This window comes from Phyllostomus hastatus, unplaced genomic scaffold, assembly GCF_019186645.2.
Source record: "Phyllostomus hastatus isolate PE091 unplaced genomic scaffold, TTU_PhHast_1.1 phas_scaffold_78, whole genome shotgun sequence".
NCBI classification, from domain to species: Eukaryota; Metazoa; Chordata; class Mammalia; order Chiroptera; family Phyllostomidae; genus Phyllostomus; species Phyllostomus hastatus.
The window spans coordinates 48,187,597-48,259,685 of NW_025334041.1; the positions used below are offsets into that span (position 1 = coordinate 48,187,597).

The window sequence follows — 72,089 nt, forward strand, 5'->3', positions numbered from 1 at the left end:
CTTGAGTAGGTATCTGGATGGAAATGTATCATAGATGGGTAGGGAAAGTCAAAAGTCTGGGCTAGAGATAAGAATGCATGGAGGCCTTGGTAGATAGGTGAGTCCTGAGACCATATGAGATCAGGCAAGGGAAATATGGAGATAAATGGGACATGCCGACATTTAAAAGGTATTGGTAATTATGGAAAGAGCCCTAGAGAAGAGATTCAAGATGTTATAGCATAAAAGACAACTAAGTATTCCCAACGAATGAGCAATGGTAAATACAGGAGAGCTCCTCCTGTGAGAACGCCACATACTCATTTGACAACGGAAAGGTCACTGTTAATGAGGGATGAGAACCAGACTGGAGCTGGACAGGAAGTGAGGCAGTAAATGGAGAGGAAATGTACACAGCTCAGAAAATCTGGATGTGAACACAAGGAGGGAGACCCACAGCTGGTGTTATTAAGGGAGGCACTTTTATGTTTTCTTTTTTTTTCAAAGAAGAGGAGAAACAGGAACATGTTTGTTTATTGGCTGAGTAGAAAGGGAAAGGCTGAAGGTTAGGAGTTGGTTTTCCCCAGGCTCAGAAATCTGGTAGAAATCTTCAGGTAACTTATGAAGACCTAATCAGAAGTAAACTTTTAGCCAATTCATCAGGAAAGCTTATAAGCACAAGAGCTAATTCATTTTAATAACAACTACAGAATGATCTCCCTAGTTAAGTAAAAGATATAACAGCTCAGTAGCCAATTACAAACTTAAAATTTTAAGAACAGCGGGTCAGGATAATAACTCTTAAACTGAATTGTTTCCAACCAAAGAATGATGCTTTTCTCTGGGATAACATAAATCAATATAAACCAAAACTGTACTTTTTTGCAGAGATTATGCTGTAAGTTGGTAGAAAAATCAACTGGCAGGCTACACTACTCACTGAGAGAGCAAGGTTAGCTCTGAAAAGTGGTAAAAGCCTCAGGTCCCTTGTGAATATACCAATGAAGTCACCAAAAGTCCTGTATACCAGTGAGGTGAGGGGTCAGTCAGCCCATGTGACAGTATGCAGGCAAATTCCTGATTTTCCTAAGAATTCATTTTCATGTTAATTTAAGAAGTTTTTGGTGAGGTTGATAACTCAAATGATTTTAAATTCCTAAGAACCTATTTCTCTTTGCTGAAATAACTTAAATATTTTAATAAACTTTAATGGAATGAAGAACTGTGAACCAAATACAGTTGTCTCTGGGGAAGAGAATAATTAGAGAAATTTCTGAATAAAAAATTAAAATGACGTGGGAAGAATCTGAATACATGGGAGAGGCTACTGGTTTAACTGGCTACAGACTGATGTGGCTGGCCTCTTTAAAAAATAAAATGTAGATCTTAAAACACTCAAAAACAAACAAAAATTTAAAAATATATTTAAAGGCTTGAACACTTGGGCCTGTATCAGTAAAAGGGATGTTTGTAGCAAGCTAAGGAAACCAAGAAATTTTTTATCTAAATTATTCCTTCCCTTATCCATTTTAGTCGTCAAATGGATGGAGGGAAGGAACAGGAACAAGGTTTAGGACATCAAACCGTTGGCAACTGTACTCAAGCACTTTTTAATCAGCTGGTACTTGTCAGCTATGTTTGGACCCTTCCAAGTGGCTGAGCTCCTTGTGCAGGCCTGCCTATCAGCACTTCCCACTGCCTGATCCCTTTGAAGTTCGCACCCCTCCTCACTGCTGCCTGGTCCCTTCCCTTCACTCACTGAACACTTTGGCACCTGATTTAGTTTTCCTCTCCACTACAACTTCTGCCATCTTCCTGGAGGATTTATTGTCTACCCATACAACCCACTTGTCCTTTCAGGTTTCTTGGTCTTGTCTTGTCTTGTCTTGTCTCCAATGGCCTTTCCTTCATTTGGCCACTGCAAAGTCACACCTTGGATTGTACTACACCATGAACTTGCTCCTCTCAAATCATTAAATCCAGGCATCCATGGTGTCACAACTAGTGTTTCTTGTCCTAAACTTGCCTGTTCAGCTCCCAGCAGATCAGAGCTGTCATTAGACTATCCACTGGACTCGAGCTCGCAATGCTTTCTTTGTGTTGCCTTCACACCCTCACCTATCCAGTTTAGATACTGTGGGACCATTACTTCAACAACTCAATTATTTCAATCACTATTCAATTATTGTCTCTTTTTCTTTTAAACTTATCTAGCAAAACTCCAAGTGTCTCCATTTTCTCTGTGTCTGTACCCAAGCATCACAGTGCTACTAGGAAGGGAAAGAAAAAAAATCAGAGCAGGCAAATTTTCACTGTAAGTTCTCACTCACCAGAGTTGGGTCCTCCACATTATTCTACAATCCTATTATACCTCCGGGTCACTTTATTCACCACAGTAACTGTTTTGAAATTGCAGTTTTAAAAACTATCCCTCTGGTCTCTGACTTGACAAAATCTGCATATACACCTAGCCTCTCTTCCTTCTAAAATAAAAACACCCCCTTCCATTTAAGAGCCAATCCCTCCACCAGTGCCTCGGACCCCATCCTCTTCTACCTTCTGTGGAACCCAATACTTTCACTGTTCCCTTCTGGCTCTTATATCTTTAACTTCTCCCTCTTTCCTGGATCCTTTTTAAAGATAAAGCAATAGCTGAAAAAAGGAAAGCAAAACATGCTACTGCCTCATTCTCTCCTTTTCATGTCCCAAATTCAGAGTTGTGTAGTGTAGCTTCTTTCTGACATCTGCCTCCTCTACTATCTGTAATGAAATCTCTAAGCCTCCAATTATTTCCAGGAGGTTAAACCCAATATATGCTTTTGATTTCTCACTCTACTTGATCTCTTAGCAGTATTAAACACCTGTGCAGGAAAACTCTCTTCCCTTTGCTTTCATGACTTTATTCCTCCCGATTTTCTTCTACCTCTTTAGCTACTGCTTGTCAATCTCCTTTGCCTGCTCACCTTTTCCCACCTAACTTTCAGAGATCCTATGGTTTTGCCCTTTCTTTACTCTAAAGCAGAACTTGGCACATTTTCTTCTTTAAATAGTCATATAGTAAATTATTTTTAGGCTTTGCAAGCTGTAAGGTCCCTGTTAAACTAAACGCTGTCACTGTAGCATGAAAGCATACACAGATAATAATTAAACTATGAGCAAAGTTGTGTTCCAATAAAACTTTATTTATAAAAATAGATGAAGGACTAGGTCTGACCTGTGGTTTGCCAGGCCATGCTCTACACTCTCCTTAGAGAAGTACTTTTTCCTGTGCTTCCAAGGGCCATCTATACATCAAATTCTTATCATGAGACCCTTCTGCCCCCAAATCTATATACCCAGCTACCTAATATACACATTTAAGTATCTCAAAGACGTCTCAAGTCTTTATACAGGAATTGTGCTTTCTCCCCAAAACTGGTCTCCTTCCAGTGTTCTTAGTTAAGAGGCACTGCTATTCATAAAGTTGCACAAAGCAGAAAACAGGAGTCATCTTTGACACCTCTCCCTCTCACTCTGTAATTCTTTGAACTGAAGGAAGACCAAAAAAAGGCAAGTCTAGAAATATGCCATTATTGGAAGCACACAGTCAAATTTAACGTTTCACTAATAGAGCTAAACTTTATTTCCATGTTTATTAAATGTTTATCTTTGATGTCGAATACATATTAGAATTGATTTAACATACAACTTTGGAGAAAAGTGGACATTCTCCACTGAATGGGTTAAAAAGGAATGTAAAACTACAAAATACTTGTTTAAATGTTGAATTCTAAATTATGGCAAACAGAACAATAAATACCTTGCCATTTTTCTCTTTCTAGTTTTCCAAATTATAAAATATTTTTCATAACAATTTATTTCAAGAAAGGAAATAAGGGATAATCACTAAAACCATTTTACTTTAAGTATAGAGTACAAATAAAGAGTCTTAACACAGAACTCCTATCTCCTATTTAAAATACAAATACTTCATGATGTTACGAATTGAGGAGGATTAACTGATGTTAGCTGCAAATCTAAAGATTTAAGCAAACCCACATGCCATTTGCTTTTGCCTGGTATAGTTAGGCTGATTTAAGGGTGACATGGCAGAGTTCTATCTGATTATCTATGTTAACCACTGCTACTCAGAATGGTGATGGGCTAATACTAAGTGCTTAGGATGGAAATTCAGGATTAATCAGTTACAAGTGGCTAAGAGCTAACAGAATTAATCATTCTGCCCTGCCATCTATGGCCATGTCCAAATGTACAGATTTTAGCATTCACTGAAAATTTTAAAATAAAACTCCTCTAGATACTCTGAAACTGCTGAAATTCACAGTACAAAATAATACTGTCTGTAGTATAATTCCAGTGTTTGAACAAAATCAAACTTATGGGTGGTCATCACAGGTATTATTGGTAATAAATGTATTTTCTTTTAATTTACTATAAGCCCCTTAGCACATTTTGTGAAGATGTGTTCTTTTTAATGCTACTAATTGTTACTTGGATACATTTTAAAAATCAGCTTAAAATTATTTTTTACCAGAAATTACAGGACGAAAACTTGTACTGAAAGAGAATAACGCTTACTATTCACATTAAACAAGTGTTTAGAATCATCTGCAAAAAAAATTACTTTCTCGTGTAACTGTTCAGGTCAGATGACTTATGGCTTTTCAATTTATAAAATTTCACATTTAATATGTTAAAGCTTTTCTAAATCGGTCTTCCAACCAGATTCTTTGATGAGAAAAGAAAGGACAAAAGAGAGACGAACTCTGTATCAACTTAGCCTCCTCTCTTCCCTGAAAACCATTATTTCTCATAAAATTCAAGGCACACTCCTGAAGAGCCAGATAATAAACATTTCAGGCTTTCTGGACCATGTGGTCACTACTGCAACTATTCCTGCTACTGCCTAAGAAAGCTGCCACGGACAAGATTTTACCAAAAAAAAAGAAAGAAAGAAAAAAAAAAAGCAAAAGCAAAAACAAAGCGCAGTCCAAATTGGCCTGTGGGCCATAGATGTCCAACCCCCTGCCTTACAAGAATAGACCTATATGTAAAGGAATCAATTATAAACCCCAAAAGACAAACAAATGGTCTCCTGTCAGATGTGCTGACTGACTCAGAATCTAGCAGTTAACACTCTAGAACATTGTGAGGTTGAACACTTTGAAATTAGCCAACTTTCTGCTTCTGGTTAAGATTCTTCTATTCAAACATGTCATCATGCTTTTTCATTGGGGATCATTCATCTTCATTTAAAAACTTAATGAAATCCTATTTATTAAGGGATTTAGTTTAAAATTAATAAATGATGTCCATACAATTTAATGTTCAATTTAATTTTTTAAAAAACTTAATGAAAAATATAACAGAATCAAAAAATTTAAAATAATAAGTACACTGACTACCCATTCCAGTATTAAGTCATATTAACCATAGAATAGGAAAAATAAATTCAGACGTGTAATTACTTTAAAATACACTACTTCCATTTTTGTCAGTATTTTACATTTATGTATATATTCTATAGTGGAAGCAAAAATTCTTTCTAAAAACATTATCTCCTTAAAATCTTGAGGTGCATATTATAGCCACAGGCAATATCTGACATATAAAACTGCAGTACAGGCCTTTCAGATTTGGCATTTCACTGGTACAATACAATGACCAACGTATATAATCACTGTACAGTGCCTAGACATTCCAGTAAGAACCATTATTTTCTTTAATGTAGAATGATTAATACATATTCTACAAGGGGCAGTGAAATTAGTAATTCTATAGGGTATGTCCCAACATAATTTTCAAATTGTACATAACACAAACAACTTTGTTAAGGCCATGTTTTATTTGCTGATTAATGGACAAAAGGCAATGTAAATTATTTTCAAGTATTTTCTTGAAAGTCTGTGCTCATAAAAATCATGAAAAGTTGGAAAGTGTTAAATCACTGAAACTTTAAATATATCGTACACAATCTTGTTTGTACAAAAATACAAGTTAAATATAAACATAAAGCAATCATAATTTTATGCAAATCTGTTTTATGTGATCTTTAGTTATATATAAAAGTTTCTCAGTTCTGTTATTTGAGAAAAGATCAATACCAGATTAAATTACTATCTATTGGCAAAGGGCCTAAAAAGCTTACTTGAGCATTGATCTTTTACATGGTCAAGTGTATTTCCTAATTTGAGATCACCTAAACACTGGAAAAAAAGAAAAAAATTAAAGGGCAGTATGTCCATAAACCAACAAATAATTTGGCTGTAATGTATCATAAAATAAAGAAACCCCACACATCTGTACAATGTGTTATGTATCACACATTCTCACACACAGGCAAGAACACTCACGCAGTCAGAAAACAAAGCCTAATGAGGTGCTGCTTCCAGTTCAATATTCAGCTTTGCATTTTTTCTTACTTCATCAAATGAATAGCTTTTTGTCACCTTCCCATTCTTGAAGACAGTATGGAGAAGATCCTGCACAAATATAACAATACTAAAATTTAATGATTAGACTATCAAGCAAAATACTTACCGTATGCGATGCTTGATGAATGAGTAAATACAGAGTTATGCCTCAAGTTATGAAATTGTTTTATATGCAGAGAATGCTGGTGGAGCAGGCAGAGAGCAAAGCATTATCTAAAATGGTTATGTAGAAATATTTAATTTTTATGAACAGAAATGATTTAACATTACATTCTTAGGACAGTTTTCCTTAAAGAAAAAACCAAAACACCTAGATGACCCCATGTTCCCCTCCCCCCCAGGTAGAACACGAGTTGCCCAGAACCCTGGCTGTTGCTGATAATCACCACTGACAGTGCAACAAGAAAAACCTGCCAGACTTTCCCTTGTTCCTAGCCAACAGACTCAACACCAGTTAAATGCATAAGCCTGGAATTTAATAAATTTGTTAGTTACCGAGTTTTTGATTTAAAATAAGCAAACAAACAAAACCCTGAAAAAGAAGAAACCAAACCTAAACAGAAACAAAAATAATTATTGATTTCTTAACTAATGCACAGTGACTGATTTAAAGAGACACTGTATATATCCAAAAGTCACTGATATATGTAATCCATTTGATCCCTGCAAGGGCAGCAAAGATATATTAGCAAAGACAATTTAAGAAATTAGGACTAAATTCCCTTTTGGGTCTGTTAAAGCCACTACTGTCTCACTGAAGAATTATCTGCTTCTAACTTCCCCTTGAAAAAAACATAATCTACCATGCTTAAGTTTTCTATGTAGTCTGAATATTGTGAAACATATGATATTACATATCATTGTTTTTTAAATCGCACTGCTCTAGCCATAGCATTTTCTTTCATAAAGTTAAATATAACCTGTCAAAATGCTTAGATACTGCCTTAAATATTCTGGAATATCATTCATATATGCTTAATATCAATGCCTTTTTTAAATTAATAGTTATGATTATGCCTAAAGTAATTCAGGATAGTCCTGGTAGCTACAATTAAGTGAAAGCTACTCAAAGAACTGCATAAACAGGCTCTATAAAGGGATCTAATTCTAAAATTTGTTTATAAACTTTTTTTCATTAAAGTTAACAAAAATGTTACTTTGCTAATTCTGGTTCAAAATCTTAAAATATAATAAAAGTAACAAGTAGAATATTTGAAATGGTATAACAAATCTAAAGTTATAAGTTAATGTGTTTATGTTTAATGTAAATTTTCTCTTGTGAATATATTCATGAGTAGTTTCCCTCTAAAATTGAGTAGTTTTTTAATTCAGAGGCTTCAAAAATAGAAATTTTGTAACTTTTGAGTTCACAAATATAAACATACTTGTATATGTTAAAGACCATTAGATCATGTGGGCTACTTTAGCATACTATAAATTTTTCCAATTTGGTTGACTTGAATCCGAAAACAGTTAAGTCTAGGTTTCACATTTTATTCCTTATGTAATCACATAGTTTTCACCTTTTACACTAATAAGGTAACATAATTTGCCTTTTTATCCCATAGAGTTGCTGTGACAATCAAATGAGACTAAAGAAAACCATCTAGACTGGATTCTGTTGTTTTTAAAAAATGAAGTTAACTTTAACAACATTTGAGAATTTGGAGAGCCTTTCTTTTAACTATTAAAATTACCAAAGCTTATAGTAATATAGATAGCTATGGGAAGTGTAAGAGCATCCTTTAAGTGTTTGTAATATTCCTCTTTGGAAAAAGTTCACTACTAATTGGCAAAAAAAAAAAATTCTCTGCTAATGGGCAAAAAATGGAAGATCAAATACAACAGCTTGCTGAAACTTATAGTCACTACTCTGCTGGTCACTATTTGGAAAAACTTTTACTTTTTTTGAATGTTACAAAATATTTCACCCAATGTATAAATAAGTCTCACATTTATGATCTAACCATTTTTTGTTTTTCATCCTAATTGGGTAGGCTAAGTCAGCTATTGTATAATTTATAAAAAACTACTTTGTCCTCCAAAAAAATTGTTCTGAAAATAATTTAAAACTAAAATACAACATAAAATCCTCCTTTTTAAACTTGGAGAGCCAAGCTATTACTGTTAAAACAAAACAAAACAAAACTTCATTAGCATAGATACATACATGACCATATTCCTCAAGGTCTCCTTTTCCTTCCTCTAGTGTAACAAAATTCCCTGCTGGTGTCCTATGTAAAGATAATCGGCCCTTTTTGGACCTTTTGTTGGGATCAGCAACTGGGTCCTTGAAGACATTAATCTGAAATCCAAATTCAGAAAAAGAAGACTAATCGTAAGAAATGGTCACTTAACTCTATTTTAAAAAGCCATACACTTAATTTATGTATAAATTCTAAGGCATTTTATAGGTATAATGAAACCAATCCACATCAAACTTTTAGAAACATAATTCTAGCATGTTTTGGAGGACAGAGTGAGTCCTCTGCTAGGAAAAAAACAAAATCTAAATCTTGGCTATCCCTTCTTACCACTGCAGAACACCAAATCCTCCTTTGTAGGAAGTCACTGAGGTTAACATTAATCCTTAAGGTATCTTCTTTTACATTACAAGTTGTCTTTAAACTGATCTAGGCATAGCACAGGCATGCTAGAAAAACAATTCCAGGTCAACTCAATTATATAATCTGTGGCTCCAGAAGTAGGATTTTACTATTTAATATGGCTTTCCTATTTAATAACCTTTCCATTTTGTTACTTTTTATTCTATTACCTTGTTACTATTAGAAGCAAAAAAGACCTAGAGAACCTAAGAGCAGAATGCTTGCTTCACAATCAGAAAGGCAGGGGGCAAAACATAGTAAGAAGCAACTAGTGACGGCTTTGAAAGAAGCAGATGGGTCAATCCCAGTAATCTCCAAAGAAAGGTGGAGGTGAACAAAGCAGGGTATTGAACCCTGTGTTCTTAGGCGAGGATTTCTCTCCTCAACCCTCTGACCCATGGACTCTTAAGCAGGGGTGTCCAACCTTTTGGCGTCTGTGGGCCACACTAGAAGAAGAGTTGTCTTAGGCCACATATTAAAAACATATACACTAAACTGATGAGCAAAAAAAAAAAAAAGGTTTTAAGTAAATTTACAATTATGTGCTGGGCTGCATTCATAGCCATCCTGAGCCACATGCTGCCCAAGAGCCGTGGGTTGGACACTGGACTGTATGAAGAGCTAAGGGGAATACCGTTCAGCTGCCTAGCAGCTTGGGTTCCCCTATTCTAAGGCTATGAGCACATGATTCTGGTAACAGAACTCCAACCTCACACTCCACCTTTCTAGGTTAGCTGATGTTCCTAGTCAAGTAGGGTCAATTTTTTATTCAAAGTTCTATACTGTAGGGAGCAGTGGAAAATGATTGACCTGCACTGTCTCTGAATCTCTCATCTCATTTTTCCTAGTCTCCTTTATTGTCTTAAGCCATGCTATATTTATTACCTAGTGTCTCTTTTCTTTCCTTTTTTATGAGCTACAGTGAGTGATACCTGACAATATATTAATATCTCAGGACCTTTTATTCTTTATAACTGCATTCTACATAGACACATAAAGAAGGTGCTAACATATTAGTAAAGGTTACAGGACATACCCCAAGGCCATTGGTTATAACGTAACTACATTTGAAGGAACAATTCAAGAGGTCTCTTGTTAATTTCTGTAGCAAAGCTCCACCAGAACCGAAAGAAACATTTTCAATACTCCATTTTTTTTGTTTCATGCCTTCTACAATCTAGAAGATTAAAAAAATAAAACAAATGCTGAATTATTTGGAAGAGAAAAACAACAACAAAAACACTAAGTAATTTGGAAGAAAAAGAAGGTAATTTGGAAGAAAAAGAAGGTAATTTGGAAGAAAAAGATAATATGGGCCCATATGCATCAATAGCCCATACTGATGAATAAACCCATCCTACAGTTGTCTTACAACATAGTAAATAATAAAGTGTATACAAAATTACATCCCACATTTTCTTTTTTAAAAATCCACCTATCCCAAAAAGGGCAACCTGAAAGGGATTTTGTATTGTCGTCATACCTGTGGTTAGGATTAAGGAAGTGAAGGAAATTAGAGGGTAAGAAAAAAATTGGTTATAAGTAGCTAAGTTTACTTGAATACACTTCTCTGCCTTCTGTAGTTGTGGCCCAGATGCCAGCAGCACAAGCAATGAAACCTAGACATTTGTCCCGTATTACTGTAAGTTATCTATCACATGTCATAATACATGTGAAATGTAATGGGGCATTTAAAAAATAAACTGATATTGGTGGTAAAACAATATAAAATATTCTCTCCTACATATCTGTTCAGATGCTGTCAGAGTCATTTTACTCTGGCTGGAACTCCAGTGCCATAAACACAATTATGACTAGACTGGGCATTAACATTTATCATTGGATCATTTTTGGCAGAAATATTATCTACAAGCCAGCTAGAGAGACCTGTATGAACATATAGTTCTGACAACTAGAATAGTTTTTATCAAGGGACACATAATTTAAGTTACACTGATTTATTAAACTACATTATTATTGTCATTCATATTTCTTTTTTCTAAGTAGGACTTATTTACCCTGCATCTGTCTTATGTATCATATCTTGAATCACTTTTAAGGTAGAAGGCCACGCCCTGGCTGGTGTAGCTCAGTTGCCTGAGCACCAACCTATGAGCCAAAGGGTCTCCAGTTTGATTCCCAGTCAGGGCTCATGCCTGGGTTGGGGGCCAGGTCTCCAGTAGGGGGGCTGAGAGAGGCAACCATGCATTGATGTTTCTCTACCTCTCTTTCTCCCTCCCTTCCCCTCTCTAAAAAGAAATTAAGTAAAATCTTTTAAAAAAAGGGCAGAAGGTTTCAAGTGAAATTTAGTAATTGTTCCTTAATTTCATGAGAATAGTAAAAAGGAAGTACTGGAAAGTCTAGTTCCTTTTTATTGAAACAGAATTTTCAGAAATAATTGAAAATCATAAGCAGATTTAATTTTATGCAAATCATTAATATAAATTCACTATATTCTCCTCAAATAGTAAGAGTCTTAACCTGATGTATCTACTATTTTACAACAATGAAAAATAAAAGTATTTTAACAATCCCACATTAAAAAAGGCAAGTTTCTTCCTAAATCCCATCTAATTCTACTATATGTGATGAATCAAGATGAAAACATAAACAATTTAATTTAAAGTGATTCCTTAGGCTATATATATATATATAAACTCAGTCTCATGTCATTATTATTAAACCTGAATTCAAAAGTATTCAAAGGTCCTGGATTCAGATTTATTTTTTATTGATATAACCGTGAACACAGTATAACTAAAACAATAAAAATCTTATAAACAATACAAAATTAAGACGTTTCAAAACAGTGAATTTCAATATGGAAGAAATGTAAAGAATAGAAAACAAATATGGAGGAAAAGAAAGGGAAACAATTGGAGGGTAAGGTGGTGAGGTTAAAACAAACAAACAAACAAACAAAAAACAAACAGAAAATAAGTTTTGGACCTGTCATGATTTTAGATATGCCTCAGAAGCATAAGAATGAGGAAATTACAGAGTAATCACTTAATGTCATATCTATGCACTCCTGGCCTAGTTTCTTAAAGATATTCTTCTAATATAGCTGTACCAAAAGTTATACAATTCAGACAATTTAAAGTTAAAGTTTAAGTGAACTGTTCTGTTAAGAGTACAGGAAATTACAGAATCTGGGAGAAAATTATTACTTAAAAATATTTACACATACCATCAAAAGGAAATCTGATTAGAAATAAATTGACAAAATTTAACTATTAGACACTACTCTTCATTTTCCTATTTATGCCCAGGGTATCTAACTGAAATGAGAAGAACCATATTATGCCATCAGTATTTAAATAAAATGTTCTTGTGCCCCGGTTGGATATATCTCAGTTGTCAGAGAATTGTCCTAAAGACTGTGGGTTCAATCCGCAGTCAGGACACATACAAGAAACACCCAATGAATACGTCAATAAGTGGAATAATAAATTGGTATCTCTGTGTGTGTCTTTCTCCCCTCCATCTCTCTAAAATCAATAAAAAATTTAAAAATATTTTTGTTATCAGATCCATACATCTCAATCATGCACTATGATCTATAATTGTTTTTACAATACATTATATTTAGATAAATTAATGTGTCCCTATTGTTAAGATTTATATAAATCTTCTATTTAGTCTATGGACCAAAGTTGTGAGGGTTAGGGGAAATTTCCTGGAAATGTAAAGAAAAGGGTTCTAGGGAAAAATAGTAGGATAGCTAAAAGGAAAGAAAAGTGTTTAAAATATGTGGGACTTCACTTGCAAAGAAATCTTCTCACCAAAATTTGAGAATTTGATATCATTTTAACGTTGTTAATGAACCACACCAATAGAGAGGTCTCCCCGATAATCAAGATGACTGAATCCCTAACCAAGACACAAACAGAAAGAGAAGACATCTGTATTTTGTCCAACACAAAAGAGATTTTGCTTCTTTTCCTAAATAAGCAGATTGATTTTGGTACACACAAGCTAGGGCTAGCTTATGTCATAAATTTCATGTGGATGTCACAGGGAAGACTGGGAATAAGCAGTCCAAGTAGTGAGGCTGACAGTCAATGAAAGAAGTCAGATGTCTGAAATTAAACAGATTTTTCATTTTGTCAAAATTAAGGCATCCAATTTAGTATATATAAAAAGCAAAAGCACTACATAAATCCTTCCTTCTGCTTCTAAAAACTTATTTTGACCCACTTCCAATATGAAGAAAGCAGGTTTCACTCTTTAGGTAAATCAACATGAGTACATTTGCATTATACAAATTATTCATTCTCTGATCATTCTGTTTAAGGTTTTACCAATGCCAATCACTATTTGTGTGCCTGTCTTAGTATTTGTCTTCTTGTTCATAGTTAAAAAAAAAGAAAAGAAAAAAAGAAAGCCAAGAGTTTCAGTTTCTAAAGGGAAGTTCAAATACCTGATTGAACATTCCAACTTAGGGCCCACCACTGGAACAAGGGAGGGCAGATATAAGTAGAGGGAAGAACTTGGAGCTAATGGTTTTCCTGAAAATGGTACAGTATCCTGCCCATGTTTCTTCATCTGAAAGAAGGATAAAGAGGGTACCTACTAAACTGCCTAAAGTGTAGAAATGGGATGCCAAGATAAGAAACCTTTGATTCAGCTGAGCTAAAAAGACAACAGAAATTACACATGCCCGCTGAGATCTCTAAAATAAGGTCTTCCTCCTCATCACTACAGACTTTTTTTCTATTTCTTCTTTCCCTTTCACAGGAAAGCCCCGAATGTTCCAACCCAAATGTCTTACAGGAGTCTGGGGAATTTCCACTTTTTTTGGGCAAAGCAGTTTGGGAGAGTTGGTGGAAGAAACCTCATTTTGGAACTCTAAATCCATATCACTACAGAAATCCTATTTCTTCTATTCAGTAGTTCTTTCTTTTAAATGACTCTTTGGAAAACACGTTATTTAAAATTTGAGTACTGATCTTACTCTAACCACACTAAATTCTGTCAAACAGAAAAATCTTCGATGACTCATATTATACAAGTGGATACCACTGGGGACTGGTATACATTAAAATGTCAATGGTTTATAAGGGCAGAGAGTTCACATTATGAAATCAGTGATATCCATAACTTTTTGGAGTATATTTTATGAAGTTATAGCTCTTCAGAAGCTTATCTGAGAATAAAAGAGGCAAAAGTTTAACATAATACACTATTTGACTAAATCTAACAATAATAGTGATGACAGTCGAGGCTTAATTTAGAAGAGCTGACCAACCATTTTATAATTTTGAAAACACACATATGAATACATGTGTTTCACATGGTTAGAGTATGTGAAGCTCCACTCCATTAAAACTGAACCTGTATGAGCAGTGTCAAGACTTTTTGTTTTAGCACTGACTAGTGTGGCTCAGCAGATTGAGTGCTAGCCTGTGAACCAAAGGGTCACTGGTTTGATTCCCAGTCAGGGCACATGCCTGGGTTGCAGGCCAGGTCCTTGGTGGGGGTGAGTGAGAGGCAACCACACAATGATGTTTCTCTCCCACCCTTCTGCTCTCTAAAAATAAACTAAAATCTTAAAAAAAAAAAAAGAAAGACTTTTTGTTTTATATACAAGGAACATTCCTTGACTGGCATTGTCTTGTTTGATAGTGATACTTCGTTAGGCTTGTCATCCAGGGTGGCCAGTGAGAACTGGGAATAGCAAATGTGGTTTGGTTGGTACTTCTATACTTTAAGTTACTATTCTTTATAAAATCTAAGCAATTAACAGAAAAGACACACACCCTTATGAAAAGAATAAATTGTGCTGAAATTATGTGTTATTTATCAAACTAATAAAAAAGGAGTTCAATTATGGTTATCTTATTGGAACACTTAATATAAACACATACCTCTTGTAAAGTATTAATATCTACTCCATCCCCTTGAATAACTCGAAGATAAGGTGGTAGCAGCTTGTAGCCCTTTGAGTTCTCAGTAACAGGGAATTTCTTACCCAAAATATCCAAAACCTGTACAGAAAAATACACACCCAACACAAAATAACTAAAAATGAAAAAAAAGTATAAAAGCTTTCCAAAGTTAAAAAAGTGACTTTGATTTACTAGACAATCTTGAGAATATAAAAAACAATTTACTCAAAAAATTTTACCCTATGTGTAAATCTTTCAAAATTTAGTCTGAATTCCTTCTGATTATGTTAGAAACAGGCATTCTATTTCTATCACATCATTTTAACAGTAAAGTGTCTCAAAACAGTATTTTTCCCTACATCTTTTAAATTACATAGATTCATTTAAAAAAAAAATCAAACCCTTTAACATTAGGAGCTTAAGATAGTAAATAAAGGTATAGAAAGCACTACTTAACAAACTCTTGATTATACTTTTGATTTGGATTTATTCTTTTTGTCCCTAATAGTTTTGTTTGGTTTAATTTTGCTAAAACAAATATAAATCGATTTGAATTACAAAGTTCAGAGAACTATGATTTGCAAGACAAAGTTGGAAATGAAGCACATATAACCCAATTTCTCTGAAGTTCTCCTCAATTAAAGATGACACACAATTTTTAAGCTAAACTGCATAATATGCAAAACATACCACTCATTCATTAACTACTAAAAGTTGTGTAGCAGCTGAAATACCCAAACATTGATTTAAAATTTCTCAGAAAGCTTAGAGATTCAAAAGACCTATCAGACAATTTTCCTCCTCAACAACACTCCCTTCTCCTAAATAGACTGATGATTCTAACAATGAGGAAATTCCATATTGATGACTTTCTTCTTCTTCTTCTTCTTCTTCTTCTTTTTTAAGATTTTATTTATTAGCCCTGGCTGGCGTAGCTCAGTGGATTGAGCGCCGGCTGCGAACCAAAGTGTCGCAGGTTTGATTCCCAGTCAGGGTACATGCCTGGGTTGCAGGCCATAACCCCCAGCAACCGCACATTGATGTTTCTCTCTCTCTCTCTATCTCCCTCCCTTCCCTCTCTGAAAATAAATAAATAAAATTAAAAAACAAACAAACAAACAAATACTTTGATAATAAGTATTCAAAATTTATTTTCAATAAATAAATTTTATTTTTTAATAAAATAAAAAACCCAAATACTTTGATAATAAGTATTCAAAATTTATTTTGAATAAATAAATTTTATTTTTTAATAAAATTTTAAAAAAACAAATACTTTGGTAATAAGTATTCAAAATTTATTTTGAATAAATAAATTTTATTTATTTATTTTCAGAGAGGGAAGGGAGGGAGATAGAGAGAGAGAGAGAAACATCAATGTGCGGTTGCTGGGGGTTATGGCCTGCAACCCAGGCATGTACCCTGACTGGGAATCAAACCTGCGACACTTTGGTTCGCAGCCGGCGCTCAATCCACTGAGCTACGCCAACCAGGGCCAGACTTTATTATTCTTAAAACTAAGTCTACATATTTTTTATTAGGTAACAGGAAAAACATGAAAACTGTTAAATTTGCTAAAACTAAATCTGTTAACATTTGAGGCTAAGATAAGACTTTAAGGCTCTGGCTGATGTGGCTCAGTGGCTTGAGTGCTGGCCTGCGACCCAAGAGGTCTCCAGGTTGATTCCAGTCAGGGCAAGTGCCTGGGTTGCCAGCCAGGTCCCCAGTTGGGGGCACATGAGAGGCAACCACACATTGCTGTGTCTCTACCTCTCTCTCTCTCTCCCTCCCTTCCCCTCTGTCTAAAAATAAAATCTTAAAAAAAAGACTTTAAGATTGGCCTATTACATAACAGGATAAGAAAAGACTTCCTTGGTTCTATATTCCCCCTTTTTTAAGTGGTAATTTATCATCCAATCATTAGCTGGGAAACTGGTAAAATGAGAAGGTGACAATGACAATGGATACTTGGCTATTTTACATGTTGTGTGACCTTGAGCAAGTTACTTTAACCTCTTTATCTAAGTCTGTGTCTTGGTCTATAAAAAGAGAATGTAATACTTATCATAGAGAGTAAATGACAGCTTAAGTACAGCACCTAATGCAATATTTTTCTAGTGATGAAGATCAAATAACCTGCTCTAATTTAGTACTTTTCAAAGAAGGCAAACCAAGTCCTGAACACTAAAAATAGACAACACTGCTAAACTGAGGACTGAAGTACCTTTAAAGAATTACTACTTGAGTGGATTGAGCGCGGGCTGTGAACCAAAGTGTCGCAGGTTCGATTCCCAGTAAGGGCACATGCCTGCGTTGCAGGTCACAGGCCCCAGCAACCGCACATTGATGTTTCCCTCTCCCCCTCCCCTCCCCTCCCCTCCCCCCTCTCCCTTCCCTCTCTAAAAATAAATAAATAAAATCTTAAAAAAAAAAGAATCACTACTTGAAGAGTAAGTATTTTCAAAATTTTTTTTTACCACATCACCTTGCACATATTTCTTTTGCACTAAGAATTTGAAAGGTATAGCAATGGCTTGTGATAAAAGAAAAATAAACAAACTATAAACTTGGTTAAGTCACAGGATTCCTTAAAATGGTAATGCTATTTATTAATTTTGAAAGTAAGCAGAAAATATCAGTAGTACTTAACTGTCTATTTGACAGTTTATATAAGTAACCCATAAGTCTGGGTACCCTTTCTGTTATTAACATGTGACCTTGGGCAAATCTATTACCCTCTCCTGGCTGCAACTCTAAAATAAGGTCCAGATAGCTCTGAAATGGCATGTGTATAAATAAAATCAAAAGTAGTGTTGATGCAGCTGGTCGACAGGCATTTTAATAATCAAGTTATGTATTAAAATTTACCTTTAATACAGTGTCAAGAGGATTTCCAGAATCGGGTCTGATTATTAGTGGTGCTTCTGTACTTCTTGATACTATTAAATGTCTTAGATCTTCACCCCATATTTTCTCACACGCATTATAAATATCATAGCTATCGCTGACCACAGATACAGGCACTGATGAAAACTGTGTTACTATATGTTCAAAAGCATCTTTTTCATGGTCTTTCCCCCAAGCTGTTATGGTACTAGAAAACAAAATGAAGATACAGATTTACTTAGGCGGACACATTACTGTTCCTGAATCATATCTCATGTTTACTATACTATACCATCAACACTTCAGAGAAAGTGAGTGATTTAGTTTAAAGAATGCACAGCAGGTTAGTCAAATAGTTGGACTAAACCACCCTTTGAATAATTTTTTTAAAGTTAATATTTATAACTTAATATTTTTCCTTTCCAATAGTTAGTTTAGCTACTAAGTCGTATTCAACTTTTTTGGGGGGTACTCCTGAACCTACTCATTTGAACTCAGTGAATTAAAAAGCACTTACTGAATGCACTCAATTCATTATACCCAGATGTTAGAAAAAATGAACACATGCTCCCATTATTTGCTAGGCAATGTAAAGCACTTAGCTCCCTCCTGTGAATTTTCAAAACCATATTCCAATAATAGCAGACATGTATTTGATCTTTTTTATCTTTCAAAATCTAAAATTTAAAGGCAACTATTTAACCTATATACAGATCCATATAGTTAACTAAATCTTTACCTATTATATCTTCTAATGGTAAGTCATTTATTTCATTTATAGATTATATACTAATTAATATATGCCCATGGAATAAGAATGTTAATATTTAGTTTGTACAAAACATAATTTAGATGGGAAATAAAGTGTGAGAGTTTCTATGAAGCAAGAATTGTTACAGTGATTTTTATAATGTCCTCAATAATGGTTCTTCTTATTGAACAGATTAATAATATGTAACTTAAGTACTTGTGGGCTTACTAATACAGAAGTAGGAAAAATAAGTTAATAATAATATAATAAAAAATAATAAAAGAATAAAGTGTTTTGCATACTCACAACTGTCAACCTACTTATGCCTACCCATGTATACAATCTTTTTATTATATACAAAATAATAAATTTGAAGATTGCCATTTCTTCATGCCAAGTAATTTTTCTTTATTCCCCAATTTTCTAGTCTTTGCCTTTACCTCATTTTCGTAAGCAATGAAAAGACAACCCATTCATTTACTGTAGAACACTATGCAGATTAAGTTTATCTCAAATAGTTTGAAGAGTCATACTAATTTATGTTTCAAACTGTTATTTCATTTCTACTTTTTTTCTGAAGGACTAGAGTAAACAACATTTTCCATGCTGCCAATGGTATGCTGGGCATAGCAGAGCATGTACCATTCAGGTTTATTTACCTAGAGACACTACTCTTGTCTGAAATGGAGAAATGGCCTATTTATACAGTGAACACTCTTCTAAACAACTAGAGGCTGCCAGTAACTACGTTGGCATCATAGGCATTACGCAAACATCTACAGGCTAAGGGGAAATTAAGACATGATGAAGAGAAGCCCTTTCTTCATATTAAGAATTGCTACTGTTGCCCTGGCCAGGTGGCTCAGTTGGTCAGAGTATTGTCTGGTACATCAAAAGGTTGTCGGTTCGATCCCTAGTTGGGGGGCATACAGGAGGCAACCAATTGATGCTTCTCTCTCACAGTGATGTGTGTGTGTCCCCCTCTCTAAAATCAATAAAAAATATATTCTAATGTGAGGATTAAAAAAACAAAGAATTGCTACTGTCCTCTTTATCAGGGACACAATCTAGACTTGCAATACTGCAGAGCTTTGTAACTGATTAAAAAATATCCTACAGTTAGAAGTTATTGCTTATGCAGTTATGTTTTACTAGCATTGTATCAATAGTCATCTAACTCAGCTATTTGTGTTTATCATGTCTAGCAAATTTAACTGTTCATTTTCAGCCTTTATTTTATGTTTTCTCTGTGGCATTTCAACTTTCCTGAAGCTTTCTCTCCAATGACTTCAATAACACCTCCTACGTTTTGATTTTTTCCTACTTCTACAGCTCCTTTTCAGTCTCCAACAGATCTTATGCTCTCTCCTTTCTTCATTCTGACCAAAGGTTCTGATCTGGGCACTTGTCTCCCTTTATACACCTCTGTGAATGGAAAAACACTATACGCTTTTAAAAATACTGTGTGATGAGGGTTTCCAAAATGTGTACTCTAGCACAGGTTTTGCTTCTGTACTTCAGATGTACTTTGTTAGGTAGGAAGATGAGTATCTTCATCTCATTATCCCAGTCATTTCCTAAAGCACCCTGCACATAATCCAAATGTTTTATCTATTCTTCTAGTATAGTATTTGGTCTATGAAGATCATAAATATTTACTCAATGAACTCTACTTATGCTAATATTCCAGTGTGCGGTACATAATTAGATACCTTTCCCAAGTTTGAGGGAAAAGTTATGCAACTGAATATTTCTAAACCCAGATTAACATATTTCTTAAGAAAATATCTATAATAATGGCAGTGCTATAAATTTTAGAGTTCACTTATTTAAAAGTTATTTTAGATATCAGCTCATTTATGCCAGCTGATGTTAAAGATGTAAAATTTTTGCTCCTCCTTTTGTTTGGCTGGATGGAGGAACTGAAAAACAGAGAGATAAGTGATTTGCCCAAGGCCACCCATATGTCAGCTGTGAAGTTCTATTCACTATACTGTTGTTTAAAAGACTTTTATATTTAAGGTCATTTGAAATACTCTTAATTTATATTAAGGAGTTGAACACTTACAAATGTAGTAAATACTATGTGACTGTATAAGTAAAATGGATTTTCACCATGTTAAGATGAAAGCCCTAAAGATGACACTGACACTATCTTTTTATTCTCAGATTTATAGTACTATACACATGTTATTACTATGAAATAAAACCATTAGTCAAGCGTCTAATACACAGATACTATAGTAAGTGTTAAAAAAGTATATACATCTAAGTCTGAAATAAAAATACTGTTAACACTAAAACCATTATCTGTTCATAAATTTTCCCAGTTTCACTAGTCTTAAATGTGGCATTCAATAAGGCCCTAATATGGCAATTCTCATAAATGTTAGCTGAATCTACTCTCTACTGAGTCCTAATTCAAATCATCAAGTTCAAGGAACTTCATCCCCTAAGCCAGTGCTCATGTTTATCTGCTTCTTTTCATTCATTTTGGCCAGTTGGTTTTGAACCTTGTCACCTCTCATAACTGCTGCAATAGATTCCTATAAGGCCTCCTACCTTCTCGTTTCTCTTTTCCAATTCAGAAGAGACCCTACTATCAAAATAACGTTCCTAAAATATTTCTCTAACATCACTTCTTTGCTCAAACATTTCAATGCTCACTTCCATTTGAAAATGGAATTAGAATAACCTAGCATAAATTTGAGTCTTCACTAACCTGTCTTCCCAGTTTACCTTATGTTCCCTACAGTCTTTATGTGTTATCCCTGATTCCCTAAACACATTCAGTCTCCTCTTTCTTTCTGGCTCTTTCAGGACAATGTGTGATGCATGGTAGGCATGCAGTAAATTCTCATTTAGAGAATGCGTCATCCCCGTGACTGCCATTAGATTTTACCATTCCTTCACTAAGTCGATTTCACATCCTACCTCCATAAATCCTTTCTTGATTCTGTCATTGGAATGCAATCCTTCCTTCCTTTCCTTCCCTTGCACCACTAGAGCGCTTTAATTGTACTCCCTTAAAAGTACTTTATCAACAAAGAAGAACATCACTACTGTACTATTTTATCCTGAAGAGAGTCAAATTTCTATCCCTTGTAGTGCTCAATAGATTAACTTGAATAAATGCTTAGCTTTTGCATCATATAAAACAGGTGCTTAATAAATATAAATTACTTTTTATAAAAAGCTCAAGCTTTATTCTAAGCTCACTACTGGTTTTGGCACCCTGCAATATTCTACTGTAAGTAAGACTTAATAAACCTCCCAGAGAGTAAATAAATTTTGTTACAAGAACCAGAAACAAAGTTTGACATGATTGTTTTAGCTTTTAATTTTTTTTCTATTACCATTTATTCCACCACACCCACTTCTACTCCCCACCCCCATCCCAGCATATCTTTTCAAAACAAATTAACTCTAGGATCAGACCAGCTGCTGCTTAGATTACAACTGCCTCCTAGTTCACCTTGAGATAATTTAGTGAGATTAGATAAGGAAGCAAAAGGAGAATCTGAACTTTCTTCTTTTCATTGAAAGGGTTTACTTGCTCATCTACAATTCAGGGTACTGAGTCCAGATGACAATTCCGAAGGCAAAGACAGGTGAGGTCATGTAGAAGAGCAGGGAAAGGGAAAAAAGTGATTAGGTGTGAGTGGTTCTAGACTTAATTTAACAGATACAATATATCTGCACATGGCCATAGAGCAGCTGAAAAAGTCCTTTAAAGAAAAACCTATAAGGGCAATATACCAGTTAAAAAGAAAAGCTTTTAAACTGTTTCCATTAGATAGTTACAAGTTCTCTACCTCCCAGATACTAATCTTTACACAAAGTATAAGTAATAAATTTGTATTGCTTAAGGTCATGAAGAATTACTAGAGAACACAGCTCTATATTTAAGCAAAATTATAACTGAATTACAAATAAACAAAGGAAAAAACTTATTAATTATAAAAAACAAATATTTAGATGGCAAGAGAATGAAAACAGAATTTTACCTGTGTTCTGCTGCGGGAACAGAGTAGCCTGGAACAGGATCTTTTGTTCCATAGTATTTTTTAATTAAAGCAATTCCTGCTACTGTATCTGTTCCTTTGAAGTTAACCAAATGAGCAGACGCTCCTATGCCAGCAGTCTGGAAAATAAACCCAAAACCAAATCCAAAAGAAGAAAAAAAAAAAAAAAGACCCATACTTGGGTATAGACCATATAGCTCCCAAAGAATTACTGTCTTCTGCTATTCTTAGAGAGATATTTAACTATTATCAGAGAAAACAGTTCCTATGACAAAGATCCAGTTTTCTTACGTATTTAAGAATTCAACTGTTACCTCCTCAAAGAGAATGGTTTAACAGAGACCCACTCCCATTTCCCATCACCCTCTTTTCCCTTACTCTGCCTAATGCTTCTCTGTAGCATTATCTGACATCTGCCATATTATGTTTGTCTGTCAGTCTATCTACCCACTCATCTGATATATAAAGGATAGAAACATTTGTTGAAGACTATATTCCATGAACTTTAAACAGAGGCTAACACACAGTAGGTACTTTATCTGTTCACTAAATTTCTAGAATTTCAAAATGTGGCCTATGCAGACCAACATCAATCCCATAACTTCCCAGGAAGTTTATAATTGTAACCTACTGACAATCTACATTTTATTCAATGAGGTTTTCTTCAGTTCCTTACCTCTTGGGAAGAGACTCCTCTGTAGCCAAAATCATGCAACTTGTATTCCAGACCATCTAAGTTACCAGATGTTTCTAACAAATATTTGGCCAGTATTTTCTTCTGCTCTCTAGAATTTGTGGCCACAGTGATTGGATACCAGGACTGAACAAGAATGGTCTGTAGTAATAAAATTAACCACAAATATTAATACATAAAATACTGGGTTCTTTCTGAGGAGAATCCTAGCTTTCCCTGGAGATATGTTCTGAACTTCCACACTACTGGAAACACCATTTAGACATTTCAACTGTACAACAGGATATCATCGCATGCATTCCAGATACAGTGCATAGCTTGGCTCTCAAATCAGCAACATAAAGGAAAAGCACGCCAGGTCCTTAATAGTTGAGAACATCACATTTCTATCCAAATCTCCAAAGATGGAAATAATAGTTGGAAAGACTATCTGTGATGCAGGACTAACTTTTGAAAGTATCTTCACTCTGTCATGGACTAATAGTTTTTTTTAAATACATACACACTTGGATGGTGAGGCAACTACCATAAAAGTTTCTAAATGCTTATTCTTGATTTCTGTGTTTAATGTGAAGCTGTATCAAATAGTTCATGGACCAGCACTGGTCCATGGTCTACACCTTGAACAGTATAGTATGGGTCTAAAGTTATCCTTTTACTCCTCTAGATAGACTTGGATCTAATACGACTATTGGTAGGTTATATACTTGAATGCTTTTGCTTAGCACTAGAGAATTCTATCCACTGAGTTATGCTTTATGTCCATAGTTTTTATCAAAAGTCACTTTAAGAAGGCAGCATGAAACATTTCTGCATATGTTATAAAACTGCAAGGCCACTGTTTATATTATACTTAGTACCTATTATGTAAGTTCTCAAATGAGGACAACATGAAAGAATCACTAAGTTCCTTCTTTCTGATAAGAACTGTACCTTGGTTTTCTATTTCACCTTTGCTGTCAGGAAACCCAAAGTAAGTCTGATGCTTAATCATGGCAAATATATTAATTATTATGGCTTGGGAATTCATACCTTCTCCATAATAGGACCATAATTTTCTATATTTATTTTATAAACCAGATAGTCTATTATTAGAAGTGGTCTCAAATTTATTTCAGAAAGACCTAAGATAACAACGTTTGACTGCAATCAATAATCTATTTAATGTACCAATTAGGTTTTACAAAACTAGTTTTTACTGAATACCAATTAAGTGATCAATAAATAAAATAAGTAAAAACAAAAGATTATTTAACCTTGGATTTTCCGACTCGATCACCTAAAAAGAAAAAACATAAACTGTAGCATTAGACTCCTATGATGACTGATTAAATATGGCCCCAAATCTTTGCAGCTCTTCTCATCAAAAGATGGAACCTATTTCTTCATCCCTTGATTCTGGGCTGTACTTATGATTTGCTTTTAACCAACAGAATGTGGCAGAAGTCATCTTGTATGACTTTCAAAGCTACTGTTTCAAAAGGTTTTGCAGGTCTCAGTCTCCTGGATCCTTGAGACTACAATGCTGTGAAGAAGCTAAGTTACTGAGAGAGGCCCAACAGTTCCTGCTGTCTCAGAGAGGCCCCAGACATGGAGGGAGGCCATTCTAGACTGCCCTGTCCTAGCTGGATCCTCAGCTGCATGCAGACACCAAAGTCCAAGCAAGAGCAGCAGAGAAGCATCTAGTCAACACAGAATCATGAGAAATAACAGCTATTTTATTTTGGGATCATTTGTTAAATAACAACAGAAAACTAAAGCAACTACTAACTTAAACTCTATAACCAATTACCTTCAATCTCTAACCATTCTGAAATTACTCTTCTGATTCCACTGTCATTGCCCATGATTACCTACCTCTAATCTTTGACTTCCTCTTCACTTCCTTTAGGATGATAACCACTGATTATCATCCTAAAGAGAATGTTTTATTCAGGTCCTGCTATTCCTTAAAATCATTTAATGACTATTATCCATAGAGGAAAAAGTCAATTCATACAGAAATTCGAGGCTCCCTATAATCTTGTCTTGTTTACCATCTAGAGGTTGATTTCCTACTATATCTCCCACTTTAATGCTGCAGTTCCCTTTGGGCTATTTGCTACTCTAAAAATGGTTTTTAAAAATATTCTAAGAATATTGCTCAGCTATTCCTCTTCTTTATTAAAATTTATTTACTGGGTTGGCCAACAAGTTCATTTGTTTTTTGCTGGCTGCAGTTGTGCTTAGTTGTCTTTAACTTCGTTCAAAACAATTTTGTTAGATTGTCTTGTGAAAGCTGTCGTATCAGCATTAAAAAATATCTTATCAAAATGGGTGAATTTTTGTGTAGGCATTTTAAAAACTGAAAATGAAAGAAAATATACAACACTGTCAGTATACTATACTTTATTATTTCAAGAAAGGTATAAATGCAACTGAAATGCAAAAAGATTTGTGTAGTGTATGCACAAGGTGCTGTGATCAATCAAACATGTCAAAAATGGTTTGCACAGTTTGTTGGTACTACTGACATATTGGTCAAATACTTTTTTCCTGTGGGGTTGTCTTATGCATTGGAAGATGTTTAGCAGTACCCTTGGCCTCTACACATTAGAAGCCAGACAGTGGGAGTTAGCTGACATACTCAAAATATCTAAATCAATAAAGTTATTGGTGAAAATGAAAAATGTGTCTTTTATTTTATGGAAAAAAATGTAACAGACCAATATGTTTTCCAGTTCAGATTCCTTAGAATTACTTATTTTTCCTCTACCAATTTATCATTCTTACTTATGTTAGTGGTTAGTTAAGAGTAAATTGCTGCCTGGCTGGCGTAGCTCAGTGGATTGAGTGTGAGCTGCGAACCAAAGTGTCGCAGGTTCAATTCCCAGTCAGGGTACATGCCTGGGTTGCAGGCCATGACCCCCAGCAACCCCACATTGATGTTTTTCTCCCTCTCTCTCTCTCTCTCTCTCTCTCCCCCCCCCCTTCCTTCTCTAAAAATAAATAAAATTAAAAAAAAAATAAATTGCTCCTCCCCCAAAGACCCTTAAATAAGACATATCTTGTCCTAATTTCTGTGTCCAGAACTTTTTTGTTCATAGCTAGTACTCAATCAATGTTCACTTGTTGAATTTAATTCAATGAACTCACACTTTAACTTACACTGACATTATCTAGGAGTATGAAAAAGATAAAACATAACGTGAACAACTCTAGTTGAGTTAAAAGGTAGAAGATTGACCTTACCCCTCGAAAAATGCCAGGGAAGGAAGGAAATAACTATCAGACACAGTGATCCTTCACATCACCATTTCCTTTTCATAGTCCAACAAAATCAGCTTAAATTATACTCTTAACAAAATCAGTCCCCTTTAAAAAAGATCACTGTAGGTGTAAGCAAGGGAAAAAAAAGGCAAGTTAGTTTGGGTTAATCCAAGGTCTAATGAAAGTAGGCCTTGTTGGAAACTTTTCCAAAATAGCAATTTGCCCACACAAATCAAGATTAAATTTTTAGCTAAAAACTAAGACTAAAGTAAATAAACCTGCAAAATTCATTTAGGATGTGTTTATTATAATGTTACTGTTGCAGGATGAAGAATGTTATGAAAGAATAAAAAATGGTGTGGTATAGCAGAAAGGGGACTGGGCCTACTCTGTTAACTACAGTCCATTCACTCAGGACTCAATTTCCCCATCTGTAAAATGAGGGCATTTGATTAATGTAATGGTTTTTAAAGTCATCTTTTCTTTTTAACAGTGCAAGGTTTTGTTTTATGGTTGGAATAGATGGGTAAGTTTAGCCTAATATGCTTGGCCCCTTGTAAGTCTGAGACACTACTGCAGAACCCTTAGGATCTCTTAAAAATGTTTTGAGATTTGATGTGCAAACTAAAATTTCTTCTAGCACTAGTAATGAAAGAATGGTATTAAAGAATGGCATTAATTAATTAATTCATTAAAGAATGGTATTACTAACTTGGAATATAAAATGGGAGAGAGAATTGGAAGGAGCACTATTGAGTATTATTATTTAAAATATTTTAAATCAAGAATTGCCTAAAGAAAATCTTCAAGTTTGTAAATAATAAGTTTATTGAATTTGGTAACAGATTTCATATTATAAGGCAGTAAACTTGGATTGGGGATGAGTAGAGTAGGATGAATCTCCTTTAACCCCACATAAAAACTCACAAAGCCTCTTTTAGAGACCTGGTATTGAATGTAAACACACTATTTTATAAAACATGGATCGATCAGAAACAACAATAAGGGAATGTTTTTACAATACCATCCCTTTAAAATCAAATATTTGCCAGCACAAATACAGTAACAACTACACAAAAACTAATAATAAAATACATTTTCTTTTACTTTGAGTTCATAGTTAATTCAAAGTTTTAAGACAGCAGTGAATTATTCAAAATCTGCATTTTGGTTAATTGTAAATTTTTTCTGAGCCCATTAGCCTATTATTAGTTGATGGCCCATTAAGAATCTGATATGAAAGTTTTAAATTTCTTGTCAACTTAGCAAAAAAGGAGTTTCAAACATATTTTTGGACCTCTTACTTCTTCTAAATCTTTTCAAGTTTTAAAATAAACCTCAAATGTATTATTTTACAACATAACAAATTAGTGTAAACAATAAACTAGTAAGAGTCAGTTGCATGTACTAAATAAATACCTCTCAAAGAGAAATGTGGTATTTCTACAGTCACCTTCCAAAATATTTTCTTTTATAGAGAAAATGTAAGTTAAGCTGGTATTGCTTCTTGGCCTTTTGGCTAAGATCAAGTGTGAATTAAGCTGTTGAGGAGCTAAGTAGATATTTAATATCAAAACTATAAGCATGTGAAAAAACACGATTGCCTGGGTGTAGATACAAGGTAAAACAAACAAAAAGTCTTGTAATATAAACTTTTATAATACAACCTCCTTTTATCTGTAGAAATTAAACAAAATAACCAGTCAATCTTAAAATGTATTTAGATGAGAAATATCAGGAAGTAGAGCCTAGGCCTTAACTCATTAGGTAAGAATAAAGAAAGCAATTATTAAAAATTTGAACAGAATTCCTTTAGTCTAACTGCAACAGAATATCCAAAAGATGTCTCAAGTTACTAAAAATGTACCTATGCTGTTTTTCTAATTTTTCTCCATGATAATACACATTTAAGAGTGCGACAAATAAGATGGAAGCCAACTGAGTTTTAACAGTAATAATTCTTAATACTTTGATTTAGATAAAATCTCAGAACATTACATTTCACTGGAAGGAACCTTAAAGATTTTTTCATCCAACTGTCATTTTATAGATGAGGAAATTGAGGATTGGAAAGGTTTATTAAATTGTGGAAGATATATCACTTTATTAATAGCATTTTTAAGACTAGAATCCCAGTTGAATGGTTTTTGCAACTTCAATTAATGTTAAATAAAAAATAAAAACAAAACAATTCACCTCAATCCAATTTGTAAGCCAATAACACTCTGGATCTGTGTTTTCCACTGTGAAGAGAACATTTCCTCTGGGAATGACAGAGCCCTCAGGAACAGCTTTTACTTCTATTGGAAGATGCCCATCATATTTCTGGTAAGAGACAATAATGAATTTATTTCATTCAACAGATGATGTTCATTACCTGTTTTTGTGACTCTTTACATTTTACAGAGGCTAAACTTACTGTGATAGAAATGACAATTGTGGATGTTATTATAATGTTAGTAATAGAATATCCTCATCCTCCTGAAATAAAATTAGCTAAAATAGCTTAAGCAATGATATCAATTTTTAAATTTCATGCTGTCAAAGTGCTTTTGCTATGAACATTTATCATTAGAAGATACAGATAATTTCAAACTGATTATAAAAGTCTTTCAAAAAAAAAAGAGAAGAGTTTATTTCAACATATTCCAAAAACAGTATGTTTATTCTTAAACCATTTTCATAAAAGAAAGGTTAAAGACTGAAAGATAAAACAAAGAAACAAATAAGGGGGGGGGAGGAGGTATCTCTGCCAGTAGAAGAATCTTAAATAGGTTTTCTTTTTGCTCTTGGTGTAGACCTGAAACTATTTTGATAGTATACTTCCTAGAGCTCTGACAACCAATATAAAAAACAATTAATTCTCTCCAAAATTAGGCTGAGAATACATTTGCTACATGGTATGTTACTAGATATTTAACTATACCTTCCTACTTTTAAAGCTAAAAGTTGTGGCTAACTTTTGGCTAGGAAGGCAAGTTGTTTCAGATTTCTTAATAGTTTATGTGATTTGGGACAAGGCAACTAGATACAAGAAAAATCTGTTTAATGAGAAGCACTGAAGGTCTCGAGAGTGGAAAAAATACTCACTTAGAAGTCCTGGCTTGAACTCAAAAGCAGGTAGGAGACCTTTGGCAAGTCATTTAACATTTCTAGGTCTCAGACTCTACTTGTAAAATGGGGTTAGACAAGATTATATCTAGAGAACCTGTGAAAGCTAAGATTCTCTCAATATAAAATCAAAAGATTTATCATCTGGCCATTGGAAATTATATCAATAAGCATAGCACCTAACTTATCTATTACTATTACCCTCACAAAAAACCAAATGGAGTAAGTGCAGGAGTTACCCAACAGATTTCACTTCAGATGTGAGGAAACTACAGTTACAGAATGCTTACTGGACTTCTTCAAAGACCCATAAGACCATGAGTCCCAAAAGGTAAAATGCATTATTACCAGATAGGTATGACAGTTTTTAATTACTTTATGTTTAATAGTTTACAATGGAAAAGATATTTGTTTTTGAAGTGTAAATTAATTAGCAAATACTTAAGATGACAAGATGCCAATAGATCCCACTCCCAATCTATTTTGGTAATAAAGAAAACCATCAAAGGACATTCAACTCTTGTAACTTAATTCTGATGTGTTTGGATACCCCAAAATTTAAGCAAATGGTTCTAAACATGCTAGATGTGAACATTACAGTACAACAAAGAATAAAAATCAACCTCCTGGATCTGTACCAAATCATTCTAACTACTCAGTAAGGGAAATCTCCTAGAATTACTGTGTAGTGATAGACCCATAGCATCTATTTTCTTAGATAACCTATAGTTAAGAAAACACACTTAAATTCTGAAATTGCCAAATAACCATGCCCTTTCTTAATTATAGTGTATTTTCAAAGAAAGGGTTAAATCACCTCTCTTAAAAAAATGCTAGTTAATTAAATCATAATTCATGTATGTTATAACAAATTTGACCTATTGTAGATTCTAGACACTAATAATTTGCCACCAGAAAAAACATTTAAACGCTACCCTTAACTTTTCACAAGAATGTTTAAATAGCCATCATACTTAGGGTCGCAGATGGAAAAGAGTTGCAATTGTAGTCTTAATTTTCTATTCAAATTCCTTTGCAAGAAATTTTGAAGTAAATGTGAAACCTAAATAGTAGACCAAAATATGAAACTAGTTTTTACCTCAAGAATATAGTTCCATCCCTTTTCATTAAAGACATCATCTTGAAAATGCTCTTTGTATACCTCTTTGGCTTCCTGGATCTTCTCTTTGGTCACTACTTTACCTAAAAGCAAATACATCTTCTGTTTACATTTTGAAAGGCATTCTGTGAACTGCTGAGTTGTCACAGGATTAATGTCTCTAGATATTACACCCATATTATGGATAAAAAACAAGATCTGAGAGGTTAAATAACTCACCCAAAATCAACAGCAAAGCCAGAAAATGATTTTGGACTTGTAATAACTCAGTCTAAGTATGATAATTTCTTATTTGAACAGTAAATGTGCAGAAGAAACAATAACATGGATAGTATTTTTTTAAACTCACAGTAAATTAACTTCTAAGAAGGTATCTTTTCTGCCTCTACTTAATTTCTACGCCTCTACTAATTTCTTCAAATCTGAGAGAGTAAGCCTTTGATACAGATTATTTGCCAAGTGAAACCTCTCACTTTATTCATAAAAGGTATCTTCAGGGCCGATAATCCAACAATCTTCACAATTATTATATTTTTGCACCTCAAATATAACTTTAGTTCATTTTCTTTATCTGTAAAATGAGGATAAAACAGGAGAGTACCTACGTATGAGTGGTTGTGAGGACTAAATGAGTTATAACACATGAAGCATTTAGAATAATGCTGGCCTGTAATAAGTAACCAATATGCTTTAGCTGTAATTAATAACTAGTATCTTATGAGGTTTTTGAGTTGCAGAAATGAAGTGTGACATAGTCTTTGGTAACTTTCTCAATCTAAGATCACTAGTCAACTCATTTCAAATACCTTGGGCTATCTTGCTCACAAAGTATTTTTGACACCAAGTAGGTTTCTAGTAGTGTAACACATCTGAACTGTCTAATCTTAAAGTTGCCAAGATTATGGGAAAAGGTTATTATATAAAATTCAACTTAATCTGCATTTAATTCTAAGAGTATTTTTATATGAAAAGGTTGGAGATGAAAATTTCCAAAATATAGAAATAAAACTCTTGGAAACTGTTTCATCTCCTAGAAATAACACTACAAAACAGAGTAGAAATGGGCTTTCAATTTTTGTAAAAAGGCAAAGAAATTATTTTGGGGATTTTTCTCCTTTAATATGCATTTGAGACTAAGTTCATAGTTAGAAATAGTTTTGAAAAATAGGCCTTTAAGGTAAAACTGACTAGCATAAAAATATTCCAATTACAATTGCTACCATAATTCAAAATGAGTTCCCAGGTTCAATAACAAATCCTTCATTTTGAATCAATGACTAAAGTCTACTAATAAACCAGGTTAGCCTTGGAAAATTAGTGACTTTTCTAAACTTATTCCCAAACTTAGTTTCAGAAAATCTTTCTCATATTGAGAACACTAAGCACCTATACAAAATTATAAGACTGAATGTATTCAAGATTTTTAAAAAATTCCAGAACTCCTATAAAGTAGTTAAATTAATTAAATAGATAATTAGACTATTCGAAAAGTTACTTCAGATAACAGAATAAAACAACATAGGAGAAAAATTATGAAGAGTTATATAGAAGAAATGTTTTAAATGTACGAGGACAAATAATACCTTTTAAATACTTATTAAGAATGTACTGCAACCCATAAAATACTGTTTCCTCATATTTCACCTTCCTTATTTTGGAGTTTTCAGTCTTCTTTTCACGGCATTCAAAGTAAGAATAAACTTTGCTTGTATTGGGAGGGTATTGTTTATAGTGAGTAACCTGTATGAACGAGAAATACTTGAGTTAGAAAGCACCAGAAGAACAGACCATAAATCACAATAACAAGGGCTTGAAATTATTTAAAACCAGAGAAACACACTTATTTAAAATTGATCAACTTGTTTTCCTGGATATAAAATATAAAACACATACTTATTGAGATACTTTTAATAGTTTAGTATCTTAAATTCAAAACCACAGGATACCATTAAATTTTATAAAGAAGCAGACTGAACTTTAAGTACAAGGCCTCTAAGCTGCATACCTGGAACAAAAGTATGACGACAGGTATCTTATTTGATCTTGGGGAATAGTCTTCACTCAAGGGAAGAGAGATGCAGCTGCAGGGGGTCGGGGGTGGGGACACAGCTGAACTGAAAGCAGGATTTGGTACTGTTGCTACCTAAATGTGGTTAAGTTTGAGAAGTCAGTCAGTGACTTCCCAGGACTCTGCTTGTTTATTTGTATAATGAGGTAGTGAGAATTATCTTTTGTAGTCTTCATAGCAACACTGAAAACCTAAATAAAAGCAAAAGAAGAAACAGCAGCAAAACAAAAAAATTCTTTGTAATCTTTTCTTTTGCTGAAATTACCTCTGAGTTGGGAAATAAATGTCTATACAATGAAATGTCAAATCCTTATAGGTTTAAAAATATGAAGAGGTATCATCACAAATTTCTTTTCCATGGATTTGGTTAAGAGTCACTGTTGAAAATTTATCTGTTTTTGTTTTAAGAAAAATAAAGTGAGTGCTTATTATAATTTTATCATATTTTATTGTGGTTAAAACAATTTACCAATAAAAAATAACTGGAAGAATAATGTATATTTATTTGTCCAGTTGAAAGAGTACGCATAATGCCTTAATTGCCTTAATTGGGTGGTGAATCAGGGTAATGGTGGAATAAATCTTGGCAGACCAAATTTCCTGGACAACCACTGTGAACATTAACCATTTTTCCTGTTTAGCTCTGATTGCAAGTTTAGGAAAAACAACGCTTTCCTTGTTTGGATGTACAACTTAGTTTTAATCTAAAGACTCTTTGTAGCTTAGCACAAAAAGTAAAACTTAATTAGTAAAACTTAATTTTAATCTAAAGAATCATTGCAGCTTGGCACAACAATTCTAAAACAAATATACTCTGTATAGAGAGCAAAAAAAAAAAATCACACGTATTTAAAATGTTTCCTCTCCAATAGAAGCAATTTGCAACTCCATAAAAATAGCACCGTCAAGTTGCTTATTAGGCAATCTTGGAGGTGAATCTTTATATTAATATGTGGTCTGATTGCCTGAGTCAGGCAACAGAGTTAGAACTTTCTGTTTTTCTCAGATACAACAGGTACCTATGTACTATAAGGAATAGGGAAGCCTCATCAAAACCTAGAAGCATTTGCCAGTTTCTTTCAGGTCAGAACCCAGAGACTGATAACAACTGTAAATCTAGAGCAATTAAATCTATTAGGCAATTAACTAAAGTGCAAACACATACATATATCATATATATGATACCCTAGTAACAAATGATTACCATTTCAATTACCTAAGAAATTGGTTGAAAAAGATACCAGTACCTAAAACAATGTACCCAAGACATACCCAAAATGCAAATGTATGCAAAAATGAAAATGTCCAGTTTACAATCTAAATATCTCCAACTACTTTAATGGGAATAAGCAGTGAAATAAAAGACAAAAGCCAATTATGATGAAGCAAAATTTGAATAAGGGTCTGGATCACATCACAAAAGTTTGTAAAAGATTCACCATTGTGATTGTCAATAGTTTTGACCTTCTCTATTGTTCAGATACTAAATGATACATTTTTATAAATTACTTCTTCTATATCAGATCAAAATGTAAACGCATTATTTTCATCTTCTGAGTAGACCAAGCAGTCAAAATCTAAATGGAAATGTCCTAAACCACATAACTCTATCTTGGTATAGCAATATAGTAAAACTCTTCATCTTACAAGTTCTGGACAACAATTAAATATATTATAATTTTAATGCTTCATTTTAGCTGTATTCTTTAATTACGGCACTTAAAACTTGTGCATAAATATTCAGAATGCTTTCTCTGGAAAAAACTGTCTAGGCTGCTAAATTAGAAATGAAGTATGACTTCTAAAATCTTCTTTGGGAAAATTAAAGAGAATAGTTTTAGAATTTAACTAAAGAATCTAAGTTACAGGTGGCAAATACAAGGACCATTGGCTGAATCTGGCCCTCCACCTTGTTTTATCTGGCCTGGCACTGTGTTTCTACTCAGTGGTAGCATTGAGCTCCTTGCCCCTAGTTAAGGAGTAGTCACATTTATATAGTCCTAAAATTACACTCGGCCCTTTGAAGGCAACCTCAAGGCTTCTATGGCCCTCAGTGAAAATTAGTTTGACACCCCTGCTCTAAGTCATCTAGGTAAACGGTCAGGCAATAAACCATGAAACATAATTTACTACTAACCACCTACCAATACCCAATAGTTTTATAAAATAAGAGTATGCTCATATCTACTTATACTGGCATATAACATTATTTTATGGGAAAACATTTTGTACAGAGCATTTTAGTAAATATTATTCTAAAAATACAGCCAACAGATGATTTATAGTAATTTTAGTTTTGCTATTTTTTTTGTCCTCTTCATTTCACTTTCTGAACCCCTCTTAACCATCAAAAACTGAGATGATATAACAGAAATTGAAATCAATAGATTCTTATTTTATAAATAGTTCATTCATTCACAGATATACAGGGTGGGGTTTACAGTTGTCTGTTCACATGGAAAATAACACAATTATTAACGTAATACACGAATAAACTGTTCCATGTACTGACAACTGTAAACCTACTTTTGCCCTACACTTTATAAGCTGTACTTACTATGTATCAGGAACTGTTTTAGATGCTGATGACAGGGAAATGCATAGCTCTATTCTCATAGGGCTAATGAAGATTAGAAAGTCAAAAAACAATAAATAAATGAATGAAATAATTTCTGATCTATATGGATACTATGTAAAATTAAAAGAAAATGATGGGCTAGGGGGACCGGGAAGACTACTTTAAATAGGACAGAAAGGCTTCTGAGATGGTGATATGTGAGCAAGACTTAAATGACAAGGAGGAAAGAAAGAACTTGATCCAAAGGACAGAAAAGAATGAAGGTCAGAGTGGTTGGTGCTTAGGGAATGGGGAGGAGGAGGTACAGGGCACAAGTCAGAGAGCTACAGAGACAACATCAGGTAAGGCTTACAGGCTACAATAAGTAGCTTGAATTTTTATCAAGTGCAATGGGAAGCCATTAGTATGTTTTAAGATGTAGTGATTCACATGTTACAAGGATCAGTCTTGTGGTGAGGTAGAGAATGGATTACAGAGTGACCAGAGTAGAAGCAGGAGCGTCAGATAAGAGGCTACTGCCAAGGACTAGATTAGGTGAGAGAACTGGCTCAATATCTTGGAAGTAAGAGAGAATTAGGCTGATAGATTAGATATGGAGGATGGGGTTGGGGGGAGAGAATTAAGGATGTTTCCTAGATTTTTGGCTTGAGCAACTGGGTAAATAATGGTGTCACTTACTGAGATGGAGAAAGCTTTGGAAAGAATGGGTAGGAAATTGAGAGCTCAGTTTTAAATGTTAAGGAATACTAACAAATTTTCATAAAATTCAAAATTAAAGTGAACTACAAAAAAGGAGCTCAAATATTTTTAAGCACTGTTTTGACTTGATCAGAGAAAATGGTTCCACAATAAATTTAAAATTATTTACAGATGAAGAAAAATAACAGATTTCTCAGAATATCCTCAGCAAACCTTTTTCCTAAAATGTTTTCCTAAACATTTCCTAAAAATGTTTCCTAAACTGGTACAGCCTTCCTGCAGCTAGTAAAGCGCTGCTGGTACATAAATATTCATGGGATAAAGAACACAGGCACACAGGAAGGTATAGTTCTTAGAATAAAACTGAATTTAGGGATGTGATTGATTTACTTCATGAAAAGATAAGTTTCTAAAAATTGTAATCCCAATTATGACATTTAAAGAGAAGTATGAAATATATTTAAGTTGCATAAAACATTTCTGTGAGAGCAAAATCTAACTTTCTCCTGAGCTTCTCTAGATTTCCTACAAGGTTGATTTGTTATCTTTCCTGCCACAATGGGGATTACATGACCAAAGGCAACTACTAACCTCCTTTTCCAGTTACAATTTTTAACCTCAAATAATCATAAGCCAACATTTTAACAATACCATGTGCATAAGAGCACGTGGGGTACATACCCAAGGTCACAGAGTAAGTTATTTGCACATATCTGAGGGCATTCAGAAGAGGATCCACTCAGCCTTACTCTGGCTAAGACTTTCTATCTCTTCAAAGCTAATATGCAAAAAAAAAGCAAAAAACACAACTGAATTCTTTATTCTTTTCAATATAACATGATTTCTCAAGCTCTAGAAATATCTCTATTTCCTCAGAAAATAATCCATTGCAATTGGCATTTTAAGCAAGAACTTAAAAAATACGGCTTATGGATTTTTTTTGGATTACATCATTTTGGGGAAGGAAAGAAATTATAAAACCAGCTATAACCATTACAGTACCTCTTCCCTTAAACCTCCTGACACAGAGTTCCTGGCAACTTGTATCCTCCTCCACACTTTAAAAAGAGATTTAATCAATTGACAAAGAGGACACTGATTTCTGATATTTTTGTTTTGCAAGATATTATACAATTATTACTGACCTAAATTAAGTTTCCTATGAAATACACTCATGCTTTATATATAGGATTTATTTCTGTTGCCTGAATTTATCCTATAATAAAAACTTACTGGAAAAAGTACATCATAAGCCCTGGCTGGTGACTCGGTTAGTTGGAGCATCATCCTGTGCACCAAAAGGTTGTGGGTTTGATCCCCAGTCAGGGAACATACCAGGTTTCAGGTTCAATCCCTGGCTGGAGCACATACAGGAGGCAACCAACAGATCGATGTTTCTCTCTCCTCCTCCTCCCTTCCTTTCTCTCTAAAATCAATAAATATATCGTCGGGTAAGGATGAAAAAAACTGCATCATAAGAATACACAGGTATTCTCTGACATACAAACTACAGCAGTACCCTAGTCCTCTCAAGGTTCAGGATGCCATGAGAGCCACTGTGATAAATACTTCAGTGTCCATTCGGAAGCAGTGAAAGGAAAGCAACATGACAAAAAGGAACAGCTAAGAGGAAGACACTGGAGATGTCTCTCATTAACCCTAAATCTTTTCCTCCAAAAAGCCAAACTTTTAAGATTTGTTATTTTGCCATTAACAATGAGGCAAAATCTTTTCTTCTTTTGAAAGCTGCCTTCAGTGTCTAATCACCATAAATTATACAGACTTTCATAAGTTCTCCATTATTTATTAAATGAATGATGAAAATGTGCTGAGGTCTAGATAACCTGTTTACAAATGACTTTTGAGAAGCAACCCATACGGGACAGCAGAGTTCACAGCTAATATGTGATGTGGTTCAAACTGTAAATTGCTTAGGGATTACTTTGATGTACTATGTATTTTTTCAACAACAGTTCAATTGGTGACATCTTCCATTTTAATCTGCTAATAAGCAGAATGTTTGGAAATGTTAAAATTATTATCTGCAGTAGCTTGTTATGAACATTTATCTACACAGAAGCAAGGGAAAGGAAGAATGGAACCGAAATGAATCTTTTAATGATCACAGTTACTGGAAAGCTGATCTAAGGCTATACCAGAAAAAAAAAAGATGTATCTCCTTTACGAAATGCTTTTTAACCACTGCAATGCCTAAGGCCAGCCCAAATGCATCTTTCCCTACCTGGCTTAGCACAATATAAATACAATTCAGTTGATAATTTTGTTCTAGGCCATTTTTTTCCTAAAGATTTTATTTTTAGAGGGAGGGGAAGGAAGGGAGAAAGAGAGGGAGAGAAACATCAATGTGTGGCTGCCTCTTGTGTGCCCCCAACCCTGGTGGAAGACCTGGCCAACAACCTCTGTATGCGCCCTGAATGGGAATCGAAACAGCAACCTTTTGGTTCATAGGCCTGCGCTCAATCCACTGAGCTACACCAGCCAGGGCCCAAGCCATTTTGAAATGATTGAAGATGATTAAAACTTAAGACTTAAGTGTCTTTTTTATTTGTAAGAAGAATCTAGGATGAAAATGAAACCACCATATTTATCTGTTGTCCTAGTTCTTTATTATGTATAATAAAGAATGAGATTTACAGAAATGAACATATATTTTAAATGTTCTGCCTTTGGTCCAAACTGTCCTGAACTCTTTGAAGAGGGTACAAGTAAAAACAAAACATCCAAATGTAGTCTAGTGCATGGATATTACCTCATCTACCTGCAAAATACATTTTTATAGTCCTTAGACAACCAATGATCCTTTTTTCAGTTTTAGAAAGAAATCAACAACATTCTGCTCTATTCCATCAACACATCTAAAGCCACTAGTTTTCTACCTAGCCAATAGTTTGTAAGTACAAATAAGTATATGTAACATTATGTAATTTCCAAATAAGTTTCATTAGTTCTAATATCAAAATGACCATTTCTGTCTCTTCTTTACCCAACAAGATAAAAAGGCAAAAATGGAATACAGGCTATAAGGACCACTAAAAATGCAGGGAAAATAAAATTTAAAGACTAAAATGTGAGTATGGAATACACAATCTCTTCTCCTGTACTGCTGTAAACAACTGGTATAAAGACATGTCAACCTGATTAAACCCTCTTGATGGAATCTTTTGTGGAAAAAGGACAAATCTTAGTAAGATGAAAATCTAAGATATTTTCACTTTAGAATATGAATACAGTCAAATATACCAGTCTCACTTGAAAACTGACAGCAATAAACCTTATTAAATAGATGCAAATACTAATCGTGCAGTTAAGCATACCCAGCTAGGATATTAGAAAACTTGAAGGTAACTCACTCTTCTAATTAAGGAAATTGATGTTAAAGAAAATTTTACATTCCTTATGTATAATGGCTAGAGAGGAACTACAAAGTTGTACTCTGTTTTGTTTTTAAAAGATCAATCAACATACGTTTACATTTCCCATTTCAATCAAATCATATTACATAAACATTTTTGAAGATTATTTTAAAGATTTAGTTAAGAAAAAATTTACTTAAAAAACTATGAATGAAAGAAACCATTTTAAAATCACTATTAAAAATAAAACACTATGACTGGACTAAGAGAACACATGAGAAAGTTTTAGGGCCAAATAAATGATAATACCATGATCTTGTAACAGTATAGATTTCCACTTTAAAAGTCCATTAAAAAAACCACTTGTTAATGAAACGATTCTACTTTATATAACCTATCTAAACTATTCTAAATAGAATCTTAAGCCAACTGAAGAGAAATGGACAAAACAGAACTTAAGTAAAATGGGATTCTCCAAAATAAAACTAATCACATAGTGTAATTTTTGTGTAATAAAAATCACACAAAAAAATCACGCCAAAAAACATGACGGCATTATGTTCTACCATTGTATTTCAAACCATCATGTTGCTCAAATAAAAACTAAAATACTTTGTAAAATGGAGTTTTTGATTTAGCATTTCAAGACACTTTTTAGTGTCTTGGCTAACAAAGCTTAGCAAAGTACAGTCATATAATTCATATGTCATGTAATTTGCAACCTAGGAGAAAGAACATCTGCCAGATTTTGTCTAATCATTCTTTTCTAGTGGGTTTCAAATAAAGATAATGGGGCAGCTATATATGCAACAGTCTAATACGCATAAAAGTTCTCCAGGTTTAAAACTACAAGTTCATTTAACTCCTCGAGTTTCACTTTCCTTTTCGCCTAAGTCCTGTAGTGGCCTTAAGGGCATATGGGCCTTTGCTTGCAACAAGGGGTTAAGGTCCGTGAGTGATCAGCAGGAGCAAAGGAGTTCGAAACGGAGCCCAATCGAGTGGGATAAGAAAATCCAGGACGGCTACCGGAGACGATGAGCGTCCTCCGTACCAGGGCCACCGGCAGAGGAATGTGGCTGGCCGCTCCGGTACCCCTACTAGGAATTCGCCCATCTCGAAGAGACATTATCTGCCTAGCAAGGGCTGAGAGCAGCCGACTCAGCTCCACGGGGAAAATCCCACTTCTCAAACCACGCTCCCTCTCTCCACAGCCGAGCCCCAGGGGCTGTTACTCAATTAACTGACCGGCTCCTCCGGGGAGCCCTGGCCCAGGTCAATCCAGCTCAGCCCAGGGCCAGAAGGCCGCGCTCCTGGGTAAGGCGTACGCTCGGCCGCTAACACCCTAGGCCGCCCAACCCCGGACCCGGACTCGCCAGGAGCATGGAGCCCCGAGCCTTGAGCCCCCGGTGGCGCGCGAACCTGCAGGCAGGCGGCCCCGGCTGGGCCCGCCTCAGCCCCTCGCCGCGCACCCACCCCCGCCAGGCCCCGCCTCCTGCCATCCATCCTTCCATACACCTCCTCCCCACCGCAGCGCTAGCTTCACCTGCCCCGCGACGCTACCCGCGCCTGCCCTAGGGGCTGTCCAGCGCCACGACCCCGACCGGTCGCCCCCCGCCCGCAACCTCGCGCTCGCTCCCAGTGTACCCTCTCCTCCACCCTCACCTGCCCTCGCCCCTGGCTTCTACCTTGTAAGAGTCTGTGGCCAGGAGGATGTTGAATTCGGCTTCGGCTGCAGCATTCATCTCGGGCCGGAGCGAGGGCCGCGAGCCGCGGGCTGTCCGGCGCCGCTGCGAGAAAGGAGAAAAAAATGGGCTTCACCGCGCTCCGTTGCTTAAGTCACCGCTCGGTCGGGGGCGGGGGGAGATGATGGGGAGACGGAGAGGGGAGGAGGGACGGTCCAGGAGTCCTGACGCAGCAGGGGCGGTAGCAGAGGCGGCTAGCGCACACGCAGTCTGGATACTCGGATAGCCTCTTCACCTCTGCTCCCCGCCCCCGCCCCATTATCCCGTCCGGGACGCGAGGGGCGGGGCGCGGCCGCGCATGCGCAGCGCGTGGGGGGCGAGGCAGGCGAGCTCGACGTGCGGCACGCGCGCCTGCTAGGAGACGCCCACCTAGGGAAGCTGGAGGCTGAGGGGCCGGCCCGGCCTTTGACCTAGGCCTCAGCCTTGGTTTCATTTCCCGGCTGGGCTAGGAGGAACCGGGAGGAGGGGCTTTCCTTTCTGTGACTCTCCTGCAATCGCCGGTTCGCCCGCCTCTTGGACACCTTCGTGTCTAACCAGTCCCGGCTTGTTTTCTGAGTTCTTCTGAAGTCACGCCACCCGGCTGGGCGCCGAGGAGCCTCCTCTGCCGGTCTTCCCGTGCCCCCCACGCAGTTACTCACCTTTGTTTTCGGCTTGGCTTAAGGATCGAGCCTTTTGCCTCCATCTCTCTTGTCCCTCCTGATCCTAACCCTCGTTTTAAAATCTGAAGACATGCGGTGAGGAATAAGGTCTGATGGGCCCCTTTAAAACTGTCACAACGACCCCGCTTTCCTCTTGCTTTATGACAGATCTTTGATCCTTTGAGGGATGTTTTGACTTTCCTGGAAAAAACTAACCGCCGAAAGGTAGGGGTTGTATTCAGTCCTTACAGACAAAGAGATGGCAAGACCTAATTGAATCTAATATTGCCAAGAAGTAAACGGCAACAGTCCAAAGTCTTTGACAGGGTGCGAAACTGACTTATCATTGTTACCAAAGTTAAATCTTGGGAACGGGTTGGCCACTAAATAACGCAAGTGAAACGACGTCAGATGACTTTACCCAGGTGCTGACCATGTATTTGCGCAATTTCCATACGTGGGTACATTTTTGCGTAAAACAAAGATTCCCTTTGTCCACGTGGCCAATAAGCTACTGCTTTTTAATTTTGATTTGGGTTTTACAAGATACAAGTAGCTGGAAAAAAAGTGGTTTAACGAAAACTGATAAGGGACTTGATAGACTGTCGTTTAAGTTAGTGGAAGTCTCATTTTATGAGGGAAGAAAGGAAGTGTGATCAGACAGATTCATCATAAGAAAACAGACCTCTTCAATTAAAAGTAACTTCGGTCCAGACTATGGTTTGGAGCACATACATATTCTTGACAGTGGCCTCCATCTATATAGATAGATTTCATATCATCAAAACTCACAGAAGTGAGAGCTCTAGGCATTCACTAAAGTAGTGAATGATACATTTTTAGAATTATTTTCAGCAACGGGTTTAAAACAAAGGAGTTTTTTTATTTTTGGTATGACCATGTATTTACTGGGGAAAATTGCCTTTTTTTGAAATACTGTTATTTATTTATTTTTTGTTGTTCAAGTACAGTTGTCTCCATTTTCACCACACCATGCCCCACCCTTCCCTGCCTCCCACCCTGGAAACTACCCCTTTTGGCTTTGTCCATGTGTCCTTCATACATATTCCTCGATGGCCCTTCCTGGATATTCCCCCATTATCCCTCTCCCCCGCTTACCCCTCTGGTTACTGTCAGTTTGTTCTTAATTTCAGTGTCTCTGGTTATATTTTGCTTGCTTATTTGTTTTGTTGATTAGGTTCCACTTATAGGTGAGATCCTATGGTATTTGTCTTTCACCACCTGGCTTATTTCGCTTAGCATAATGCTCTCCAGGTTCAACCACACTGTCAGAAGGATAGGAGGGAGCTCCTTCTTTCTGCTGTGTAGTATTCCATTGTGTAAATGTAACATAGTTTTTTTATCCATTCGTTTACTGGTGGGCACTTAGGTGCTTTTAAAAATAAATAATGAAATTATTTAAGATTTTTTTATTTTGGGAGATTTTGTTAATTTAGTTCAAGCAGTGCAGTTCAGAGAAGGAAAATGATCCTTTTTGCCCCTCTCAGTTAGGTGCTGTTTTCTTTATTCATTTAAAATTTCCATAATCTATTTTGCTTAAATGACAAATTCTCTTTGTTAGCTTCCTGGAATCCATGTATGTGTAACTGACCATTGTTCTCTACTGCTTTACACAGGGCCAAGAAAATGAATTCTGAGTACAAAGTGGGCTTTGTTTATGGAAGCATTTTTGTTCTAAAAAATGCAAAATATCCCTGGCTGGGTGGCTCAGTTTCTCCTACATAACAAAAGGTAGGTTGTAGGTTTGATCTCCCATTAAGGGCACATAACTAGGTTGTAGCTTTGCTCCCCAGTCGAGTGCCTGCGGGAGGCAACCAATTGATGTTTCTTTCTCACATCAATGTTTCTTTCTCTCTCTCTCTCTCAAATCAATAAACATATCCTTGGTGAGCATTTTAAAAAATTAAAATAAAAAAGCAAAGTAAATTTTGATTTTTCAGTATTTGAGATGGATTTGAAGTTTAAAGATGAGAAAGTTTAATATCAGTGCAAGTAAAAATGTTAATATTACATTGACATGTTAAATGTAGAAATAGTCATAAGGCCTGTACACATATTCGTGACTTAAACCCTCAGGGCAATCTCCAGAGAAAAAGAGGAAAATTCAGTTGCGTTTCCAATAAAAAATCACCGTTTGCTTATGATAGAATTAGTTACACTCTAAGTGTAACTATATGCTTAAGTCAAACCAGTTTTGAAGTAATCAGGGTTTAGAACTAGAACCAGGAAGTTATCACCAAATATAAAGTCAAGATTTCGTTTTGAAATGACCCCCACCTTGAAAGACAGTTGAATAGCTAACACACCTAGTAACATGTAAAACATCTGAGAAACTGTTTCTCATTGGTTCCCACAAAATGACAAAACCTGACTAGTACAAAGACTGAGATGGACCCCATCACTTTATTCAAAGCCCTGGGTTAATCTATCATTCCTACCAAACAGCCAGTCAAGCAGGGTGAATTGGGTATCCAGCTCCTTTATACCCCACAGAGCGCTATTTGAAAGGCCTCTGGACCCATACATTTGATCAGGCAAAGTGGGTGTAACTACACCATTCCTGTTTGCACACACCTTTCCAGATAGCCTTTGGTACACTTTTGTATTTCTAAGTTGCCTCAGAATTCCAATCTGACCCATTATCACCCCAGTGAAAAACATTGGAGAAATAGATGTAGGGTTCACCCACCTACAGTCATGACGATGTTCCCATCCATCACCCTTTAAAACTTCCTTCAGCCCTAACCAACCAGCAACAATTGTCAAAAGACAAACATGACAGAGGAAGTTTTAAATTAAAGTTATACCTTTTTCTTATTCAAACTTTCATTGTTTCTTCGGTACCACTCTGAGTTCTAATTTCTTAAGGAAAAGGCCTCATCTACAGAGAGACATGGGTCTTCATGGATCCTATTATCGGTGCTAACCATCCCAGAAGCACTCTTCAGTGACTCACTCTACTGGGACCTCTACAATCATATACAGACATGCAGAAAACTGCTGAGTCTTAGCCTATAAGTGTGGAAGTTACAGTAACCCACATATGGGAAGAATTAGTGCACATATAGAATTGTTTACAGGCATTGCACCTCAAAATGTTCCTGTTGTTGACTAAAAAATACTATCAACCAGGTATTTCATCACCAAAAAGGATGTATTCAGGAAAAAGAAAGGGGTTGCAACCCATTGCATGCAGACATAGCAAGCCACATGCACACTCTGTCCTGTATTCCAAGGTGGGCAAGTATTTATATAAATGAAAAGGAAGTTAAGGGAAGGGGAAGTTACAGCTATAGGGTTCTTGCAATTACGTAGAGTATAGTAGAGAATGAGAACTTCCATAAGCTCTTCCCATAGATCCTCCCAACTGATTATTTCCTTAATGTTTCACTTAATCTTTATCACCATACACTTTCTATGGTAGCTAATGGTCTGACTGTGCTACGCTCTCTGTTTTCCTGGCTTGATTATCTATTGTTAAACTGTTTTCACATCTCATATTCTGCAGAAAGTCTTCCCAATCTATGTATACTGCATAGCAAGTCTTAATTTTCCCACCTTTATTAGTTGTGGTTTGGGTTTCTATTATATCCAAACATAAATTTTTCTAATCCCAACCAAATAAAATGGTAAATAAAGGTAGAAAGCAAAAAGAAAAGGTTTGAGTTCATCTTTAAAAGTAAAGTAAACATGTTACATATTAGTATGTAAAGTACATGTTATGATGCTATGTGTACAGATTTGAGTGTTATAATTACTTATAAATTTTGCTGATGGCCACTTTAAGACTCAATGACCAAAATCAATGAGAGAATGAGAATGTTAGAAGTATAAAAAATTGTCATGGTCTTTTAATATGAAATATTTTTCTATGTGAGGCTTGCTTATTTGAGATGTGTATCGGTGGCACTCAGATAAACACTTTTAACTTTAATAATTATTTTAATAGGTTTTAGAAAAATATAACTAGCACATAAAACTCGACTTTTTCTGGGGAATTACTACTTAGGATGAAACCAAAGTAAGTGGGCACTCATAGATTGTTGAACCTTACTACTTTCCTTGCCCTTTTAACCTATACATTGTTTTCATAGCCTCAACATTAAGACTGGTTTCCTTGAGAAAGCTAAATATGAAAGACTACATGCTGTATAATTTCACTTATATAAAATTCTAGAAATTCTGTAGTGAAAGAAAGCAGATCAGTAATATTCAGAGACTAGGTTAAGGCAAGCAGAGAATTTTGGTAAATATTTATTGAATGAATGAAGAGGTAACTTCTATCACCAACAAAAGCAGGATGGGCCTTGTGATAGACTGCATTGTTTGTCCATATTCAAAGGCCCTCTCTATTGTATTGTTCATCAATATTCATTCTTCCTGTCCCATGTCACTGTTCTATTGAACTCAGGCATGATCATGGGAGTTGCTTTAGCCATGAAATGTGAACTGATGTGATGTACATCATTTCCCATCAGAAGCTTCAAGGGCTCATGCATGGCTTGCCATTCTCTCTTTTTCTTCTGTCACAAAGGCTATAGTATTCCAGGTAGGGGCTGAGTTACATCTCTAAATCCTGAAATGTGGACAACACAGAACTGAATCAGAGCCAACCTGCAATGGCCATGTAGTAGTGTGAATGAGAAATAAACCTTTCTTGTTGTAAGCCATGGAGATTTTGGAGATTATCATGACAGCATGACAAAGTTTATCTTGACAGATACAGACATCCACATGTTTTTTTCTTTTTTTCTCCAGGGTCAGGGAAAGAGGTATCCCTCCTTCTGCCCCAGGTTAATCTTTCTCACTTGTGCTCTCATCCATCCCACATCTTCTGCCCCCCTCCCCACCTATCTTCTTACGTCCTGTTCATTAGTCATCACCCCTCCTTTCTTGTGAACCTTCAAATACTCGCTTTCTCCTGACTTCTCCTTGGCATGTAAACATATTTAAATTTCTCTCATCTTAAGAAACAAAACAGCCCTGGCTGGCGTAGCTCAGTGGATTGAGCACGAGCTGGGAACTAAAGTGTCCCAGGTTCGATTCCCAGACAGGGTACATTCCTGGGTTGCAGGCCATAACCCCCAGCAACCTCACATTGATGTTTCTCTCTCTCTCTCTCTCTCTCTCTCCCCCCCCTTCCCTCCCTAAAAGTGGATGAATAAAATCTTTAAAAAAAAAAAAAAGAAACAAAACAAACAAAAAAACCTTCCCTTTTCTAGTTCTAGAAATGGGACTAGTTTCCTGTTTATCTCTTCCCTAGTCCAGAAAAAGAGGTCTCCAACTTCCATCTTTACTACTTTCTTTCCTTATTTTACCAAACTCTGTCTGTGTGGCTATATAAGCTGGCAGACCCAATGGTTGTAGTTCACAGATACTGGCTAAAAACACCAGAAAAGAAAAAGTTTATTTTCTTCATTTAATCATTATTCCTCTTGTTTTTCTGTCAGACATCAGGGTGAGAGTGTTTTCTCCAAAGAAAGTCTAACCATAGTCCGTCTGCCATGGAACTTGACTGTAGTTCCCAGAAGAAACCACCTGTTATCTACCTTAAATTTTATCTGAGTCTGGGCTAGGCATTGCTTTCTTTCCCAGTGGTAAATTTTCTGTTTCTCTGTAACACCTGTCAATCAAAGACAAGGGAACATTTTGGATCTCATCTTTCTAGAGGTGTTAATCATAATATCCTGGGGCCGACTATGAGCCCCAAAAAGCTTTTCCCCATTTTTATATGAGGACAAGAGGTTCCTCATGCAAAGAGGAATCCTTGTGGTCTTCTCTGAAATTCAGAATTCTCAAGTTGGGCACACGGACCAGATGTCCCACAGATATTGGTTCAGAAAAAATTTTGTCAGGTTGCTCAAAGGTGATCAAGCTATAGAGGACTGCAAAACATTAACTAAATGGAGAAACCATACATTGGTTTCTTTGTGGGAAAATGTAAATAACTGCTGTGTGAAATAAACCTGACTTGAAAATGGGATTGTGTTATCTGTATATCAGGTTCTTTCTGAAAACCAGTTTACATATCCATAATTTGTTTGGCAGATACAGAATAAGACACTGGGTGTTAGATTTTCTCAAAAGATATCTCCATTTAGCCATCTAAGTCTTGAAAATTAGCTTTCTTTATTCTTAGGTTATTTCTGTCAAAGTTAGGGCTGTTGGTCTTCTAGAATCAGTGCACCCTGTACTTGGATAGTATCAGAAAACAGTGACAAATTCTACATGTACCATTTCAGTGTTCCAGGTAAGTTACAGTGCAGTTTCATTTTACACTAGTGACATTTGAGCCTTGTTCTTGACATGGGGTTGGTCATTTTCCAAGTCTTCCACCAGCACAGTTGTAAGCTGCGTCTTCAGCTTTTGGTGTTATAATCATTACTGTGTTGACCAAAAAGTCTGTATTTTTTTCCATAAATTAAGACACATTTTTCATTTTCACCAATAACATTATTGAGTTGGATATTTTGAATATCCGCTGTCTCATCCACATCATAACGTTGATTGCTCTCAATTAATGTCTCGATTTGATCGCTATCAACTTCAACTGGTCTACCCTACTGTGGAGCATCTTCCAGTAAGAAATCCCCAACATGAAACTTCACAAAAAACTTTTGACACATTTGATCAGTCACAGTACCTTCTCCATACACTAAACAAATCTTTTTGTGTGTTTCAGTTGTGTTTTTACCTTTCTTGAAATAATAAAGAATAATATGCTAAAAATATTGTGTATTTACTTCCATCTTCAAATTTTAAATGGCTGCAAAAAATTCACCAATTTTTTTTGCAATTTCTAATTTTATTGGTGTTCAAGTACAGTTTTCTGCCTTTCTTCCCCCTTTCTCCCCCAACTCCAGCCATCCCCGCATCCCTCCTTTGATTCAACCCTCCCTTGGCTTTGTCCATGTGTCCTTTATAGTTGTTCCTGAAAACCCTTCATGCTTTCCCCCCCATTATCCCCTCTTATCTCCCCTCTGGTTACTGTCAGTTTGTTCTTAATTTCAATGTCTCTGGTTATATTTTGCTTGCGGGTTTGTTTTGTTGACTAGGTTCCACTTAAAGGTGAGATCATATGGTATTGTGAGTCCTTCACTGCTTGGCTTAATTCACTTAGCATTCCATCCATGCTGTCACAAAGGGTAGGAGCTCCTTCTTTCTGCTGCGTAGTATTCCATTGTGTAAATGTACCATAGTTTTGGGATCCACTCATTTACTGATGGGCACCTAGGTTGCTTCCAACACTTGGCTATTGTAAATTGTGCTGCTATGAACATTGGGGTGCATAGGTTCTTTTGGATTGGTGTTTCAGGGTTCTTAGGATATAATCCCAGCAGTGGAATTGTGGGTCAAAAGGCCATTCCATTTTCAGTTTTCTGAGGAAATTCCATACTGTGATCCACAGTGGCTGCACCAGTCTGCAATCCCACCAACAGTGCACTAGGGTTCCCTTTTCTCTGCATTCTCTTCAACACCTATTGTTTGTTGATTTCTTTATGACGGCCATTCTCATTGCTGTGACGTGATCTCATTGTGGTTTTAATTTGCATCTCTCTCATGGCCAGTGATGCTAAGCATCTTTTCATATGTATCTGTGCCCTCTGTATGTCCTCCCTGGAGAAGTGTCTGTTCAAGTCTTTTGCCCATTTTGTAAATGGGTTCTTTATCTTCCTGGAGTGGAGTCTTGTGAGTTCTTTATATGTTTTGGAGATCAAACCCTTGTCCAAGGTATCATTGGCAAGTATGTTTTCCCATATAGTTGGTTTTTTTCATTTTAATACTGTTTTCTTTAGCCATGTAGAAGCTTTTTAATTTGATGAGGTCCGATATGCTTATTCTTTCCTTTATGTCCCTTGCTCTAGGGGACATATCAGTGAAAATATTTCTGTGTGGAATGTCTGAGATTTCCTGCCGCTGTTTTCTTCTAGGACTTTTATGGTGTCACGACTTATATTTAACTCTTTTATCCACCTTGAATTTATTGTTGTGTATGGCATAAGTGGGTGATCGAGTTTCATTTTTTTGCATGTAGTTGTCCAGATCTCCCAGCACCATTTGTTGAAGAGGCTATTTTTACTCCATTTTATGCTCCTGCCCCATTTGTTGAATATTGATTGACCATAGACTTGGGTTCATTTCTGGGCTTTCTATTCTGTTTCATTGGTCTGTGTGCCTGTTCTTGTGCTAGTACTAGGTGTTTTGATAACAGTGGCTTTTAATACATTTTGATATCAGATATTGTGACTCTTCCTACTTTGTTCTTCTTTCTCAGAATTGTGTCTATTCAGGGTCATTTATGGTTCTGTATAAATTTTTGAAATGTTTGTTATATATCTGTGAAATATGTCATTGGTACTTTAATAGGGATTGTGTTGAATCTGTAAATTGCTTTGGGTAGTATGGACATTTTGATGATATTAATTCTTCCAATCCATGAACATGGTACATGCTTCCTTTGTTGTGTCTTCTTAATTTCTTTCTTCAATATTGTATAGTTTCCTGAATACAGGTATTTTGCCTCCTTGGTTAGGTTTATTCCTAGGTACTTTATTTTTCTTGCTGCTATATCAAGTGGTATTTTTTTTCCTGATTTCTGTTTCTGATATTTCATTGTTGGTGTACAAAAATGTCTTTGATTTCTGGATATTGACTTCGTGTCCTGCTGTTTTGCCAAATTCACTTACTAGGTTGAGTAGTTTTTTGGTGTCATCTATAGGATTTTTATGTACACTATCATGTCATTTGCAAGCAATGACAGTTTTGCTTCCTCCTTTCCAATTTGGATGCCGTTTATTTCTTTTTCTTTTCTGATCACTGTGGCTAGGACTTTCAATACTATGTTGAACAGGAGTGGTGAAAGTGGACATCCTTGTCTTGTTCTACATCTTAGTTGGAAAACTTTTATTTTTTGCCCATTGAGTGTGATGTTGGCTGTAGATCTCTTGTATGTGGCCTTTATTATGTTGAGGAATGCTCCCTCTTTTCCCACTCTGCTCTTTGTTTTTTATCATAAATGGGTGCTGTACCTTATCAAATGCTTTTTCCACATCTATTGATATGATCATGTGATTTTTGTCTTTCCTTTTGTTTATGTGATGTATTACATTTATTGATTGTGAATATTGTACCATCCTGGCATCCCTGGGATGAATCCCACTTGATCCGGTGTATGATCTTCTTAATGTATTGTTGGATGAAGTTTGCCAATACTTTCTCAAGGATTTCCTAGAGTTTTCTTTATCTCTAGCTCCACCTTCTTCTGGTTTTAACATTAGAATTATTGTTACTAGTCTCAAAGAATGAGTTGAGAGGCTTTGTATCTTTCCTTATTTTCTGGGAAAGTTTATACAACACAACAGTTCCTTGGTAGGATTTTTCTGTAAAAGAGTTTGGCTTAGTGCTTTCTTTTATTTGTTTTTTTGAAATAACTTTTTTTATTATTGAGAATTTCAAACATTTACCAAAGTAGAAGTATAACATAATGAAGCTTGACACACATGTTACACAGCTTCAGTAATTATCAACTCAAGGTTAATCTTGTTAAGCCTACTATTTTAAATATTATTTTGAAGCAAATCCTAGATACTGTACCATTTCAGTTGTAAATATTACAATATAGATCTCTAAGAGATAAATACTCTTTTTGAAAACATCTGCAAGATCATTATCAAAGAAAAATATAACAATTCTTAATCAAATCAGTGCTTAAATTTCCAAGTGCTTCATAAATCATCTTTTACAATTTGTGAATCACAAATTTGATGAATGCAAAATCACACATTGCAATTGGCTGATATAGTTTAAAGTCTGTTTTTATATATGGGTTTTTCTTTTGTATCTTTTCTTGCAGTTTACTTGTTAAAAATATTAGGTAGTTATGTAGTTTCCTATGGTCTGAATTAGTGTTATACAACAGAAATAAACAGAGCCACATATGTAACTAAGTTTTTTAGAAACAACAATAAAAGAGAGTAAGAATAGACCAGTAAAATTTATTTAAATAATACATTTATTTAACCTAATACATTCAAAATATTATCATGTTAACATATAATCAATATAAAATGTATTAATAAGATATTTTAAATTTTTTGATACCAGTGTAGTGTGTATTTATTTTACACATATATCCCATTTTAATTTTGACTAGCCACATTTCAGGTGCTCAATTACCATATGTGTTTACAGGTTACAGTACTGGACACTGTAGGTCTGGATTTTGCTGACTGCGACCCTGTAGTATAGTTTCACATCTTCCTCTGGACTCTGTATTTCCTGTAAATAGTTCCTGTAAATCAAGAGGCTTGATCCCTAGATGTTTAATTTTTTTTTCAAGATTACTCATAGGTCGTATGTGAGGAAGCATGAGGAGGCACAAATGTCTAGTTGTCACTCCTGTGATGTTGGATGCCATTGATGCTTAATGTTTAGATCTATTAATTTATTTGAGGTTATACAATGGTATACTCTATCACTTCTTTTCATCATTTAGTAACAATATGTCTGTAAGGATAAACTTCCCATCATGAACTATTTGGGTATCTGGTTACCAATTTCAAGCTTGCACAAGAAAAGCAGATAAAATATTCAACTCTTTCTTTTTATGTGCTACTTTTCAAAATAATGAGTTAATTTTCTAATATCCTCCAATTTAGAGCAGTAAGTTTTATTATTATTTCCTGTTTGGGTTATCCATGCATAAAAATTTTCCATAAACTTTATTGAAAAATTAAAAAAACATGTTCAATTAAAGTTGACATTTAATATTAGTTTTAGGTGTATAGCACCATGGTTGGAAACAGTGGTTGGATATTTACATAATTTACAGGGTGATCCCCAATAAGTCTAGAACTCACCTGGCACCATACAGATATTACTATATTATTGACTATATTTCCTATACTGTACTTGATGTCCCTATTATATAACTGCCAATTTGTACCTCTATATCCTTCACCCTTTCTTTTTTCAAGATTTTGTTTATCTTGAGGGGGAGGGGAAGGGAAGGAGAAAAAAAGGAAGGGAGAGAAACATCAATATGTGGTTGCCTTTCATGTGCCCCTTACTGGGGGGCCAGGCCTGTAACTCAGGCATGTGCCCTGACTGGGAATTAAACCGGCAACCCTTTGTTTTGCAGCCCACACTCAATCCACTGAGCTACACATGCCACGTATCCTTTATCCTTTCTTACCCAACTCTCCAATGCCCCTCCCATTTGGCAATCATCTGTTCGTTGTCTGTATCTATGAGTCTATTTTATTTGTTTGTTTATTTTGTTTTTTAGATTCCACAAGTCAGTGAAATGATATGGTATTCGTTTTCTTTCTCTGTCTGACTTATTTCACTTAGCATAATACACTCTAGGTCCATCTGTGTTGAAAATGGTAAGACTTCAGCCTTCTGTGTGGCTGAATAACATTACATTATATATCACATCTTCTTTATCCTTGCATCTATGTATGGACACTTAGGGTGCTTACATAGCTTGGCTATTGTAAATGCTGCAGTTAACATAAGGATGCATATATTTTTTCAAATTTACTATTTCAGACCTTTTGGGATAAATACTCAGAAGTTGTATTTCTGGGTTATTTGGTAATTCTATTTTTAATTTGTTGAGGAAACTCCATACTATTTTCCATAGTGGCTGCACCAATTTGCAGTCTCACTCATGAGGGTTTCCTTTTCTCCATGTCCTCACCAACACTTTCAATTTGATTTATTGATGATAGCCACTCTGACAGATATGAGCTGATAGCTCATTGTGGTTTTAATTTGCATTTCTTTGATCATTAGTGATGTTGAGCATCTTTTCATATGTCTATTGGTCATCTTTATGTCCTCTTTGGAGAAATGTTTATTTAGATCCTCTGCCCATTGTTTAATTGAAGTGTTCATTTTTTTGGTGTTACATTGAGTTCTTTGTATAATATATTTTGGGTATTAATTTCTTATCAGGTGTATCATTGGTGGGTATTTTATTCCAGTCAGTGGGTTGTCATTTCACTTTGTTGATGGTTTCCTTTGCTGTGCAAAACCTTTTTAGTTTGATGTCCCATTTGTTTATTTTTTCTTTTGGTTCCCTTGCCTGAGGAAACATACTACAGAAAAATTTATTAAAGACAACATAAAAGAGTTTATTGCCTATGTTTTCCTCTAGAAGTTTCATCTAGATCTCACAGATATTACATTAAGTCTTAAATTCATTTTGAGTTTATTCTTGTATATGGTATAAGAAAGCATGTGTCTGGCCCTGGCTGGCGTAGCTCAGTGGATTGAGTGCGGGCTGGGAACCAAAGTGTCGCAGGTTCGATTCCCAGTCAGGGTACATACCTGGGTTGCAGGCCATAAACCCCAGCAACTGCACATTGATGTTTCTCTCTCTCTCCCTCTCTCTCTCTCTCTCCCCCCCCTTCCCTCTCTAAAAATAAATAAATAAAATCTTAAAAAAAAAATAGAAAGCATGTGTCTTTCCAGTTTTCTCAACACAATTTATTGAAGAGACTGTTTTTACCCCAGTGTGTATTCTTGTCTCCTTTGTCATAGATTAATTTGACCATATAAGTGTGGGTTTATTTCTGGGTTCTCTGTTCTGTTCCGTCAATTTATTTGTCATTTTTTATGTCAGTATCATGCTGTTTTGATTACTATAGTTTTACAGTATAGTTTGATATCAGGTAATGTGATACATCTAACTTTGTTCTCCTTTCTCAAGATTGTTTTGACTACTCAGGGTCTTTTTGTGGTTCTATATAAATTTTAGGATTATTTGTTTTAGTTTGGTGAAAAGTGCTATTAGTATTTTGATAGGGATTGTATTGAATCTACAGATTGTTTCAGGTAGTACGGACATTTTAACGATGTTGATTCTTCTTATCTATGAGCATGGTATATGCTTCCATTTAGTTGTATCTTTTGAGTTTCTTCAATATCTTAGTTTTTGAGTACAGGTCTTTTATTTCCTTAGGTAAAAATTTTAAAAGATTTTATTTATTAATTTTTAGAGAGAGGGGAAAGGAGGGAGAAAGAGAGGAAAGAACATTAATGTGCGAGAAGAAAATCAATTTGTTACCTCTCACACACACCCCAACTAGGGACTGGGCCTGCAACCCAGGCATGTGCCCTGACCTGGGATCAAATTGGTGACCTTTTGCTTTGTGGGATGATGACACCCAACCACCTGAGCCACACTGGACAGGGCTCTCCTTTGTTAAATTTTTTCTTAGTTATTTTTTTGGTGCAATTGTAAATGGGATTGTTTTCTTAATTTCTCATCCTAATAATTTGTTATTGGTGTGTAAAAATGCAACCAACTTCTGAATATTAATTTTGTATCCTTCTACTTTATTGAATTTGTTTATCAGTTCTAATAGTTTTTTTGGTGGAATCTTTAGAGTTCTTTATATATAATATCATGTCATTTGCAAATAATGATAGTTTTACTTTTACTTTTCCAATTTGGATGCTTTTTATTTATTTTTTTCCTGTCTGATGATTGTGCCTAGGACTTCCAATACTGTGTTGAACAAAACTGGTGAAAGTGGAACTTTGTCTTGTTCCTGATCTTGAGGAAAAGGCATTTAACTTTTCCTCATTGATTATGATGCTAACTGTAGGTTTATCTTATATGGTTTTATTATGTTGAGATATGCTCCCTCTATTCCCATTTTGCTGAGTGTTTTAATCATAAATTCATGCTGGATTTTGTAAAATGCTTTTTCTACATCTATTGATATGATTATATGATTTTTATTTTTATTTTGTTTATTTTGCATCATGTTAATTGATTTGTAGATATTGAACAAACCTTGCATTCTAGGAATAAATTCCACTTGACCATGGTGTATGATCTTTATAATGTATTGCTGAATTTAGTTTGTTAATCTTTTGTTGAGAGAGTTTGTATCTATGTTCATCAGGGATATTGACCTATATTCTTTTCTTGTCATGTCTTTGGGTTTGATATCAGAGTAGTGCTGGCCTCATAAATTAGCTTGGGAGCCTTCACTCCTCTTTACTTTTTTTTGGAATAGTTTTTGAAGGGTAGTTGTTAACTTGTTGAATATTTGGTAGAATTCACCTGTGAAGTCATCTGACCCAGATGAAGTCATCTGACCCAGAAGTTTGTTTTGGGGAATTTTTTGATTACCAATTTGATTTTGTTAATAGTTATTGGTCTATTCAGATTTTCTGATTCTTGTTTATTTAGACTTGAAGATACTGTATTTCTAAAAATTTATCCGTTATTTATAGATTGTCCAATTTGTTGGCATAGTTTTTTGTATTTTCTTATAATCTTTGTATTTCTGTGGTGTCAATTGTCATTTCTTTTCTTTCATTCTGATTTTATTTGTTTGAGTTATCTCTGTTTTTCTGAATGAGTTTGGTTAAAGATTTATTTATTTATATTTATTTATTTTACCATTTCAAAGAACTAGTTGTTTTTCAATTGATCTTTTTATTGTTTTCTTTTATACCTTCTCTTTCATTTATTTCCTCTGTGGTCTTTATTATTTCCTCTCTTTTACTCACTTTACGCTTTGTTTGTTGTTCTTTTTCTATTTCTTTAGGTATAAATTTAAATTGTTTAAGGTTTTCCTTGTTTCTTAAGGTAGGCCTGTATTGCTATGAATTTCTCTCTTAGAACTGTTGTGGCTGTGTCCCACAGATTTGGGGTTGTTGTGTTTTTATTTTAATATTTCTCAAATGATCTTTTGATTTCTTATTTGATCTCATGGTTAACCTATCCTTTGTTTAGTAGCAGTTATTTAGCCTCTAAGTGTTTGTATGATTTTCAGTTTTCTTCTTGTAATTGTCTTCTAGTTTCATACCATTGAGATTGGAGATGCTTGATATAATTTTAATCTTCTTAACCTTATTGAGACTATTTTGTGACCTAAGATGGTCTATCCTGGAAAATAACCCATGTTCATTTGAAAAGAATATGTATTCTGTTGCTTTGGGGTGACATGTTCTAAAAATATCAACTAATTTCATGTGGTCTAATTTGTCATTTAGATAATTTTCTGTTTGGGTGATCTATCCATTGATGTCAATGGGGTTTTCAATTTTTTGCTGTGACTGTATTACTGTTGATCTCTTCCTTTATGTCTGTTAATATTTGATTAATACATTTAGATTCTCCTATGTTGGGTGTATAAATATTTACAAGGGTTATATCCTCTTGTTGGATTGTTCCCTTTATCATTTTGGAATGTCTTTTCTTGTCTCTTGTTATGGCTTTTGTTTTAAAGTCTATTTTGTCTGATGTAAGTGTCACTTGCTACCCCAGCTTTTTAAAAAATATCAGTTGCATGAAATATCTTTCCATCCCTTTACTTTCAGCCTTTGTGTTCTTTAAATCTGAAATGGATCTTTTTTAGGCAGAATATGTACAAGCCTTATTTTCTTACTCATTCAGATGCCTTATGCCTTTTGATTGAAGCATTTAGTCCATTTACATTTAAAGTAATTATCAATAGGTATTTAGTTGTTGCCATTTTGTTAATTATTTTCTGATTGTTTTTGTAGTTCTCCGTTTCTTTTTTATTGTTTTATGCTCTTATATGTTGATGAATATATATAATGTTATGTTTGGGATTCTTTTTGTTTATTTCTTGTATATTATTGTAGATACTGGGTTTGTGGTTATCATGTGCTTTATATATCTCAAGCTGTTTTTATAGGTATGGTATGTTGATGTCAGCTTAAGTTTGAACACATTCTATAATCACTACTCTTTTTACTCACCCCCACACTTTTATGTTTTTGTCATTTTTTTACTTCTTTTGTGTGTGTATTTGTGTGTACCCCTTAATTCACTGTTGGAAGTACACATGATATTTCTCCTTTTACTGTTTAATCTTTTTGCTAGCTTTATAGTTGGTTGATCCACTGCTTTTATTATATGTTTGCCTTTTTCAGTGGAAATTTTTCATCATAATATTTTCCAACTCATATTTTTGACTTCCTGTTCTTATTCATATTTTTTATCTCCTCCTGTTTTTCTTCTCCCTCTTTAAGTAGTTCCTTTAACATTTTTTATAATATTAGTTTGGTGGTGATGAATTCCTTTAGCTTCTTATTGTCTAGGAAGCTCTTTATTTCTCCTTTGATTCTAATTTGAGCTTTGCTGGGTAGTCTTGATTTGAATATTCTTGATTTCATCACTTTGAATATTTTATACTAGTCCCTTCTGGTCTGCCGAGTTTCTGATGAGAAATAAGCTAACAGTCTTATGAAAGTTCCTTTGTGGACAACTACCTGTCTTTTTCTTGTTGCTTTTAAAATTTTGTCTCTTTAAGCTTTGGCATTTTAAGTATAATGTGTTCTTGTATGGTCCTCTTTGGATTCATCTTGTTTGGGACTCTCTGTACTTTCTGAACTTGTGTGTCTATTTCCTTTGTCAGGTTAGGGAATTTTTCAGTCATTATTTCCAAAATAGATTTTCAATTCTTTGCACTCTCTCTTCTTCTTCTGGTACCCCTAGGATGGGAATGTTGGTATGCTTGATGGTGTCCCAGCATTCTCTTAAATTATTCTCATTTTTAATGCTTTGTTTGTTCACTGTTCTAATTGGGTGTTTTCTGCTATCTTGTCTTCTAAATCGCTGATTTGGTCCTCTGCTTCATCTAACCTGATTGTGATTTAATGTAATGTATTTTTCATTTCAGTTATTGTAATCTTCATTTTTGGCTGGTTCTTTCTGGTTCCTACATTGTTGTATAAGTTTTCACTGAGTTTCACTTATTTTCTAAGTTTGTTGACTAGCTTTATCACCAGTGTTTTGAGCTCTGCATCTGATAGATTGCTTTCTCCATGTTGTTTACTTTTTTTTATGCAGTTTAGTTCAGTTCTTTGATTTGGAACACATTTCTTTTTCTCATCATTTTGATTGTCTCCCTGTATTTCTTTCAGTGTATCAGGTAGGTCTGTTATGTCTACTGGTCTTGGCTGGGTGGCTTTTTGTATTAGGCGTCCATTGGAACAGTCTCCCTGGTCACCTGAGGGGGTATTCTAGGTGTGTCATTTCTGTGGGTGGTGTGTGACCTCCTGTTGTAGTTGGGCCTTGACTGCTATTGGCATGTCAGTGGTTGGGATTAAACCTCAGGTTGATTGGCTCTGTGGATTGGTTTTGACTATAGTGAATGAGTTATATTGCAGGACTGACTGACTGCACAGAGTGAGATTCTCTTTAGCAGGGCTTGATGCCTGCCAAGTCCACCCTTTGTGTGTGTTTTTTGTGGTGTTAATTGAGTGGTGCTCTGGCTTGGTCTGAAGCTAGCCACCAGGTATTTTGGTTTCAGGGCTTTTTAGGAAGGGTTCCATGCAGGCCGAGGTCAACAGCTGCCTGTGTGCAGCCAGGGGCCACTTGGTAGGAGCTACAAAATGATATGCTGTTTGTAGCTGTGTGTGCTGGGCTTGGAGGCACCTGGAAGAAGCTATGCTTTGAACCAATGGAAGCTGGCTGCCACTAGTGCCACTCTTGTGACCACAGAGCAAGAGGTATAGGGTGTGCTGAGATCAGCCACCGCTTATTAGGGGTTTGTTGAACTTTGCAAAATTTTAGGGAAATCTGAAACCTGGGCTGAGGGTAGCCACTTGTGTGGAACAGCCACTAAAAGAGGTTTACCAGGCATGTGTGTTGGGTAGGTTGGGGGTTTCAGGGAATCATTATGGTGGGGTGAGGGTTGTTAGCCAGATTAATGGAGACTCACATTTGGTGCTCTCCTGTGCCTGCAGGCTGGGTGGGCGGAGGGCTCAACAACAGAACAATGGCATTTGCTAGCAGTTTAGTCCCAGAGAAAGCTGCCCCTTTAGCCCTCAAGCCCGTGAATTCACTCTCTCCCCATAGATCCCCAGCACTTTTTTGAGTCGCTCTTCCTTCGCTGGAGTACTGGGTGAGTGTGAGTGAGTTTGTGTTTGGGCCCTTTAAGAGTATGCCTGGGTCTCTAGAAGCCCTCTGTTTCACCTGGACTGAATCCCTGGTGATCTTCACAGCCAGATATTGTGGAGACTCCTCTTTTCAGCACTGGTGGTCCAGGTGGGGAACCCTGGTGTGGGGCTAGGACCCCTTGATTCTCAGGGGGACCTCTGCAGCCAAGGTATCACTCCTGATTCTAAACTGCCAAACATGGGTGTGGAACCACCCTGTTTTGTGTCTTGACCCCTTCTACCAGTCTCCACATGGCTTCCTGTTTACACTCCTAGTTGTAGGAGTTCTGTTTAGCTAGTCATCAGGTGGTTCTCTAGGGTGGTTGTTCCATAATTTATTTGTAATTTTGATGTGATTGTTGAAGGGGGTGTGCAGGGCATTTACCTATTTTGCTATGTTGACTGGAAGTCTTACCTTGAAATTAAAAAAAAATGTTGTCGCTCTCAACTTCTGTGAGTCAGAAACCTAGGGCAGACTAAGCTGTGCATACTTTTGGTGCAGTGTCTGTTGTAGTTGGATAGATGCTGTAGCTGAATCAGTGTTATCCTGGTGCAACTAAGAACTAGCTAGGCATTTTTCTTTTTCCTTTTTTAAGAGTTGTTCAAGAACATTTTAAAATGTTTTTCCTTTCAGTCTCAGGGCCTTTTCATGGGGTCACCCGACATGAGTTAGTTTGGATTACTCACAACATGTCAAGTTTAAGGTAGCCCACATAGTGGATGAAGGCTTCTAGGGCAAATATTTTAGTGAACATGGTGGAAAGCCACATTGACTTTTATGACCTAGCCTTGGAAGTCATACATCATCACTTCCATCATTCTCTCCCTCATGGGAGTGATTATTAGCTTTCTGGCCATGTATTATTTATTTATTCCTGCATAGTAATATCACCACAGGCTTAATAGCTGAAAACAACACACATCTATTATCTTACAGTTTTGTTGGGTCAGAAGTCCCTGCATGGTTTAGCCATTTCCTTAACTTCATGGTCTCAAAATGGTATAATTAAGGAATTGGCCAGGATTTCAGTCTCATAGGTGACTTGACTGAGAAAGGATCCTTTCCCAAGCTCATATGCCTTTGGTCAGTAGTGCATTTTCATGTACTGACTGTTGGACTGAGGATCTAAGTTTCTTGCTGGCTATTGGCTGGAGGCAACCCTTATTTCTTGTCATATGGACCTTCTCAGTATAGCTGCTTGCTTCCTCAAAGCCTGAAAGACAGAGTCTTCTAACAAAATGAGTTCTAGTCTTGTGACAGTTAATCACATACATGTAATCATGTGTATCTTTCTCACCTTTGCAATATTCAATTGGTTGGGCGCAAGGCTGATTCCCACCCACACTCAAGGGATGAGGCTCACACAAGACACTTTGGTTTTCTTTCACTTCCTGGATATGTCATGATCTGCTCTGCCTCAAAGTATTTGCATAACTCAATTTTTCTTCCCAATAACCCTTTCCTCCCCAAAGTTTACCCAGTAAATTTCTCTATCTCCTGCAAATTTGAACTCTATCTTAGTTGCTCTCTCAGTTTCTTGTAGAAACTTGGAAATATTTAAAACTATGCTGTCACCACAATTTTCCCCCAGAGAACATTTTAAAAAATTTCTTTTATTTATTTTTAGAAAGAGGGGAAGAGAGAGAGAAAGAGAGGCAGAGACACATCAATATGTGGTTGCCTCTCACGTGCCCCTTATTGGGGACCTGGCCTGCAAACCAGGCATGTGCCTGACTGGGAATCGAACTAGTGACCCTTTGGTTGGCAGGCCAGCGCTCAGTCGACTGAGCCACACTAGTCAGGGCCGCCAGGGAACATTTTAGTAGCAGATTTTTTGGTTACCTTTTAAATTTCTTCTGTGGTTTTTCATCTTTTCAAATACTTGATCTTTCTTTAAAAGTTTTGTTATATATAACAAAGAAACTTTGAAGAAAGTTTTGTTGTATCCATTTTCCAACAAGATCATTCACTTTATAGAAATAGTGGTATTTTGTGATCTCCAAAAGTTAAATCTCTTCCATCTATATAATTGTCTCCTTTCCTAATGTGGTTTATTTGTTGTTTTTCTTTTTTTATCATAATCAGACTAGCTAAAGATCTATTTCATTGTTCTTTTTAAGTAAATAACTGGTAATATTACTTAAGTTATATTTTCTATTTAATAAATTTTTGATATTAAAGTGTTACTAATTACTTGCCTTTACTTTCTTTGACTTCCTTTTCAAGAGTTGTTCAAAGTCATTTAAAAATGTTTTATCTTATTAATGTCTAATTTTATTTGAGATCAGAGAATCAAGACTATGATTTCTGCTTTCAAGAATTTCTTGGAATTTGGGCTCTTTTCAGCCTGAGAGGCACACAAGGCTCTGTCCATGGGCTGGGTGACACTGGTGGGACGGTAGCAAGGGTCAGTGTGTGCACTCTGATTGTGGAGGTGGTGCTGGTCTAGTACTTCACCTTCAGGAAGAAGACAGGGGTGGAAGACCAAGATCATCAAGATAATGCAGAATTCTAGAAAAGATCAGTTTGCATCAATAATTCAAGAGTAGAAAAAATTACATGGTCTTACCAAAGGAGGAGCTATCAAATTTCAGATAACACCAGACTTTGATATGACTAAGTAGATTTTCCTATGAATGGAAAAGATGTTCAACATGTCATAATGTCATTGACAACTGTAAGCTCATTTCAGATGAATGTTTAAAAAAGTTACTGCAAGAAAAATTATGTTACTGAATTTGATCCTGTTTTTACTGTAGAAGAGGTATACCCTGATATCAGTAATTTTCAATCAGAGTGCTGTAAAAATTTTTAAAACAAGCAATACCTGACTAGTGAGAGGTACTAACCTCTTTTCTCTTACTCTGTCAAGTAAAAAAATGACAACAGCCCATACAGCAATAGCCATCCAGTGTGAATTAATCAAGTTTATACCTATATTTTTTCAGATTGACAAAAAATATTTTATGGCGTGCCACCAAATTTTAGTAATTAATTTATGTGTGCCATGAGATGAAGAGGTTGAAAATAGCTGCCTTATATGGTAGAATGGTACACTAAATCACATGGTTTACTTGTTGAACAGACTTTACAGAAAGCAAAATTTAAGTTGTGGCAGATTCTGATATTATGCTCAAGGAAGGATATGAGAATTTCTTTGATAATCTCCAAAAACAGAGAATCCCTGTGTTCATATTTTTGTCTGATACAGATTATGTACTAGAGAAGATTGTCTATCAAGCTGGTGTTCATTATCAAGATGTTAAAGTAGTATCTAATTTCATGGATTTTAATGACAATGGGTGCTGAAAGGATTTCAGGGAGATATAATTAATGTATTTAACAAACATGATGATGTCTTGAAGAACACAGAGTATTTTAATCAACTAAGACAATAGCAACATAATTCTGATGGGAGACTCCCAAGGAGACTTAAGAATGGCAGATAGAATAACTAATGTTAAACACATTCTGAAAATTGGATATCTAAGTGATAGAGTGGATGAGATTTTAGAAAAGCACATGGACTTTTATATTCTAGTAAAAGATGAGTCATTGGAGGTAGACAACTTTATCTTGCAGAAGATTCTGTAAACCAGCATTCTTCAAGAAGATGTCTCTCCTATAGGTGCAAAATCAATGCAAGAACAGCTTGTGTGTTCATTTTGCTGAAAGACTTGTTTATAACATATTCTTGCTCTTGATGTTTTTCCAAGTATTTTCAGACATGTTGAATTCATCAACTGGAAGCTCTTTCTTTTTCTCCATTTCTCTTAAAATACTCTTCACAATTTTTTAAAGATTTTATTTATTTATTTTTAGAGAGGGGGAAGGCAAGGAGAGAGGGAGAGAAACAACAGTGTGTGGTTGCCTCTGGCATGCTTTCCACTGGGGCCCTGGCCCACAACCCAGGCATGTACCCTGACTGGGAATCGAGTCAGTGACCCTTTGGTTCACAGGCCTGTGCTCAGTCCACTGAGCTACACCAGTCAGGGCACAATTTTTTTAACATAAAAAAAAGCTTAAAGTCAAAATTTGAAAAGTAACTTCTTATATTTCCAGAATGAATTTTATAGTTTAATGTTATCATGAAATCTTTTAAAATTTTTTATCCTCACCCGAGTATATGTTTATTGATTATAGAGAGAGGACGGGAGAGAAGGAGAAAAACATCGACGTGAGAAAGAAACATTGATCGGTTGCCTCCTGCATGCATCCTAACTGGGAATCAAACCTGCAACCTTTTGGTGCATGATATGACACTCCAACCAACCAAGCCACCTGGCCAGGGCTATTATGAAGTTTTGAGGAGTCTTTTTGCACTAGAAAAGTTTGATGTGCATGATTTTAAGTATTGCCATTTTTGTAATTTAGGTAAATTATGCTGATAGGATCATAATTTCTTGAAATTGTGTTATGTTCATTATTTTGTTTGGGGAAAAACTTGAAATTTACCAGAAAATGCTGGCACTTGATGTTTGAAACAACTTGGTATCCGCATATCACTAATCATTATAAAATGTTCCATATTGAAGCACTGGTAATAAATATGAAATGAGAAACCTTATAAAATTTCTTGAAATTCGAGGTGATTCATGCTCAATTTTTGTAGGTATTCCATTGGTATTTGAAAATAATGCACATGCTCTTTATTTTTTTGAGAGAGAAATTAAATATATATTAGATAAAGTTTATTAATTAAATTATTAAAATTCTATATATATATCAGAAATTGATAGATTGAGTAAACAGAACTTAAGAAAGAAGGTAAAGGATTTGAATAATTTACTTAACAAATTTGATCATATATATATGTGTGTGTATATATATATAGAGAGAGAGAGAGAGACAGAGAGTCTCCCACTATGTTGTGCACTTGTCATTTTCTTTTTGTATTAATAATATTTTCAAATTTATACTTTATAAGTTATATCAGGTAAGGTTTTTGATTGTTCTATCTTTTTTTGTAAATTGTTTTTTTATTAATATAAAATATTCCTGTTTGTCATTTAGTGATGTTTTAGTCTTAAAATTTATTGCACGTGAAATAAATATCACCATATTTTTTTTCTCCTTATTAGCATTTATCTTGGTTTTCCAAAACTTTATTTTGATTATTTTGGGTCATTTTGTTTTATTTGTATTTCTTTTTTTTCTTTCTTTTTAAAATTATCACCAAGGACATATCTACTAATTTTAGAGGAGAGAAAAAGGGAGAGAGTGAGAGAGGAACATCAATCAATTGCCTACTATACATGCTCTCACCAGGGATCAAACCCACAACCTAGGAATATGCCCTGACTATGAATTGAACCCCCATCCTTTTTGTGTATGGGATGATGCTCCAACTAACTGAGCCACTTGTCCAGGGCTGGGGTCATTTTGTTTTAGATATGTCTCTTATAAAAAGCATATGAGGAAAGACTCCATTCTCATTCTAAATAGCATGGGAACTTAAATTTTTCAGAAGTTTTCAGTCCTGTGTAAATATATTTAGATGTATATGAAACCTCCAGATAACCCTATGATTACCCCCTGAAGGAATCCAGACCACCTGACATCCACTTGACATTCATTATCTAGACCACTGGATATGACCAGACCTTCTGGTACCTATCATCCAGACCCCTAACATCTTACTAATAACTGTCCTGAACCAATCCCATGGCTTAGAATGCTGAACTGGTTATTCTCAAGAATGTACTTTCTACTATAAGAAATCTTAATTTTGCTTTGCACTTTGGGACACTTCTGGGTTTCTGCTTAGCTGTGTTCCAAGTTTGCAAACTCTAAGACCTTTGAACAAATATTTATCATTTATTTCTAGCAATACTTTCAGACATTTTTCAGTTTATTGACATATATAACTGGATTTTTAAAAACAAATACAGAGCTTTTTTTTTCCTATTGATAGAGGAACTTAATAGATTCATACGATCAGATCATATCCTGAAATGTTATTTTATGTTTCCCATCTGCTATACTTTCTTGCTGATGTTTTTCTTCTCTCCAAAGATCAAGAGAAAGTCCTAAAAGTTTCCAGAGTAAAAAGTAAGATTACTTCTCACACCAGTCAGAATGGTTATCATCAACAAATCAACAAACAAGTGCTGGCAAAGAAGTGGAGAAAGGGGAACTTTTTGCATTGTTGGTGGGAATGCAGACAGGTGCAGTCACTGTGGAAAGCAGTGTGGGAATACCTCAAAAAATTAAAAATGCAACTGCCTTTTGACCCAGAAATTCCACTTCTGGGAATTTATCCAAAGAAACCTGAAACACTAATTCAAAAGAACATAAGCACCCCTGTGTGCATTGCAGCATTATTTACAATTGCCAAGATATAGAAGCAGCCCAAGTGTCCATCAGTAAATGAGTGGATAAAACAATGATGGGACATTTACATAATGGAATACTACTTGACCATGAAAAAGAAGAAAATTCACCCTTTTCAACAGTACGAGTGGATCCGTAGAACATTACACTAAGTAAAATAAGTCAGTCAGGGAAAGACAATACCATATGATTTGACTCATGTGGAACCTAATGAACAAACTGAACTAATAAGCAAAATAGAGACAGACTCATAGGTAGAAAGCAGGCGATAACTCTGGGGGCAGTGTTAAGGGGTGGAGGGATTGATAAAAAAGGAAAAAAGACTCATGGACATGGATAACAGTGTGGTGATTGCAGGGGGTGGACATATGGGGATAAATGGTAATGGAAAAAATACAATTAAAAATACAGGCAGCAAAAGACAAATACCATGTGATCTCACCTATAAGTGGACCCTAATGAACAAAACAAACAAACAAGCAAAACAGAACCAGAAGCATGGAAACAAAGAACAGACTGACAGTGAACAGAGGGGAGAAGGGAGAAGGATAAGGGGGAATGATAAGGGGAAGGGTCTAGTTAACAAATAGGTATAAATGACCAATGGACATGGACAACAGAGTGGGATTGACTGTGGGAGTCAGATGTTGGTGCAGAAGGGGAGAGCAACAGAGGAAAATTGGGACAACTGTAATAGAACAATAATTATAAAAATTATTTTTTAAAGATTTTATTTATTTTCAGAGAGGGAAGGGAGGGAGAAAGAGAGAGAGAAACATCAATGTGTGGTTGTTGGGGGTCATGGCCTGCAACCCAGGTATGTACCCTGACTGGGAATCGAACCTGCGACACTTTGGTTTGCAGCCGGCACTCAATCCACTGAGCTGTGCCAACCAGGGCAAAAAATTATTTTTTAAAAATAATAAGAAACAGAATGTCAATGGACTTTGTATCATCAATACAGGATACTGGAAGAAAACAGAACAGTGTTGCTACTTCTGAGGGGAAATTATTTTTACATTAGAACTCTACAGTCAGTCAAATGTGACTGCATTAAAATGCGAGAGGATTTAAAAAAGACTTTTTGAACATATCATGATTCTATAGGACTTGGGAAATTGTACTGCTGCACCCTGTTCAATATGGAGTGGGGAAAACCATTATGAAATTGGAGGGTCTCCTCGGGCCTAACTCTTCTTACTTGTTTAATGTATTCCTGCCAATTGTGCTTCATTGTATGCATGGATCTTTTCTGATCCCTGCTTGGGGCAGGGATCAGAAAACTAAGGCTCTTAGGCCAACCCACCCTGCCACCTGTTTTCGTAAATAAAGTTTTATTGGAACACAGCCATATTCATTCATTTATATACCTCTGACTGCTTTTATTCTGTAATGACAGAGTTGAGTAACTGCTACAGAAACTGCATAACTCACTAAGCCTTAAAACCAGAACTGTTATGTGCTTCATAACAGAAATTGTTTCCCTGGCCTAGAGTTTCTCTGAAACTGTGTTTCTGGAATAGTCTTCCACATATGAGATAGACCATGGTTTTCTACTTTCTGCTCTGTCAATCTAATCATACCTTTTTTTGTGGTTCATTATTTTTAAAAATACTTTTTCTAGGTATTTTGGGTAGGAAGAAAGGTAGGTCTATTTTACAGAGAAATCCAAGGACAATTCAGTGTAAATGATAGCATTTTAATGTAAACTGCTTTTCACTTGTTTCTTTATTTCCAGTTTTCTTATAGAATTTGTTATTGGGAGATCTTTTTAATCCTTTCAGATTAAATCTGACAGCACAGCAAAAGACATGGTATAAAGTTATATATCCTCTCGCAACCACCTTTTGGTTCAGTTACTAAAAGGTTCATAAATATGTCACTGGAAATGTTACTGATATTGATTTTTTCTCCTTTGAGCCTTTTTATATTTATATTATGTGAGGCACAAAATTAATGTTTTTCTTCTTAGTTTTACTTTCCTGCCTTGAACAGTAAAACACTATTATTGATATGTTTATTTATTCAGCATCTACTTTGTGCCAATTGCTGTTCTAGGCTCTGGGGCTACAATGGTGGTAGGAAAACTGATGCTCTTTCTCCTCTCATGGAGTTTAAGGTATAGCTGGGGAGACAGAGATTGATCAAATATTGTATTATGAACCATGTGAAATGGTGTGAAAAAAAAGGTATAAGAGTCTTCAATAAAATCTAAAAGGTGGTCTCAACCTGAAAATGGTAGTTCTAGGAATGCTTCCCTGAGAATGTAATGTTTGTTAAAATTTGCAGAAGGAGTAGGAATTAACTGAGTAAACTTGGAGAAAAGAAATGATTGGAGAAGAAATAACACACTATGTAAATGCTTGAGGCAATACTAACTGTGGCACATTCTATAAGGGAGAGTATTGAGAAATGAGACTGAAAAAGGGGGCATGGGTTTATATTATATTCATGATATGTATTTTGGTCTTAATCTTTAGTGCAATTGGAATCTATTGACAGGGTATTAAGCTGGGAAATGACATGATCTTATTTAAAATTAAACAAAAACCATTTTGTCAACTGTGTAGGAAATTGGATGGAGGATATGAAATGGCCATTTAAAGACTTTTAGATTGATCCAGGTGAAGGTTGGTGAAAGATTGGTCTATGGTAGTAAGAGAGGAAATAAAAGAAATTGATTGATTCAAGGGGATATTCAGAAGGTAACATGAACAAGTCTTTGTAATAATTTAAATATGAAGGATGAACAAGTGGTTGGTGGCAAGGACAACTCCCAAGCCTTGGGTTTGCTCAGTTGAGTGGATTTTGGTGCTGAAATATTTACTGAGGACTTCCAGTCAAGGTGGTGGTATAGGCAGGCATGGCTTACCTCTCTGCACAACAAAACTACAACTAAAATATAGGACAACCATTTCTCAGAACCATCAGAAATCGCGTTGAAAGGAAGTCTGATAACTATGGAATTAAAGAAACTACATCTATCCAGACTGATAGGAGGTGTGGAGACACAGAACAGGTTGGTCCCACATCCACGTGTGGTGGTTACAAATTCAGAAGGGATGTCTCAGGAGTGAGGAGTCCCAGCTCCACACCAGGTCCCCTAGTCCAGGGTTTGAGTACCAGGAAGATAAATCCCCACAACTTCTGGCTTCAAAAACCAGTGGGGATTGAGTCAGAAGAAGCTTCTGGAGTCCCACACAGTTCCTCTTAAAGAACCCACCCATAGACTCGCCTACTCAGACTCACTCCTTCTGGGCTTCAGCACTAGGGTGGTGGCTTGGGTGGCTTGAGTGGTTTGAGGGGCACCAGTGACATATAGGGGGAGGCTGAGCTGTCTGGCATCAAGGTGAACAGAGGCCATTGTCCCTTTTCTGGGCCCTCCCTGCACAGAGCTGGCAGACTTTTGCTGTATCTGAGACTCCATCAAACTGGCTAACACTGACCTGCCTTGGAGATCCCCAGAGACTCTGTTCCACCCAACTTGTGGGCCCACCTAAGCTGCTTTTCCATATGAATGATTGGTCTTGGCTTATGCTTCACAACTTCCTAAATCCTCTCAAATAAGCAGCAGCTGGCCTCAATGAGCCCTAAGCCCAAAACTAGCAGCCTAGAATCACAGATTGGCTTTGCCTGGCAATCTCCAAGCCCAGCACAAATAGCAGCCATCTAAGATTGCTTTATCACTCAGGCAGGGTGGCCCTGGGCAAAGCACAGGCGGGGGCCAATCTTGGCCTGCTCCACCTGGGAAACCCCAGGGCCAGTGCACCCAGTGGACAGCTATAGACCCCATTGGAGCACCACCACCCTGCCACTGTATAGCTGATCCTCCACGGAGGGCAGAGGTTTGTTGTAAGTGGTCACAGCCAATCCTTGCAGCTGACTAGCCTGGGTATGTCCCTCTCATTGATCTGCCAACAGCAACCAAGGCTCAACTATAAGAGATGGATGTACTAAGCCTACACAAAAGATGCACCTTAAACACCAGCTTGGGTGATAAGAGACACTGTACCACGGGACCCTACAGGACACCTACTGCATTATGCCACACTACCAAGACATGGAGTCATATCAGCTTTACCTAATGCATATAAACAAACACATGGAGGCTGCCAAAAGTGAGGAGACATAGAACATGGTCCAAATGAAAGAGCAGATCAAAATTCCAGAAAAGGAGCTTAAAAACAAAATGGAACTAGAGTTCCAGCCAAGATGGAGGTGTAGGTAGAAACCCTTTGCTTCCTTATACAACCAAAAGGAGGACAGCAACCAATCTAAAATCAATAAACAACCAAAAGTGCTGGAAAATCAAATTGCGTGGAACTCCAACAACCAAAGAATTAAAGAAAAAATCAACCAGAACAACCAGACTGGTAAGGCGGTGGACCACAAGGGTGAATTCAGAAAAACCACAGCCACGCAGCAGAACAGGGGGGTGGGGCTGGGTGCCAAACTCAGCGGGCTGCACTGGAGGGGCTGACTTAAGGGGAAAATTGAGACTCAGAGCTGACTGTGGGCTATGGCTGGGGTTGCCGCGGTAGGAGATATTCCCAGTGTCACACAAGAGTTGGTTGAAAAGTGCACTAGAGACTCGCAGATGAGCGGCACTGTTCCCTCTCACCCACTGCCCCCACAGGCTGTGCCTCAGTGCAGCAAGGAGGGTTGTCCTGCTAGGGTGAATACATAAGGCCCTGCCCCCTTACAACCTATCAGCTGTGCCAAGACAAAGAAATATTACCCACATGAAAGAACAGAGCATAACCTCAGAACTAAGTGATGAGGAGATTGCCAACCTATGTGATGGAGAATTTAAAGCCTGGGTAATCAAAAATGCTCACAGATCTGATTAAGCTTGGTCAAAAAGTAAAAAAACAATGAAGGATACCTGAAGTGAAATATAGCAAAATATTCAGGAAACCAGCAATGATAGGAAGGAAACCAGGACTCAAAGCAATGATTTGGAACAAAAGAAAGAAATAAACATCCATTCAAAAGAAAAGGAAGAATACAAGAAGCCAGAAAAATGAAGAGAGACTTAGGAACTTCTGGGACAACTTGAAATGTTCCAATATCCAAATTATAGGGGTGCCAGAAGGAGAAGAACAACAGCAAGAAATTGAAAACTTATTTGAACAAATAATGAAGGAAAACTTCCCAAATCTGGTGAAGGAAATAGACTTCCAGGAAGTCCAGGAAGCCCAAAGAGTCCCAAAGAACTTGGACCCAAAGAAAAACACACCAAGGCACATCATCATTAAGTTACCCAAGATTAAATATAAAGAGAGAATCCTAAAAGCAGCAAGAGAAGAGGAGATAGTTACTTACAAAGGAGTGCCCATTAGACTATCAGCTGATTTGTCAAAAGAAACCTTGCAGGCAAGAAGGAGCTGGAAAGAAGTATTTGAAATCATGAAAGGCAAGGACCTACATCCAAGATTACTCTGTTCAGCAAAGCTTCCATTTAGAATGGAAGGGCAGATAAAGTGCTTCACTGATAAAATCAAGTTAAAGGAGTTCAGCATCACCAAGCCCTTATATGAAATGGTAAAGGGATTTATCTAAGAAAAAGAAGATAAAAAATATGAACATAAAATGACAACAAACTCACAACCATCAACAAATGAACCTAAAAGAAAAAAAAAACAATGAAAACAAAAACTAAGCAAACAACTAGAACAGGAACAGAATCAGAGAAATGGGCCCCACATGGAGGGATTTCAGTGGGGAGGGGGAAGGGAGGAATAGGGGGAAATGTACAGGGAAGAAGAAGCATAATTAGTAGTCATAAAATAGAGGGGGAGAGATAAAAATGGTATAGGAAACAGAAGTCAAAGAACTTATATGTACAACCCATGGACATGAACTAAGGTGGGGGGGGATGTTGGAGGGCTAGGGGAAAAGTAGAATAAAAGAGGAAAATTGGGAAAACTGTAATAGCATAATTAATAAAAA

General features: G+C 35.9%; 1 protein-coding gene and 1 pseudogene across 1 annotated transcript; one reads left to right on the top strand and one right to left on the bottom strand.

The window, feature by feature from the left end:
- Positions 1-3,140: 3,140 nt before the first annotated feature.
- On the bottom strand, positions 3,141-41,475 carry NAMPT (nicotinamide phosphoribosyltransferase). The gene is made up of 11 exons (XM_045827307.1): positions 41,151-41,475; positions 32,330-32,486; positions 30,726-30,829; positions 28,712-28,840; positions 23,249-23,407; positions 22,555-22,691; positions 17,779-18,004; positions 14,890-15,009; positions 10,056-10,196; positions 8,584-8,718; positions 3,141-6,461 (listed from the first exon to the last, which is right to left on the bottom strand). The coding sequence occupies exons 1-11, from the start codon at positions 41,205-41,207 to the stop codon at positions 6,351-6,353; spliced, it is 1,476 nt and encodes a 491-aa protein (XP_045683263.1). The 5' UTR covers positions 41,208-41,475; the 3' UTR covers positions 3,141-6,350.
- An 18,333-nt stretch (positions 41,476-59,808) lies between these two features.
- On the top strand, positions 59,809-63,398 carry LOC123811230 (annotated as a pseudogene).
- The last annotated feature ends 8,691 nt before the right edge of the window (positions 63,399-72,089 follow it).

Bases quoted from the DNA above. Each gene is read 5' to 3' on its own strand.
- NAMPT (XM_045827307.1), bottom strand. From the start codon at position 41,207: ATGAATGCTGCAGCCGAAGCCGAATTCAACATCCTCCTGGCCACAGAC. The intron at 22,692-23,248 runs GTAAGGAACTGA...TTTATTTTCCAG, and splicing joins GAGGAGTCTCTTCCCAAGAG to ACTGCTGGCATAGGAGCGTC. The intron at 18,005-22,554 runs GTAAAATTCTGT...TTTGTTTTCTAG, and splicing joins GTTCCCGCAGCAGAACACAG to TACCATAACAGCTTGGGGGA.